At 44.2% G+C, this 72,089-nt stretch overlaps 1 protein-coding gene across 1 annotated transcript; it reads right to left on the bottom strand.

Moving 5' to 3' along the window:
- Positions 1-12,263: 12,263 nt before the first annotated feature.
- On the bottom strand, positions 12,264-61,156 carry LOC115204712 (V-set and immunoglobulin domain-containing protein 10-like 2). The gene is made up of 10 exons (XM_029770440.1): positions 61,072-61,156; positions 60,811-60,990; positions 57,483-57,625; positions 47,697-47,868; positions 47,197-47,429; positions 40,498-40,672; positions 31,507-31,629; positions 14,250-14,274; positions 13,346-13,452; positions 12,264-12,857 (listed from the first exon to the last, which is right to left on the bottom strand). The coding sequence occupies exons 5-10, from the start codon at positions 47,419-47,421 to the stop codon at positions 12,835-12,837; spliced, it is 678 nt and encodes a 225-aa protein (XP_029626300.1). The 5' UTR covers positions 47,422-47,429; positions 47,697-47,868; positions 57,483-57,625; positions 60,811-60,990; positions 61,072-61,156; the 3' UTR covers positions 12,264-12,834.
- Between the last annotated feature and the right edge of the window lie 10,933 nt (positions 61,157-72,089).

Below are 72,089 nucleotides of genomic sequence, written 5' to 3'. Positions count from 1 at the left end.
GTTTTAAATACTTTTAAAGGCCATCACCACCCCCAGGACCCCTGTTTCAGCACCCCACTGCTGTCCCATGTCAGTGGGATAAAGAATGAGTGTTTTATGGATGTTTGAAGGTTTGGTGGGGACGTGTCCGTAGCATATATGCACCTGGTTTTATTTTGGGTTACCAGGGGTGAAATTTTAAAACGGTTTTAAATACATATAGCGTGTAATACAATGTCCACGCCCGTTATTTGATAGCAAAAGTACATTTAAAAAGTCACTTGAGGGCGCCATAGGACAATTTATGGAGCTTTCAAAATCGACTCAGAGACAGGACTCTGGTCACAATATTGGCTATGTTTTTCTTCTCACAAAATCGGCTATGTTTTATTTTTGGGTTACCAGGACCATTTTTTTATTACGGTTTTAAATACTTTTAAAGGACATAACCACCTCCTTCACCACTTTGGGTGCACCCCACGTTGATCCCAAGTCAGTGGGATGAAGACTGAGTGTTTTATGGATGTTTTAAGGTACGGTGGGGACGTGTCCGTAGGATGTGCACCTGGTTTTATTTTAGGTTACCAGGTCTAAATTTTTAAAAAGGTTTTAAATACTTATAAAGGGTATAGGGACCTTCATACCCACCCTTAGAGCACCATCCTGCGGCCTCAACTCAATGAGGTACAGCAAGAGGGAATTATATAGCTTTTTAAAAAAGTCTCAGAAAAATGACTAAGTCCAAACTGGTCAGAAATTTGGCTATGTTTCACTTCTCAGAAATTGCACTATGTTTTATTTTAGGGTTACCAGGACCATTTTTTTAAAAAACGGTTTTAAATACTTTTAAAGGGTATACACATATCTCTTCCTACTATGTCATCAACATACTGAAGCCCCATGTCACTGGGATAAAGCATTAGTGATTTATAGGTGTTTTTATGTGCTTTTGGGTTACCAGGCCAAATCATGTGCTGGTATTATTTTGAGGTCAAAAGTCTTCAGAATTGTTTTAAACACTTTTAAATGGTCCACACATAACCTTTCTATCTATGTGAGATACATTCTGGAGCCCCATGTCACTGGGATAGATCATTTCTCATTTATGACTGTTTTCATGTGTTTGTGGGTTACCAGGCCAAATCATGTGCTGGTATTATTTTGAGTTCAAAAGTCTTCAGAATGGTTTTAAATACTTTTAAATGGTACACACATAACCTTTCTATCTATGTGAGATACATACTGGAGCCCCATGTCACTGGGATAAAGCATTAGTGATTTATAGGTGTTTTTATGTGTTTTTGGGTAACCAGGCCAAATCATGTGTTGGTATTATTTTGAGTTCAAAAGTCTTCAGAATGGTTTTAAATACTTTTAAATGGTACACACATAACCTTTCTATCTATGTGAGATACATACTGGAGCCCCATGTCACTGGGATAGATCATTTCTCATTTATGACTGTTTTCATGTGTTTTTGGGTTACCAGGCCAAATCATGTGCTGGTATTATTTTGAGTTCAAAAGTCTTCAGAATGGTTTTAAATACTTTTAAATGGTACACACATAACCTTTCTATCTATGTGAGATACATACTGGAGCCCCATGTCACTGGGATAGATCATTTCTCATTTATGAGTGTTTTCATGTGTGTATGGGCATTGGCCACACATCTTGTGGGCCTGGTATTATTTTGGGTTACCAGGCCAAAAAAAAGGGGGACAGAGCAGCCAACCTCCACAGAGGCTGACTGCTCTGCCCCCCTTAAGGACAGTGGAACTACGGACCTCCAGGCCTCTAGGCCTTCACTCACTCTCCGGGGAACACCCATCTCTCCGGGGAACACCCATCTCTCCGGGGAACACCCATCTCTCCGGGGAACACCCATCTCTCCGGGCATGAGAATAGAGCTTACTCCCTCGAACTACTATGCCCGGATAGGGAGCACCCTATAGGCGGCCCCATACCCCCCTCTCACACACCCCCCACCCGGGATGTTCCACAAGAGGGCGCAACTGGACATTTTAAACAGCAATGTAAGTTAGTGACAGAGCTTTCTTGAAAAATGACTAAGTCCAAAAATTCTCAGAAATTGCACTATGTCCAACTGTGGGCCTGGTATTATTTTGGGTTACCAGGTAGTGATGGCCTTCACCCACTCTCCGGGGAACACCCATCTCTCCGGGCATGAGAGTAGAGCTTACTCCCTGGAGCCTTGGACCTCCAGGCACATTAGCCTTCACTCACTGACCGGGTCAACACCCCTCTCTCTGGGCATGACCTCCAGCCGGGGATACCCGCCACAACCTCGCACACCATGCGAACCAGGGCACCCACACTTAAGCACCCTTCCTCGGACACTAAAGCATATAGCCCCGCTGTTACGAACCGCGTGCACCTGGTGACCCAAAACGGCCTTCGTGCACCTGGTGATCCAAAACGGCCTTCGTGCACCTGGTCACCCTGCAGCTTACCACTCAGAGACTAAGTCCACACCAGGATTACCAGGTGCTGGTGGTACTTTGCACCCGGGTACCCACCTTTTTTAGTCTGCTTGCCCACTCTCTCTCTGGGCCTCTGGACTCTGCCTCCTGGCCCTTCTCTGTGCGCCTGGTAACCAGTTAGAAATAAGGGGGGGGGTGGAGGAAGACGCCTTCCGTCCCAAAAAAGATTGGTTAGAAGGCTACATACGAAAGTCACCTGCTAGGCTCCGGTTATGGCAACCCGCCGGAGATCCCTTACCCTTGTTACTGGGTCCGACGAGCACCTTTCTGGGGAGATCAGCATGAATCGAGCCCAGCTTCATTTCACACCCTTGCTCGACCTACCCAGCCCTGCCATGCCCTTAGAACCAATCTTTACCCTGAAGTTACGGATCTGACTGATCAACTTTCCTTAACATGCATTGTTCTAACATGCCAGAGGATGTTGCCCTTGGAGACCTGCTGCGGATATGGGTACGGCCCGACGTGAGATTTACACCCTCTCTTACGGATTTTCAAGGGCCAGCAAGAGCTCACCGGACGCCGCCGGAACTGCGACTCTTTCCAGGGCTTGGGTCCCTCTCTCGGGTTTCCCGCCCAGCTTCCATGCTCACCGTGGTGATCTGACAACCGATTTGCACGTCAGGACCGCCCAGGCATAGTTCATCATCTTTCGGGTCCTATCGCACGCGCTCACGCTCCACCTCCCCGACAGAGCGGGCGAGACGGGCCGGTGGTGCGCCCGACCCCATAGGGCCGGGATCCCACCTCAGCCGGCGCGCGCCGGCCCTCACTTTCATTGCGCCACGGGGTGTGTTCGGAGAAAACCCTCTGACTTGCGCGTGCGTTAGTCTCATCGGTCCGTGTTTCAATACGGGTCGGGAGTTGGGAGGTTTCCCTCCTTTCCTCCGCCCGCCCTTCGCCAGAGCGAGAGGTCATAGTTCAAAGACAGGTTGGTTTAACTTTATGGGGGCCTCCGGGTGCTCCTCTGCCGCCGTCGCCGAAGCGCCGGTGGGGCCGGGGAGACATTAAACCCCCGCCTGCGCCGGGGCGCAGAGCGGTTGACTGGGTTCCCAGTGCCGCGCGAGGATACTGGGTGATACTCAAGCCGCTTAAAAATGTGAGACCATTTCGGGAAGTCCCGGTTCACTGGACACCCCCAGTCCCCCTCGGTAGCGGCCTACACACCCACCCATCGGTGCGTCATCTAGCCGTGCCTAACGGGGAAAGGGGATGGAGCCAGTCGGGCGCATCCCAGGCAAAAAGGAACTGCGGGAAACCGGGCTAGGACCAGTTCACCCGCTCCAAGGGAAGGGAGAGGCGGGAGGCGTGAGCCCCCTACCCTACCCGACCCACAGCAGAGTTTGGTTTGTGTCGGTACGGGGTAATTTGCACCCCTAATGCCTTCCTTGGATGTGGTAGCTATTTTTCTCAGGATCCCTCTCCGGAATCGAACCATAACTGATTTAATGAGCCATTCGCAGTTTCACTTTACCGGCCGTGTGTACTTCGACTTGCATGGCTTAATCTTTGAGACAAGCATATGCTACTGGCAGGATCAACCAGGTAGCCACTCACAACATAGAGGTTGTACCCGGGCACACTAAGCAGAGAACAGCCAGGGAACACTCCTATCCCGTGACGGGAGGAGGCCCTAGGTCAATCCACCGTGCGCCCAGCGGGAGGCCCTGAACTGCCCATGGCCGGAGCCACAGGTGCCGGGGCACCGCTTAATCAGGTATCTTGTCTTAGCTGGAGGGTTTATTCGGAACGCCATCAACGGGGATAAAAGACAGGGTTTGAGAAATACATGTGTTTCTGGCGCCGGTACGGCATGGGTGAACGTCATCCGCAGGCATCGCTACCTGGGTACTCCACTCCCCGAACCGGAACACCAGTGTAGAACCACTGAGACAGACGGGTCGGCTAGATCTCGCACGAACGGAGCGCGGCTGAAGCTTGTCATCAAGGCGGGGATAACCGTCTCCGACAGGGGCTCCCCCGATAGAGGCAATTCCACATGGGGCGGGAGGAACCGTCCGTCTGAACACCGACCAATGGCCGGCCGACAGGGGCCCTCCCAGGTGGAAATAGATTGCAAATCGGTCAGAAGATGTAAAACAGGCTCGACAACAGAGGACAACCATGGATACGCAACGTGTGGCAAGCTGGGACAAGAACCTATGGTCATGGAGGACCCAAACCCACAAGGTGATAGCTGGGATAGAGCACCTGCCCAGGACAGAGCTCAATATCCTCCCACCACCAAGCTGGGAAAATTGGATCAATACTTAGGACCAATCGGGCGCCGGAGGGATAAGGTCCAAAGTACCCACGGTTCTGAGGGGCAAGCAACCCTCAAAAGAGTCCATAAAGCTCTCCCTATTCGGCCTGAGTAGTAACTCACAATCGGTCGCCGAAGGGATATGGACCAAAGGAACCATGGTTCTGAGGGGCAAGCAACCCTCAAAAGTGTCCGTAAAGCTCTACCTATTCGGCCTGAGTAGTAGCCATCAATCGGTCGCCGAAGGTATATGGACCAAACTACCATGGTTCCGAGGGACAAGCAACCCTCAGAAGTGTCCGTTTCGCATTTATTATATCGGACTAGTAGTTTGCCACTATCCCTGAGCTTCTAGGCCATGGAAGTCATGTTGTCAAAAACCAGGTTTCTGATTTCGCGCCGGTACCTGTCTGCCCCACCCGGGCATGACTGTGTAATGACTGTACTACGGGATTTACCGATCTTCACTGTGTTACTCACACTGTATATTTTTTCTCCTGTACTCCCGTATGAAAATCCGGACTACAAAAAAAACTTTAAACTTGAATAAATCGATAAGTACAACTCCAATCCGGATGGGGTTTTTTGGGCACGAAAGGACAAATATAAACGACCATTTTCATATAAATTAAACCGTTTTTCTATTATAATTTATAATAGAAAATCGAGTTTTAAGTTTACGAAAAAAAGTTCCCGGAACCGAATTTTTTTAGAAACTAGGGCTAATTGTTACCCATCACGAGAGAGGGTGTGAGCCAAATTTGGGAACTCTAGCCCCTCAGGAAGTATTTTTAATCATTATTTGAAAATGTCCGATTTTGGTCAAAAAAGTGACAGAGTGCCCACTTTTCATTTCGCTCAGGAGACTAAGTCCAAACGTGCACCTGGTTTTATTTTGGGTTACCAGGACCATTTTTTAAAAACGGTTTTAAATACTTATCGAGGGTATAGGGACCTACATACCCACCCTTAGAGCACCATCCTAAGGGCCCAACTCAATGAGATACAGCAAGAGGGAATTATATAGCTTTTAAAAAAAGTCTCAGAAAACGACTATGTTTTTCTTCTCAGGAAATCGGCTATGTTTTTCTTCTCAGAAATTGCACTATGTTTTTGGGTTACCAGGACCATTTTTTAAAAACGGTTTTAAATACTTATAGAGGGTATAGGGACCTCCATACCCACCCTGAGAGCACCCTACTACGGGCCCAAGTCAATGGGGGCCGGCATGGCTGATTTATGGAAGTTTTAAAAAAGTCTCAGAAAAATGACTATGTTCAAACTGCTCAGGAAATCGGCTATGTTTTTCTTCTCAGAAATTGCACTATGTTTTATTTTTGGGTTACCAGGACCATTTTTTTATAACGGTTTTAAATACTTTTAAAGGGTATAGGGACCTCCATACCCACCCTGAGAGCACCCTACTACGGGCCCAAGTCAATGTGGGCCGGCATGGCTGATTTATGGAAGTTATAAGATTCGGTGGGGACGTGTCCGTAGCATATGTGCACCTGGTTTTATTTTGGGTTACCAGGGGTGAAATTTTATAACGGTTTTAATTTCTTTTAAAGGGTATAGGGACCTCCATACCCACCCTGAGAGCACCCTACTACGGGCCCAAGTCAATGGGGGCCGGCATGGCTGATTTATGGAAGTTATAAATCGTTTAAGCCAAGTGTATTCCTGCTCAGATAGAACAACTCTGCACTCACCGAAGCTATAGTTCGTTTTGTGGCTTGAAATGCACATCTGATAACCCCCACTTTCCGGGGTTACTTCATTAAATTCCCTCTCACTGAAGATGGTGACTGGGGATCGTCGAGTGCCATTAAAGATGGCCAACCGGCTGGACATGAGAGCCGCAAACCTACGTCTGTCAGCGCAGGTGGCTCGGTCCTCCAGCCTACTGAGAACCGAAGGAATAGCTTGATTACTTAGCTCAACAAACCGGCTTAACTCTGCAGCGCTGAGCACCTCGTCCCTGCAGCGTTTGCGGAATTTTGCCCTGTGTGTTGCCTGGCTCTGCCGCGAATCCCTGTCCATCTTTGCCAAGCAGAGTAACACCTTTCGAATTCCACTGGCTTTAGCCTGCAGACCTTTTGGCCGGAACTGAATAAGATAATTCAGGAAACTTCGAACATCGGCTCGATACATTTTTAACATGGATGGTGCCAAACAACGGTCTTCACATTGACCATACCACTCAGACACACGTCTGTAGTTATCCAGAGAACACAGTCCTTCATCGGCCTTGCCCTCTGACATATAGCGGAGGAATTGTCGTACTCGGGCTAGACTGGTGCGACTATTGTCAATCCGTTTAACTGAAGGGTTTTTACCCATAGCAAAGTGTTCATATTCAGTCAAAATTACATTCCTCCAACCTTCAATTCTGGACGACACACCGCCGCCTTCATCACTCTCGCTCTCCGTGGAAGTCACCATGACGCAGCCTTGCTCCCTCGGTTCCGAGCATGGTTCACCACCGATCTGACTGGTTGACTGCACCGGCGCAGTCGCCGCCGCCTGCTCACTCTCGTCCCGCAGCTGCTGATCCACCACCGCGGACTGCTCACCCTCGTCTACCAGCTGCAGCTCCACGGACAACTCACTTTCAACACACTGCAAATATCCAGGGTTCTCCCAGGGCTCCAGCCGCGGTGCAACACCGTTGTTAGGCTGCCATGATTCGGGCTGCTGTCTCTCAGTTGAACGCCGGCTAGATTGCATAGCACGCTTCCATTCTATAGTAGCAGGCTTAAGTGCATGGACAGACTTGAAATGTCGGTCTATCCGCACGATATTCCGCTTGGAACAAAGCCCACAATCACGGCATAGTCTGCCGTTCATAGCTTCTCTCTCCTGCCTTCCTGCGTGCGTGTATGTCTCTTTGTTTGCTCCGCCAAACAACAACCTAACCCTAACCCTAACCCTAACCCCTAACCCTAACCCTAACCCCTAACCCTAACCCTAACCCTAACCCTAACCCAAAACCCTAACCCTAACCCTAACCCTAACCCAAAACCCTAACCCTAACCCTAACCCTAACCCAAAACCCTAACCCTAACCCTAACCCTAACCCTAACCCTAACCCCTAACCCCTAACCCTAACCCCTAACCTAACCCTAACCCTAACCCTCTAACCCTCTAACCCTAACCCTAACCCTAACCCTTACCCTAACCCTAACCCTTCACATCTTCTATTCTAAATATAGTATTACCCTGCTTTTTTGATTTACACTGTCCGGTTCTCCTCGACTGAGAACACCCTGGTTTTATTGTATTAACTAAGAAGCGTAGTATTTAGTTAGTTTAGCCTCATGGTGCAGTAACAATGCAGTCACTAATGAATTTGACGACCAAGCCACATTATAGGATACCATCACAACCCCAAACTCAACCCCACGCATACAGACAGCCTGGCCCATACGAACCCCCAGATGAGGGGACAGGGCAGACTGCCAAACTATATTTTAAATTAATACAGGCAACCCACCACATGGAGGTGGTGGAGAAGGCACTTAAAAATCATGCATTCCCTACTGGTATGATGAGACAGGTGCATCGTGTCACCAACTTTATTAAACCATCTTCACCCACAGACTCCACCACAATAAAATGATCACAGAACACACACCAGTGGATGCAAAACAACATGTACATACTACAGACACATTACCAGTCAGTCACCCACACCATTAAACAACAAATAAATACACCCAACACTTTGGCACTGACAATCGCAATAGGCTGGGCACATAAGGGGTACAAACATAAACTGACACCCACCACCATCACTAGAGTGGAAACCATCTTGGAACTCCCTCAGGCCTCTTCCTCTCCCCAACTAACAACTATACGGACAAACACAACACGAGACCAACCACATACACTTCCAGCAATAGAACACACCCCACTACAAATTTCCCCACCAACGATACCAATTCCAACCTCAGTGCCCCCTCTCTCCTCAACAGAGGAATGTCCACCTTTATCAAAGCCTCGCCCCCTGCCAAAAAGACAACCATCATACCTACGGACACTATCACTGGGAAAACAACTGACCCTGAGTGAAACCTATAACCTTCGCATACAGACTCTTTCAAAAACACATCTCCACTCCCTACCCTCAACATCCACTTTCACTGATTCTTCCCTTTCCAATCAAAAAGGAGAGGTAAAAATAGCAACCCCTACAACTGAAGAGGAGAAATGGAAAAGTCCAGTGGGTCCCCCTACTCCCAAAGCAGCCACTCCTATCATAGCCCAGGTTCACCACACAGTCAACAGTCAAACAGAAACCAGTACACCTACAGTCACACCCACTAAACAAAACACAAACTCCAAAAGAGTACAGGGTAATGTATCAATACTATTAAGAGACATAATTACATCTGCTCCTCTTTCACCCATAGGAGGCGCCAGGCAAGGGGTACAGACAAGGAAAGGGCAATTCAAGGGGAGTATGATGATGATCAAAGGGCAAGACAATGGGCAACACCCCAAAGCTCCCAAATCCGAACCCCCACAAACAACTAATATCGTTGTGCCTCTGCCTGTCCAGGACCCCTGTACGACTGGCGCCTCAAAATACCCACCATCATCCCCACCACAACCCCATCTTCAACCCCAACCACAGCCCAAACCCACACACCCTCCCCAAAAACCCTTCTATCACAAAGCTAGGCCAAATTATAAGGTGACAGATTGGAACATTGAAGGACACACACCAACACTCATCATAGGAGACTCAAACCTCAACCGGATCCCACCATTCAATAACCCCAACATCCAAGTAGACAGTTATCCAGGGGCAACATTCTATCATTTCACAAAGGTAGTGGAGAAAACCCCCATACATACAGACACGGCGACTGTTGTTATCTCGGTGGGTTTGAACAACAAGGATCACGACCCATTCCAAACATCATTAAAACAGTTGTCAGGTATGCACAAGGAGGCAAAGAAAACATTTCCAAACGCAACAATATACATTCCTGTCATCAGCCATTCACCTCTTCTTACTTCACAGCAGAAGAGAAACCTTAAGCTCATCAATGCCTACATTACCACTAACTTCCCAACCCTATTAGAGATTCCACAAGATACATTTCACACAACAACAGATCTCATACACTGGACATCCACCACAGCAGACCTCATCTTTCAACACTGGTGCAGACAGTTAAATTTACAGTTAAATTTACATTAACCACAAGCCACAGTCTGGATAGAAATAATCTTTCTTTCAATCTCTCTCCTTCCCTAATAACCGGTGCAGATCCTCCACCAAGGGGAGCAGCGGACCAGTCAACATCTAATATTATGAATCTTTCCAAATCCTTCATACCCACAGCAGCACAGGTAAAGCTCCTGGAGAGAGGGCTGACATTCATCCCTCGCCCAAACAAATTTGATTGGGAGGAACTTCAAAGGGACACTCACAAATATCATAGAAGACTTAAACTGTTGGACTACTTTGACTATAACACAGACGACAACCACCAACCATTTACCTTACCATCTACCTGGGAACCTAAAACTTCCCAGATAGATGGTAGAATCAGGAGACTAATCAGAATAGACAAGAACACACTTCACAACCACCAGATTCACACGGATAGGGAGGATAACCTCACACACGTAGAAAGACAGGCAATACAACAACTTAAAAATAACTCACACATAATCATCAAACCAGCAGATAAAGGTTCAAAAATAGTAATATTGGATAAACATCAATACATGTATGAAGCCAACAGACAGCTATCAAACACCAAACATTATAAACCAATAGAAAATAGTATACAACCACAGACACAGACACAGTTAAGGACAATAATAAAAAGACTCTACGACCAACACTACATCACAGCAAAACAACGGGACTTTCTCTACGGCACAGATACTCCACGACCTAGACTATTCTACTTACTGTTAAAAGTACACAAGGAACCAGGGACATGGACAATTCCCTTTGAAGTTCCTCCTGGCAGACCGATTGTGTCAGACTGCAATAGTGATGTGATTATCACTTCATGGAGAGGATTGGACCCATAGTTGTTCCCTCCAACACACACATATTCACCATAGATATTGATAGCCTGTATACTAATATAAATACAGCAACAGGAATACAAGCAATTAGAAATATCTTTAAGAGAGACCCAGACAACACTAGACCGGACAAAGAAATATTACAACTATTAGAAATCAGCCTGACTAGCAATGACTTTTTATTCAACGATCACTATTACCTGCAGGTGGAGGGAACAGCTATGGTAAAAAATTCTCACCTGCTTACGCCAACATATACATGGCTGAATGGGAGAGAGAGGCACTGGCCAAGTGTCCATATCAACCCACTTTTTATTACCGGTTTTTAGACGACATAATAGGAGCCTGGCCCCACGACATCCAATTATTCACAGACTTTATAAACATTCTCAACAGCCATCATTCATCAATTAAGGTTAAATACACAATTCATCCGCAAGAAGTCAACTTCTTAGACACAACAGTGTTTTTCAGTAATAACAATCAATCACAGAAAACACTACACACTAGAGTCTACTTCAAACCAACAGACACACATGCTTTACTCCATAAACACAGTTACCATCCTAAACATACATTTAAGGGAATAATAAAATCACAAATCATACGGTTCTACAGGATATCATCTTGCAAGCAAGACCTGGAATATGCAATAAATACACTATTCAATGCACTCAGAAGAAGAGGATATTCAAAACGATTTTTAAGAACCATTAAAAACAACACATTGGCAGCCCTCCATCCCATTCATCCAATACTCACAGACCACATCAAACCATCCACCTCTTTTAATCTCAACCTCAATCCTACTCCTAACCTTAACCTCTCCCCAAACCCCACTCCTAACCTTAACCTTTACCATTACCCTAACCAGGGTTCTAATCCTACCCCTAACCTCACCCCAAACCTTAACCTCTCTCCAAACCCCACTCATAACCTTAACCGTTACCATTACCCTAACCAGGGTTTTAATCCTACCCCTAACCCAAACCCTAACCTTAACCTCTCCCCAAACCCCACTCCTAACCTTAACCATCACCATTACCCTAACTAGGGTCCCCATCCTAACCTAACCCCTATCACCCTCCCTCACCCTAATCCTGACTCCCCTCCGGGGAGTGATCTGCACCAACCACTAAATCGCAACACTTCCTCTGTCTCTTCTCCTTTGTCATCAATATTCAATCAGCAGACAATTATCATCCCCCTAGTAACTACATTTTCACATAGAATCAGACCCCTACATCAATCAATCAAACACAACTTCTCTACAGCTCAGCACACTTACATAGCTCTCGGTAAAGACCTCTGTCTGTCTGTCTGTCTGTCTGTCTGTCTGTCTGTCTGTCTGTCTGTCTGTCTGTCTGTCTGTCTGTCTGTCTGTCTGTCTGACTCTGTCTGACTCTGTCTGACTCTGTCTGACTCTGTCTGACTCTGTCTGACTCTGTCTGACTCTCTCGTGTTGGTGTGTGTTGGTGTGTAACCCTTATTGTGTATCAAATAAAATAAGTTGTGATAAGAACTGTACTTTATTTCAACCTGGAAGGCAGAACAAACAGAAGGTGCTTAGGCTGCATTCACATCATCTCCTGTATTCATAAATACCAGCATATGACTTGGAAAAATCCACTTGCACGCCCTTCCAACTGGTAATTACTAGTGGGAAACTCGTCTATCATCTCTGAGCTTCGACTTCTCCCACATGCTGAACTCTGACATCACATACTAAGGAAATTACCTTGATAACAGCATTTTTGGAAGTTAAATGCAACAGCAAAACATTATTTATGAAAAACAATCTATTAGTATGGTATTTGAACACTAATGTTTTTGAGCATGATAGCTGTACTTTTAATACAAATTGTATTTGCCGAGTTTCCCACTTGTTATGAACGCAGCATTATCCAGTATGTATGGATGTGTGTGTGATCTTCAGCCCGTTGCCATGACGGTGATGGTGACGTTGACAGGTTCGTTGTCCTCAGCGGGTAGAGGAGGGGAGACGGGGGAGGCAGAGAGGGGGGAGCCAGCCCTAGGAGAGGACATGGACGTGACCTAGAGAAGAGAAGATTAATTTATCATCATAGAACTGATTGGATTTATTAACATGTTAAAGATCCAGTATATAACTTTTTGGGTGACGTGACCAAAATTCACATAGAAATGTGAGTTATAGATCTGACATTCTCATTGTAAGCAAGTCTAAGAAGAGGTAGATCTGTTATACGTGCTCTATATGCTTCCTTTTCTTAAATTTGTTTTTGTCTTAGTTTGTGTTTGATACACCAGCTTAAAAAATTATTTTAGGTTATTGAAAATATATTTCACAGTTTGGGTATACAATGATATGCTCTGGATTAGAGCATCTGCTAAATGACTACAATGTAAATATTCTACACTTGTTTTGTTTTGTCTCAAACTGAAATTAGACAAACATAGAATTGTGGCAACCAATCACGGAGCGATTGCTACATATTACTACTTTAATGACATGGGCCTGGGGGGAGATTACGTCTCATTATGTTAATGAGATATTAGGGTACCTGGGCTAGGGGAGGGGCAATGTTCTGTAACTCCTCCCTCTCCGTCAACTCCTCCCATCACCTCATCATCAGGCAGGTTGATGTTCTCCCTGGACCGGCTGTGCTGCCTACACACGCACACATCATACACACATTATATATATATATATATATATACACACACATGATACCCACATTATATACATGTATATATATATATATATATATATATATATATATATACATACAAACACACATACACTTATTGTATACACATTATATATATATATATATATATATATATATATATATATATATATATATATATATATACACACACATACTATATACACATGCTACCCACATTATATATATATATATATACCCCTCATTAAAATGCAAATAATCTTATAACATTTTGACATGCGTTTTTCTGGATTTTTTTATTGTTATTCTGTCTCTCACTGTTCAAATAAATCTACCATTAAAATTATAGACTGATCATTTCTTTGTCAGTGGGCAAACGTACAAAATCAGCAGGGGATCAAATACTTTTTTCCCTCACTTTTTTCCCTCACCCACATTATATATATATATAATGTGGGTATCGTGTATATAGTATGTGTGTGTATATATATGTATATATATACACATTATACACACATTTTATATATATATATATACACAAACAAATAATATATATACTATATACACATGATACCCACATTATATATATATATATATATATATATAAATATACAAAAACACACATACACATGTAATATACACATTTTATATATATACACACACACATATTATAGACACATTATACACACATTATATTTATATACACACACACAAGTGTTTTATACACACATTCTACATACGTATATTTTACACATGGCCTGTATGACTCCATACTCACATTCCAAACAGCACGTCATGGAGTCCTGTTTAGAGACAGGAGAGTTAAGGTCACATTAAACTGTTGTTGTTTCCTGATAACTCCTGGTCAGATATTAAACTGTTGTTGTTTCCTGATAACTCCTGGTCACATTAAACTGTTGTTGTTTCCTGATAACTCCTTGTCACATTAAACTGTTGTTGTTTCCTGATAACTCCTGGTCAGGGTCACATTAAACTGTTGTTGTTTCCAGATAACTCCTGGTCACATTAAACTGTTGTTGTATCCTGATAACTCCTGGTCACATTAAACTGTTGTTGTTTCCTGATAACTCCTTGTCACATTAAACTGTTGTTGTTTCCTGATAACTCCTGGTCAGATATTAAACTGTTGTTGTTTCCTGATAACTCCTGGTCACATTAAACTGTTGTAGTTTCCTGATAACTCCTGGTCAGATATTAAACTGTTGTTGTATCCTGATAACTCCTGGTCACATTAAACTGTTGTTGTTTCCTGATAACTCCTGGTCAGATATGAAACTGTTGTTGTTTCCTGATAACTCCTGGTCAGATATTAAACTGTTGTTGTTTCCTGATAACTCCTGGTCACATTAAACTGTTGTTGTATCCTGATAACTCCTGGTCAGGGTCACATTAAACTGTTGTTGTTTCCTGATAACTCCTGGTCACATTAAACTGTTGTTGTTTCCTGATAACTCCTGGTCAGACATTAAACTGTTGTTGTTTCCTGATAACTCCTGGTCAGGGTCACATTAAACTGTTGTTGTTTCCTGATAACTCCTGGTCAGGGTCACATTAAACTGTTGTTGTTTCCTGATAACTCCTGGTCAGATATTAAACTGTTTTTGTTTCCTGATAACTCCTGGTCAGGGTCACATTAAACTGTTGTTGTTTCCTGATAACTCCTGGTCAGATATTAAACTGTTTTTGTTTCCTGATAACTCCTGGTCAGGGTCACATTAAACTGTTGTTGTTTCCTGATAACTCATGGTCAGGGTCACATTAAACTGTTGTTGTTTCCTGATAACTCCTGGTCAGGGTCACATTAAACTGTTGTTGTTTCCTGATAACTCCTGGTCAGACATTAAACTGTTGTTGTTTCCTGATAACTCCTGGTCAGATATTAAACTGTTGTTGTTTCCTGATAACTCCTGGTCAGATATTAAACTGTTGTTGTTTCCTGATAACTCCTGGTCAGATATTAAACTGTTGTTGTTTCCTGATAACTCCTGGTCAGGGTCACATTAAACTGTTGTTGTTTCCTGATAACTCCTGGTCAGACATTAAACTGTTGTTGTTTCCTGATAACTCCTGGTCAGATATTAAACTGTTGTTGTTTCCTGATAACTCCTGGTCAGATATTAAACTGTTGTTGTTTCCTGATAACTCCTGGTCAGGTATTAAACTGTTGTTGTTTCCTGATAACTCCTGGTCAGATATTAAACTGTTGTTGTTTCCTGATAACTCCTGGTCAGGTATTAAACTGTTGTTGTTTCCTGATAACTCCTGGTCAGACATTAAACTGTTGTTGTTTCCTGATAACTCCTGGTCAGGTATTAAACTGTTGTTGTTTCCTGATAACTCCTGGTCAGGTATTAAACTGTTGTTGTTTCCTGATAACTCCTGGTCAGATATTAAACTGTTGTTGTTTCCTGACAACTCCTGGTCAGGGTCACATTAAACTGTTGTTGTTTCCTGATAACTCCTGGTCAGACATTAAACTGTTGTTGTTTCCTGATAACTCCTGGTCACATTAAACTGTTGTTGTTTCCTGATAACTCCTGGTCAGACATTAAACTGTTGTTGTTTCCTGATAACTCCTGGTCAGACATTAAACTGTTGTTGTTTCCTGATAACTCCTGGTCAGATATTAAACTGTTGTTGTATCCTGATAACTCCTGGTCAGATATTAAACTGTTGTTGTTTCCTGATAACTCCTGGTCACATTAAACTGTTGTTGTATCCTGATAACTCCTGGTCACATTAAACTGTTGTTGTTTCCTGATAACTCCTGGTCAGGGTCGCATTAAACTGTTGTTGTTTCCTGATAACTCCTGGTCAGACATTAAACTGTTGTTGTTTCCTGATAACTCCTGGTCAGATATTAAACTGTTGTTGTATCCTGATAACTCTTGGTCAGATATTAAACTGTTCTTGTTTCCTGATAACTCCTGGTCAGATATTAAACTGTTGTTGTTTCCTGATAACTCCTGGTCACATTAAACTGTTGTTGTTTCCTGATAACTCCTGGTTAGGGTCAGACATTAAACTGTTGTTTTTTCCTTATAACTCCTGGTCAGATATTAAACTGTTGTTGTATCCTGATAACTCCTGGTCACATTAAACTGTTGTTGTTTCCTGATAACTCCTGGTCAAGGGTCACATTAAACTGTTGTTGTTTTCTGATAACTCCTGGTCACATTAAACTGTTGTTGTTTCCAGATTTTCCTGGTCACATTAAACTGTTGTTGTTTCCTGATAACTCCTGGTCAGATATTAAACTGTTGTTGTTTCCTAATAACTCCTGGTCAGACATTAAACTGTTGTTGTTTCCTGATAACTCCTGGTCAGGGTCACATTAAACTGTTGTTGTTTCCTGATAACTCCTGGTCAGACATTAAACTGTTGTTGTTTCCTGATAACTCCTGGTCAGATATTAAACTGTTGTTGTTTCCTGATAACTCCTGGTCAGATATTAAACTATTGTTGTTTACTGATAACTCCTGGTCAGTGTCACATTAAACTGTTGTTGTTTCCTGATAACTCCTGGTCAGACATTAAACTGTTGTTGTTTCCTGATAACTCCTGGTCAGATATTAAACTGTTGTTGTTTCCTGATAACTCCTGGTCAGATATTAAACTGTTGTTGTTTCCTGATAACTCCTGGTCAGGTATTAAACTGTTGTTGTTTCCTGATAACTCCTGGTCAGACATTAAACTGTTGTTGTTTCCTGATAACTCCTGGTCAGGTATTAAACTGTTGTTGTTTCCTGATAACTCCTGGTCAGATATTAAACTGTTGTTGTTTCCTGATAACTCCTGGTCAGATATTAAACTGTTGTTGTTTCCTGATAACTCCTGGTCAGATATTAAACTGTTGTTGTTTCCTGATAACTCCTGGTCAGGGTCACATTAAACTGTTGTTGTTTCCTGATAACTCCTGGTCAGATATTAAACTGTTGTTGTTTCCTGATAACTCCTGGTCAGATATTCAATTGTTGTTGTTTCCTGATAACTCCTGGTCAGGGTCACATTAAACTGTTGTTGTTTCCTGATAACTCCTGGTCAGACATTAAACTGTTGTTGTTTCCTGATAACTCCTGGTCACATTAAACTGTTGTTGTTTCCTGATAACTCCTGGTCACATTAAACTGTTGTTGTTTCCTGATAACTCCTGGTCAGATATTAAACTGTTGTTGTTTCCTGATAACTCCTGGTCAGATATTAAACTGTTGTTGTTTCCTGATAACTCCTGGTCAGACATTAAACTGTTGTTGTTTCCTGATAACTCCTGGTCAGGGTCACATTAAACTGTTGTTGTTTCCTGATAACTCCTGGTCAGACATTAAACTGTTGTTGTTTCCTGATAACTCCTGGTCAGATATTAAACTGTTGTTGTTTCCTGATAACTCCTGGTCAGATATTAAACTGTTGTTGTTTACTGATAACTCCTGGTCAGGGTCACATTAAACTGTTGTTGTTTCCTGATAACTCCTGGTCAGGGTCACATTAAACTGTTGTTGTTTCCTGATAACTCCTGGTCAGATATTAAACTGTTGTTGTTTCCTGATAACTCCTGGTCAGACATTAAACTGTTGTTGTTTCCTGATAACTCCTGGTCAGATATTAAACTGTTGTTGTTTCCTGATAACTCCTGGTCAGACATTAAACTGTTGTTGTTTCCTGATAACTCCTGGTCAGGTATTAAACTGTTGTTGTTTCCTGATAACTCCTGGTCAGATATTAAACTGTTGTTGTTTCCTGATAACTCCTGGTCAGATATTAAACTGTTGTTGTTTCCTGATAACTCCTGGTCAGATTTTAAACTGTTGTTATTTCCTGATAACTCCTGGTCAGGGTCACATTAAACTGTTGTTGTTTCCTGATAACTCCTGGTCAGATATTAAACTGTTGTTGTTTCCTGATAACTCCTGGTCAGATATTAAACTGTTGTTGTTTCCTGATAACTCCTGGTCAGATATTAAACTGTTGTTATTTCCTGATAACTCCTGGTCAGGGTCACATTAAACTGTTGTTGTTTCCTGATAACTCCTGGTCAGATATTAAACTGTTGTTGTTTCCTGATAACTCCTGGTCAGATATTAAACTGTTGTTGTTTCCTGATAACTCCTGGTCAGATATTAAACTGTTGTTGTTTCCTGATAACTCCTGGTCCGGGTCAGGTATTAAACTGTTCTTGTAGGCCGTCATTATAAATAATAATTTGTTCTTAACTGACTTGCAGGAGCTGCAAAATCTGAATCCCTACAAATCAGCTGGGCTAGACAATCTGGACCTTCTCTTTCTAAAATGATCCGCCAAAATTGTTGCAACCCCTATTACTAGCCTATTTAACCTCTCTTTCGTATCGTCGTAGATCCCCAAAGATTAGAAAACTTCCGCGGTCATCCCCCTCTTCAAAGGGGGAGACACTCTAGATCCAAACTGTTATAGACCTATATCAATCCTGCCCTGTCTTTCTAAAATCTTTGAAAGCTAAGTTAACAAACAGATGACCGACCATTTCGAATCCCACCGTACCTTCTCCACTATGCAATCTGGTTTCCAAGCTGGTTGTGGTTGCACCTCAGCCACGCTCAAGGTCCTAAACGCTATCATAACCGCCATCGATAAAATATGGTACTGTGCAGCCTCCTTCATCGACCTGGCCAAGGCTTTCGACTCTGTCAATCATCACATTCTTATCGGCAGACTCAATAGCCTTGGCTTCTCAAATGACTGCCTCGCCTGGTTCACCAACTACTTTTCATATAGAGTTCGGTGTGTCAAATCGGAGGGCCTGTTGTCCGGACCTCTGGCAGTCTCTATGGGGGTGCCACAGGGTTCAATTCTCAGGCTGAGTCTTTTCTCTGTATATATCAATGATGTCGCTCTTGCTGCTGGTGATTCTCTGATCCACCTCTACGCAGACACCACCATTCTGTATACATCTGGCCCTTCTTTGGACACTGTGTAAACAAACCTCCAAACGAGCTTCAATGCCATACAACACTCCTTCCGTGGCCTCAAACTGCTTTTAAATGCTAGTAAAACTAAGTGCATGCTGTTCAACCGATTGGTGCCCGCACCCTCCCGCCCGACTAGCATCACTACTCTGGACGGTTCTGACTTAGAATATGTGGACAACTACAAATACCTAGGTGTCTGGTTAGACTGTAAACTCTCTTTCCAGGCTCACATGAAGCATCTCCAATCCAAAATTAAATCTAGAATCGGCTTCCTATTTCGCAACAAAGCCTCCTTCACTCATGCTGCCAAATATTCCCTCGTAAAACTGACCATCCTACCGATCTGTGACTTCGGCGATGTCATTTACAAAATGGCCTCCAACACTCTACTCAGCAAACTGGATGTAGTCTTTCACAGTGCCATCCGATTTGTCACCAAAGCCCCCTATACTACCCACCTGTCACGTCCTGATCAGTAGAGGGAATATTTGTATTGTAGTTTGGTCATGACGTGGCAGAAGGGTATTTGTTTCATATGGTTCGGGTTGTGTGTGTAATATTAAAGGGGTGTTTGGTTTATGTATTCCGGGGTTTTAGTGTATGTTCTGGTTTTGGTTTTCTATGGTTTTTGGGTTTGTCTATTTCTTTGTTGTCTGTGTGGCTCCCGATCAGGAACAGCTGTACGTCGTTGTTCCTGATTGGGAGTCATATATTAGGAGCTTGTTTTCACCTGGGGTTTTTGTGGGTAGTTGTATTTTGCACTGCTACATATAGCCTGTAAAACTGTCGTCTGCCGTTCTTTGTTTTGTTGTTTTTTCGTGTTCTCTTCATTTAATAAATATAAAGATGAGCATCCACATTCACTCTGCGTTTTGGTCATCTCTACACAACGACGGCCGTGACAGAACTACCCACCAGAAAAAGACCAAGCAGCGGAGTAAGGAGCAAAGGGAATTTGATATGGACTGGCGGGAGAAATGGACATGGGAGGAAATTCTGGATGGGGCTGGACCTTGGCACCAGGCTGGGGAATACCGTCGCCCACGGGAAGAAATCGAGGCAGCCAAGGCGGAGAGGCGTAGGTACGAGGCCTTGTACGCGAGGAGGGAGAAGCACGAGAGGTACCCCCAATAATTTGGGTTAGGGTTTTGGGGGGGGCACACGGGTAGTTTGGCTGGGCAAAGGATGAGCCATAAGCCAGCTACCCGTGTTTATATGGAGGACCGTATGGAGTGGAGGGCGCCGAGTTTTGAAGAAGTGCGCAAGATCTCACCCATATGCACGCACAGTCCAGTGCGAGTTATTCCAGCCCCTCGCAGATGTCGTGCTAGAGTGGGCATCCAGCCTGGTAGGTGGATGCCTGTGCAGCGCGTCTGGTCACCGGTGCGCCTCCTAGGACCAGGCTACCCTACACCCGCTCTACGCACGGCAACCATCAGGCCCCTGCACAGCCCAGTTCGCCCTGTACCAGCACCCCGCTCGTACAGGGCTACTAGTTCCATCCAGCCAGGACGGGTTGTGCAGGAGGTGCGATCAAGACCGCCTGTGCGCCTCCATGGCCCAGTATTTCCAGTTCCTGCCTCTTGTGCTGACCCAGAAGTGCGAACCCCTAGTCTGGCACGTCCAGTATCAGAACCACGCATCAAGCTTCCAGAGAGTCAGCCTAGTCCTACTCAGTCTGTTCCCGCTCCTCGCACTAGCCATGAGGTGCGTGTTCCCAAACTGGCACTTCCAGCACCACGCATCAGGCTTCCAGTGCGTAATACCAGTTCCACTCGGCCGGTTCCTGCTTCCCGCACTAGCCCTGAGGTGCGTGTCCCCAGGCTGGTACCTCCACTACCAGTCCCACGCATCAGGCTTCCAGTGCGTCAGCCCAGCCTCGAGTGTCCGGAAACAGTGCCCCGTCCAGAGTGTCTGGAAACAGTGCCCCATCCAGAGTGTCCGGAAACAGTGCCCCGTCCAGAGTATTCGGAAACAGTTCCCCGTCCAGAGTATTCGGAAACAGTGCCCCGTCCAGAGTATCCGACGACAGTGCCCCGTCCAGAGTATTCGGCAACAGTGCCCCGTCCAGAGTATTCGGCAACAGTGCCCCGTCCAGAGTATCCGACGACCATGCCCCGTCCAGAGTATTCAGCAACAGTGCCCCGTCCAGAGTATTCGGCAACAGTGCCCCGTCCAGAGTATTCGGCAACAGTGCCCCGTCCAGAGTATCCGACAACAGTACTCCGTCATGAGTATCCGGTAAGAGTGTTAAGCCCGGAACCGAGTGAGACGGCCTACAGTTTGGAACCAAGGGAGACGGCCCACTGTGCAGAACCGAGTAAGACGGCCTACAGTTCGGAACCAAGGGAGATGGCCCACTGTGCAGAACCGAGTAAGACGGCCTACAGTTCGGAACCAAGGGAGATGGCCCAATGTGCAGAACCGAGTGAGACGGCCCATAGTTCGGAGAGGGGTGAATGGGTCTACAGTCCGGAACCGAGTGAGTCTGCCTGCGGTCCAGAACCGAGTGAGTCTGCATGCAGTCCGGAACCGAGTGAGTCTGCCTGCGGTCCGGAACCGAGTGAGTCTGCCTGCGGTCCGGAACCGAGTGAGTCTGCCTGCAGTCCGGAACCGAGTGAGTCTGCATGCGATCCGGAACCGAGTGAGACTGCCTGCGATCCGGAACCGAGTGAGTCTGCCTGCGGTCCGGAACCGAGTGAGTCTACCTATAACTCCGAACTGTGTGAGTCTGACTATAACTCCGAACTGTGTGAGTCTGCCTACAGCTCGGAACCGAATGAGTCTGCCTACGGCCCGGAACCGAGTGAGTCTGCCTACAGTCCGGAACCAAGCGAGTATGCCTACAGTCTGGGTGGGTGTAGATCAGAACCTATACCCCCCAACCCAGTATAGGTGGGTTGGGGGGGGTGTTGCACAGGTGCCGTCGTTGACGGCAGCCACCCTTCCTTCCCTCCCTTTAGTTTAGGGGATTTATGTTTGTTTTGGGGTATTTTTTTGTGTGAGGTGCATCCGGGGTCTGCATCTTTGGGGGGGGGGGGGGGGGGGTACTGTCACATCCTGACCAGTAGAGGGAGTATTTGTTTTGTAGTTTGGTCATGACGTGGCAGAAGGGTATTTGTTTCATATGGTTCGGGTTGTGTGTGTAATATTAAAGGGGTGTTTGGTTTATGTATTCTGGGGTTTTAGTGTATGTTCTGGTTTTGGTTTTCTATGGTTTTCGGGTTTGTCTATTTCTTTGTTGTCTGTGTGGCTCCCGATCAGGAACAGCTGTACGTCGTTGTTCCTGATTGGGAGTCATATATCACAACTTGCAGACTTGCAGACTTGCAGACTTGCAGACTTGTTTACGCTGCTGTGCGTTTTTGTTGCCGATCTTACTTTGCTACCTAACGGTTTTTACTTTTTCATTACCGTATATTTTTACTTTTTACCCTCACTGTGTGGCTCCCGATCAGGAACAGCTGTACGTCGTTGTTCCTGATTGGGAGTCATATATCACAACTTGCAGACTTGCAGACTTGCAGACTTGCAGACTTGTTTACGCTGCTGTGCGTTTTTGTTGCCGATCTTACTTTGCTACCTAACGGTTTTTACTTTTTCATTACCGTATATTTTTACTTTTTACCCTCACTCAACTTTTTTCATTCAACTTTCTTACCCCGGAGGTTTTATCTGGACATGGTTCGTCAGGACTTCAAACAGCCGAAGCTAAGTAACATTAACATGATGCCTTCCAATTGCAGTCGTTGTACTTATAATATACAGGAGAACGATCACCTTACGGCAAGGATAGCTGTGCTGCAAGCCCAGCTTCAGACGCAATCGCTAGGCAAGGGTAATTTCAGTGTAGGAAAGGATGAAACAGCGTCTGTGCCACCAGTAAGTACAGATAGTAACGTTAGTATAAACCCCCTCGCACGGTCCCCGCAGCCGGACAACTTTCTCATGGCTTCTGGAGGGAAACGCTGTAGGAATGCTCAACCGGTGTCGCTTATTCAGCCGACAGAAACTTTCAACCGGTTCTCCCCATTAAGTGAGTCGGAGTCGGAGGCCGAGACTTCTCTGGTCTCTACTCCTCCCGCTGTGGGGTCTGAGACGCCGACGGCTCCCACCATTAGCTCTGACAAATTGAAAACCCTAGTCATTGGCGACTCCATTACCCGCAGTATTAGACTTAAAACGAATCATCCAGCGATCATACACTGTTTACCAGGGGGCAGGGCTACCGACGTTAAGGCTAATCTAAAGACGGTGCTGGCTAAAGCTAAAACTGGCGAGTGTAGAGAGTATAGAGATATTGTTATCCACGTCGGCACCAACGATGTTAGGATGAAACAGTCAGAGGTCACCAAGCGCAACATAGCTTCAGCGTGTAAATCAGCTAGAAAGATGTGTCGGTATCGATTAATTGTCTCTGGCCCCCTCCCAGTTAGGGGGAGTGATGAGCTCTACAGCAGAGTCTCACAACTCAATCGCTGGATGAAAACTGTGTTCTGCCCCTCCCAAAAGATAGAATTTGTAGATAATTGGCCCTCTTTTTGGGACTCACCCACAAACAGGACCAAGCCTGGCCTGTTGAGGAGTGACGGACTCCATCCTAGCTGGAGGGGTGCTCTCATCTTATCTACGAACATAGACAGGGCTCTAACTCCTCTAGCTCCAGAATGAAATAGGGTGCAGGCCAGGCAGCAGGCTGTTAGCCAGCCTGCCAGCTTAGTGGAGTCTGCCATTAGCACAGTCAGCGTAGTCAGCTCAGCTTTCCCCATTGAGACCGTGTCTGTGCCTCGATCTAGGTTGGGCAAAATTAAAAATGGCGGTGTTCGCTTTAGTAATCTCACTAGCATAAAGACCTCCTCCATTCCTGCCATTATTGAAAGAGATTGTGATACTTCACATCTCAAAATTGGGTTACTTAATGTTAGATCCCTCACTTCCAAGGCAGTTATAGTCAATGAACTAATCACTGATCATAATCTTGATGTGATTGGCCTGACTGAAACATGGCTTAAGCCTGATGAATTTACTGTGTTAAATGAGGCCTCACCCCCTGGTTACACTAGTGACCATACCCCCCGTGCATCCGGCAAAGGCGGAGGTGTTGCTAACATCTACGATAGCAAATTTCAATTTACAAAAAAAAAACAATGACGTTTTCGTCTTTTGAGCTTCTAGTCATGAAATGGGCCATATGCAGTGTTCCTCACTGAGTTCCCTGAATTCCTATCGGATCTTGTAGTCATAGCAGATAATATTCAAATTTTTGGTGACTTTAACATTCACATGGAAAAGTCCACAGACCCACTCCAAAAGGCTTTCGGAGCCATCATCGACTCAGTGGGTTTTGTCCAACATGTCTCTGGACCTACTCACCTACTCACTGCCACAGTCATACTCTGGACCTAGTTTTGTCCCATGGAATAAATGTTGTGGATCTTAATGTTTTTCCTCATAATCCTGGATTATCGGACCACCATTTTATTGCGTTTACAATTGCAACAAATAATCTGCTCAGACCCCAACCAAGGAGCATTAAAAGTCGTGCTATAAATTCTCAGACAACCCAAAGATTCCTTGATGCCCTTCCAGACTCCCTCTGCCTACCCAAGGACGTCAGAGGACAAAAATTAGTTAACCACCTAACCGAGGAACTCAATTTAACCTTGCGCAATACCCTAGATGCAGTTGCACCCCTAAAAATTAAAAACATCTGTCATAAGAAACTAGCTCCCTGGTATACAGAAAATACACGAGCTCTGAAGCAAGCTTCCAGAAAATTGGAACGGAAATGGCGTCACACCAAACTGGAAGTCTTCCGACTAGCTTGGAAAGACAGTACCGTGCAGTATCGAAGAGCCCTCACTGCTGCTCGATCATCCTATTTTTTCAAACTTAATTGAGGAAAATAAGAACAATCCGAAATTTCTTTTTGATACTGTCGTAAAGCTAACTAAAAAGCAGCATTCGCAAACGGAGGATGGCTTTCACTTCAGCAGTAATACATTTATGAACTTCTTTGAGGAAAAGATCATGATCATTTGAAAGCAAATTACGGACTCCTCTTTAAATCTGGGTATTCCTCCAAAGCTCCATTGTCCTGAGTCTGCACAACTCTGCCAGGACCTTGGCTCAAGGGAGATACTAAAGTGTTTTAGTACTATATCTCTTGACACAATGATGAAAATAATCATGGCCTCCAAACCCTCAAGCTGCATACTGGACCCTATTCCAACTAAACTACTGAAAGAGCTGCTTCCTGTGCTTGGCCCTCCTATGTTGAACATAATAAATGGTTCTCTATCCACCGGATGTGTACCAAGCTCACTAAAAGTGGCAGTAATAAAGCCTCTCTTGAAAAAGCCGAATCTTGACCCAGAAATTATAAAAAACTATCGGCCTATATCGAATCTTCCATTCCTCTCAAAAATTTTAGAAAAAGCTGTTGCACAGCAACTCACTGCCTTCCTGAAGACAAATAATGTATACGAAACGCTTCAGTCTGGTTTTAGACCCCATCATAGCACTGAGACTGCACTTGTGAAGGTGGTAAATGACCTTTTAATGACGTCAGACCGAGGCTCTGCATCTGTCCTCGTGCTCCTAGATCTTAGTGCCGCTTTTGATACCATCGATCACCACATTCTTTTGGAGAGATTGGAAACCCAAATTGGTCTACATGGACAAGTTCTGGCCTGGTTTAGATCTTATCTGTCGGAAAGATATCAGTTTGTCTCTGTGAATGGTTTGTCCTCTGACAAATCAATTGTAAATTTCGGTGTTCCTCAAGGTTCCGTTTTAGGACCACTATTGTTTTCACTATATATTTTACCTCTTGGGGATGTCATTCAAAAACATAATGTTAAATTTCACTGCTATGTGGACGACACACAGCTGTACATTTCAATGAAACATGGTGAAGCTCCAAAATTGCCCTCGCTAGAAGCCTGTGTTTCAGACATAAGGAAGTGGATGGCTGCAAACTTTCTACTTTTAAACTCGGACAAAAAAGAGATGCTTGTTCTAGGTCCCAAGAAACAAAGAGATCTTCTGTTCAATCTGACAATTAATCTGGATGGTTGTACAGTCGTCTCAAATAAAACTGTGAAGGACCTCGGTGTTACTCTGGACCCTGATCTCTCTTTTGAAGAACATATCAAGACTGTTTCAAGGACAGCTTTTTTCCATCTACGTAACATTGCAAAAATCAGAAACTTTCTGTCCAAAAATGACGCAGAAAAATTAATCCATGCTTTTGTTACTTCTAGGCTGGACTACTGCAATGCTCTACTTTCCGGCTACCCGGATAAAGCACTAAACAAACTTCAGTTAGTGCTAAATACGGCTGCTAGAATCCTGACTAGAACCAAAAAATTTGATCATATTACTCCAGTGCTAGCCTCCCTACACTGGCTTCCTGTTAAGGCAAGGGCTGATTTCAAGGTTTTACTGCTAACCTACAAAGCATTACATGGGCTTGCTCCTACCTATCTTTCCGATTTGGTCCTGCCGTACATACCTACACGTACGCTACGGTCACAAGACGCAGGCCTCCTAATTGTCCCTAGAATTTCTAAGCAAACGGCTGGAGGTAGGGCTTTCTCCTATAGAGCTCCATTTTTATGGAATAGTCTGCCTACCCATGTGAGAGACGCAGACTCAGTCTCAACCTTTAAGTCTTTACTGAAGACTTATCTCTTCAGTAGGTCCTATGATTAAGTGTAGTCTGGCCCAGGAGTGTGAAGGTGAACGGAAAGGCTGGAGCAACGAACCGCCCTTGCTGTCTCTGCCTTGCCGGTTCCCCTCTTTCCACTGGGATTTTCTGCCTCTAACCCTATTACAGGGGCTGAGTCACTGACTTACTGGTGTTCTTCCATGCCGTCCATGGGAGGGGTGCGTCACTTGAGTGGGTTGAGTCACTGACGTGGTCTTCCTGTCTGGGTTGGCGCCCCCCCCTTGGGTTGTGCCATGGCAGAGATTTTTGTGGGCTATACTCGGCCTTGTCTTCGGACGGTAAGTTGGTGGTTGTAGACATCCCTCTAGTGGTGTGGGGGCTGTGCTTTGGCAAAGTGGGTGGGGTTATATCCTGCCTGTTTGGCCCTGTCCGGGGGTATCATCGGATGGGGCCACAGTGTCTTCTGATCCCTCCTGTCTCAGCCTCCAGTATTTATGCTGCAGTAGTTTATGTGCCGGGGGGCTAGGGTCAGTCTGTTTCATCTGGAGTATTCTCTTGTCTTATCCGGTGTCCTGTGTGAATTTAAATTTACTCTCTCTAATTCTCTCTTTCTTTCTTTCTCTCGGAGGACCTGAGCCCTAGGACCATGCCTCGGGACTACCTGGCATGATGACTCCTTGCTGTCCCCAGTCCACCTGGCCATGCTGCTGCTCCAGTTTCAACTGTTCTGCCTGCGGCTACGGAACCCTGACCTGTTCACCGGACGTGCTTGTTGCACCCTCGACAACTACAATGATTATTATTATTTGACCATGCTGGTCATTTATGAACATTTTAACATCTTGACCATGTTCTGTTATAATATCCACCCGGCACAGCCAGAAGAGGACTGGCCACCCCTCATAGCCTGGTTCCTCTCTAGGTTTCTTCCTAGGTTTTTGGCCTTTCTAGGGAGTTTTTCCTAGGGAGTTTTTCCTAGCCACCGTGCCTCTTTCACATGCATTGCTTGCTGTTTGGGGTTTTAGGCTGGGTTTCTGTACAGCACTTTGAGATTTCAGCTGATATACGAAGGGCTATATAAATAAATTTGATTTGATTTGATTTGATTTGATATATTAGGAGCTTGTTTTCACCTGGGGTTTTTGTGGATAGTTGTATTTTGCACTGCTACGTATAGCCTGTAAAACTGTCGTCTGCCGTTCTTTGTTTTGTTGTTTTTTCGTGTTCTCTTTATTTAATAAATATAAAGATGAGCATCCACATTCCCGCTGCGTTTTGGTCATCTCTACACAACGACACCCGTGACACCACCACTGCAAACTGTATGTTCTCGTTGGCTGGCCCTCACTACATATTCGTCGCCAAACCCACTGGCTCCAGGTCATCTATAAGTCTTTGCTAGGGTAAGGCCCCACCTTATCTCAGCTCACTGGTCACCATAGCAACACCCACCCGTAGCACGTGCTCCAGCAGTTATATTTCACTGGTCGTCCCCAAAGCCAACACTCCCTTTGGCCGCCTTTCCTTCCAGGTCTCTGCTGCTAATGACTGGAACGAGTTGCAAAAATCACTGAATGACTGAAGCTTATATCTCCCTCTCTAACCTTAAGCATCAGCTGTCAGAGCAGCTTACCGATCACTGTACCTGTACACAGCCAATCTGTAAATAGCACACCCAACTACCTCATCCCCATATTGTTGTTTATCTTTTTGCTCTTTTGCTCCCCAGTATCTCTACTTGCACATCATCATCTGCACCTCTATCACTCCAGTGTTAATGCTAAATTGTAATTATTTCGTCTATTTATTGCCTTGCCTCCCTAATCTTCTACATTTGCACACACTGTACATAGATTTTTCTATTGTTTTATTGACTGTACGTTTGTTTATCCCATGTGTAACTCTGTGTTGTTGTTTTTGTCGCACTGGTTTGCTTTATCTTTGCTAGGTCGCAGTTGTAAATGAGAACTTGTTCTCAAATGGCCTACCTGGTTAAATCAAGGTGAAATACATACATACACACTATATATACATACCTACCTGGTTAAATTAATTAAAATTAAAAATAAATTAAAAAAACTTGCCAAGTTAAAAAAAGGTTAAATATTTCTGTTTTTAAATAAAAATAAATCAAACTGTAGTTGTATCCTGATAACTCCTGGTGTCACATCCTGACCATAGAGCGCTCTTATTTTCTATGGTAGAATAGGTCAGGGCGTGACTGGGGGGTTGATCTAGTTTATTTATTTCTATGTGGGGTTCTAGGTTTGATTTTCTATGTTGGTGATTTGTATGATTCCCAATTAGAGGCAGCTGGTAATCGTTGTCTCTAATTGGGGATCACATTTAAGTAGCTGTTTTTCCCACCAGTGTTTATGGGATATTGTGTTTTGAGTTAGTGCACATAGCATTCTCTGTTAGTCACGGTTCATTGTTAGTTTATTGTTTATTTGTTTTTGTGTTTGCTTAGTTTCACTTTCTAATAAATCATGTGGAACTCAACATTCGCTGCGCCTTGGTCCGTTTCTACAAACGAACGTGACACCCAGTGAGGGTCAGCATGCCAGTTAGGATCAGGGTCAGGGTCAGAATGTTAGTCAGGGTCAGCATCAGGATACTAGTTAGGGTCAGGGTCATCATGCTAGTCAGGGTCAGGGTCAACATGCTAGTTAGGGTCAGGGTCAGCATGCTAGTCAGGGTCTGGGTCAACATGCTAGTTAGGGTCAGGGTCAGCATGCTAGTCAGGGTCTGGGTCAGCATGCTAGTTAGGGTCAGGGTCATCATGCTAGTTAGGGTCAGGGTCATCATGCTAGTTAGGGTCAGGGTCAACATGCTAGTTAGGGTCAGGGTCAGCATGCTAGTCAGGGTCAGGGTAATAATGCTAGTTAGGGTCAGGGTCGTCATGCTAGTTAGGGTCAGGATCAGCATGCTAGTTAGGGTCAGGGTCAGGGACATCATTCTAGTTTGGGTCAGGGTCAGCATGTTAGTTAAGGTCAGGGTCATCATGGTAGGTATGGTCAGGGTCACCGTGCTAGTTAGGGTCAGGGTCAGCATGCTAGTTGGGTCTACACCAGAGGTTAGTTAATTCCACCCCTGATTAGAGTTAGAGTTTACATTAACTGGATGATTAGATTTTACATTAACTGGATGGTCAGGGTTAGAGTTTACATTAACTGGATGGTTTAGGGTTAGAGTTTACATTAACTGGATGGTTAGGGTTAGAGTTGCCATTAACTGGATGGTTAGAGTTAGAGTTTACATTAACTGGATGGTTAGAGTTTACATTAACTGGATGGTTACAGTTAGAGTTTACATTAACTGGATGGTTAGGGTTAGAGTTTACATTAACTGGATGGTTAGAGTTAGAGTTTACATTAACTGGATGGTTAGGGTTAGAGTTTCCATTAACTGTATGGTTAGGGTTAGAGTTTACATTAACTGGATGGTTAGAGTTAGAGTTTACATTAACTGGATGGTTAGAGTTAGAGTTTACATTAACTGGATGGTTAGAGTTTACATTAACTGGATGGTTAGAGTTTACATTAACTGGATGGTTAGGGTTAGAGTTTACATTAACTGGATGGTTAGGGTTAGAGTTTACATTAAATGTATGTTTAGGGTTAGAGTTTACATTAACTGGATGGTTAGCGTTAGAGTTTACATTAACTGGATGGTTAGGGTTAGAGTTTACATTAACTGGATGGTTAGGGTTAGAGTTTACATTAACTGGATGGTTAGGGTTAGAGTTTACATTAACTGGATGGTTAGAGTTAGAGTTGACATTAACTGGATGGTTAGAGTTAGAGTTTACATTAACTGGATGGTTAGAGTTTACATTAACTGCATGGTTAGAGTTAGAGTTTCCATTAACTGGATGGTTAGAGTTAGAGTTTACATTAACTGGATGGTTATGGTTAGAGCTTACATTAACTGGATGGTTAGAGTTTATATTAACTCGATGGTTAGAGTTAGAGTTTACATTAACTGGATGGTTATGGTTAGAGTTTCCATTAACTGGATGGTTAGAGTTAGAGTTTACATTTACTGGAATGTTAGTTTCCATTAACTGGATGGTTAGAGTTTACATTAACTGGATGTTTAAGGTTAGAGTTTACATTATAATTGAACTGTGTATAGTGTTTTTGTGTGTAGTGCGTGAGTATGTAATGTGTGTGTGTGTGTAGGTGTGTAGTGCGTGAGTATGTAATGTGTGTGTGTAGGTGTGTAGTGCATGAGTATGTAATGTGTGTGTGTGTAGGTGTGTAGTGTGTGTAGTGTTTGAGTATTTAGTGTGTGTGTAGGTGTGTGTGTGTGTAGTGTGTGAGTATGTAATGTGTGTGTGTAGGTGTGTAGTGCGTGAGTATGTAATGTATGTGTGTGTAGGTGTGTGTACGTACGGGGGTTGTTGTTGCGGTTGCGGATTATGTACATGAAAAGCAGAATGGTTGCTATGGTAGTGATGAGCATCCCTCCAATGGCAGCTCCAATCACAGCAGGGTACGCACTGAAGGGAGGGTTCTCTGCAAAATACACACACACACACACACACACACACACACACACACACACACACACACACACACACACACACAGTCAGAAATGTATACCCTCTACCATTTACAGCGAGCCTGACATTTACAGGTAATTTCCGTTTGAGCCGACATCTGCAGCTTTTACGTTAATGTGATCTTTGCAAAATGCCCTTAAAATCTGCATTGTCAGCTATATAGTGACTTGCACAATAGCACAGCTAGGATGGATTATTTTGGGCACCTGAGTGGTGCAGCGGTGTAAGGCACTGCATCTCAGTGCAAGAGTGGTCACCGCAGTCACTGGTTTGAATCCAGGCTGCATCACATCTGGTCGTGAATGGAGTCTCTTAGGGTAGCGCACAATTGGTCCGGGGTAGGCTGTCGTTGTAAGTAAGAATTAGTTCTTAACTGACTTGCCTAGTTAAATATAGGTTTAAATAAAACAAGCTATGTTTTGTTGCAAAATGTGTAATACATCGTCAACATTGGGTTGTGGTGCACCATGTCCGTACAGTACATACAAATTAACTGGCTAATGTCGGCTAGGATGTTAGTGAATCAGTGATGCTTTGAGAACATTCAGAACTAATCTCTAACAGAATAGGCCGAGCTAACAGGTTCAGAACTAATCTCTAGCAGAATAGACAGAGCTAACAGGCTCAGAACTAATTTCTAACAGAATAGACAAAGCTAACGGGTTCAGAACTAATCTCTAGCAGAATAGACAAAGCTACAACTCTTATAATTTAGTGTACCCTACGCACACAACCCATGTGGAATTCCTGGTCTCTGGAAGCGTTTGGAACTGGCGATCTGTGGTCAAGAACACATAGTTTATCTCAGCCTATGCTGCTCTTCAGTCACTTTACTTTTTGGCCCTGACAGAGACACATGGATCACCCCAGAGAACACTGCTACTTCAACTGCTCTTCCTTCATCTGACTACCATTTCTCATAATCCGAGAGCATCTGGTCGTCGCATGCTGGCACAGAGCTACTAATTTCTCTTTAGTGGAGATTTTCTCTTTTCTCCCAATCTCACCTGTCCATCTCCTCGTTTGAATACTAATATGTCACTGTCACTTGTCCACTCAAACTTAACATTATTGTCATCTATCGCCCACCAGGTGCCCTTGGAGAGTTCATCAATGAATTTGACACCTTGATAAGCTAATTTCCTGAAGATGGCTCACCACTCTTCATACTTGGTAACTTCAACCTTCCGACATCTGCTTTCGATTAATTTCTTTCCAACTCTCTCTTTCCCCTTCTTGCCGCTTTTGACTTCACCCTTTCCCCTCCCACTCACAAGGCAGGCAATACACTTGACCTCAACTTTACTAGAGGCTGTTCTCCTACTAATCTCACAGCAACCCCCCTCCAGGTCTCTGTTCTCCTACTAATCTCACTGTAACCCCCCTCCAGGTCTCTGTTCTCCTACTAATCTCACTGTAACCCCCCTCCAGGTCTCTGTTCTCCTACTAATCTCACTGTAACCCCCCTCCAGGTCTCTGTTCTCCTACTAATCTCACAGCAACCCCCCTCCAGGTCTCTGTTCTCCTACTAATCTCACTGTAACCCCCCTCCAGGTCTCTGTTCTCCTACTAATCTCACTGCACCCCCCCTCCAGGTCTCTGTTCTCCTACTAATCTCACTGTAACCCCCCTCCAGGTCTCTGTTCTCCTACTAATCTCACTGTAACCCCCCTCCAGGTCTCTGTTCTCCTACTAATCTCACTGTAACCACCCTCCAGGTCTCTGTTCTCCTACTAATCTCACTGCAAACCCCTCCAGGTCTCTGTTCTCCTACTAATCTCACTGTAACCACCCTCCAGGTCTCTGTTCTCCTACTAATCTCACTGCAAACCCCTCCAGGTCTCAGTTCTCTTACTAATATCACTGTAACCCCCCTCCAGGTCTCTGTTCTCCTACTAATCTCGCTGTAACCCCCTCCAGGTCTCTGTTCTCCTACTAATCTCACTGCAACCCCCCTCCAGGTCTCTGTTCTCCTACTAATCTCACTGTAACCCCCCTCCAGGTCTCTGTTCTCCTACTAATCTCACTGTAACCCCCCTCCAGGTCTCTGTTCTCCTACTAAACTCACTGTAACCCCCCTCCAGGTCTCTGTTCTCCTACTAATCTCACTGCAACCCCCCTCCAGGACTCTGTTCTCCTACTAATCTCACTGTAACCCCCCTCCAGGTCTCTGTTCTCCTACTAATCTCACTGTAACCCCCCTCCAGGTTTCTATTCTCCTACTAACCCCCCCCCCCCTCCAGGTCTCTGATCAATACTTTGTTTCCTTTTCTATTTCCATTTCCTCCCACCCTAACCACTTAGCCCCTACCCAGATGGTCATGTGACTCGCACTGTCCCCTTTCCTCTCAGCCCTCCCCTCCTGCTCCGTGGCTGAGTGACTATTTGTGATCTTACAGAACAAAAATAGAGGAAAAATAAACTTCAGGAGGACCTATCATCCTTCTACTCCCTCCTCTCTAAATTCTCTTCCTCTGTATCCACTGCTAAAGCCACTTTCTATCACCCTGCATGTCAACCTTCTTCCTCTAACCCTGGGAAAATATTTTCCACCTTCTCCTCCCTTCTTAATCCTCCACCCACTCCCTCCTCCCACTCTGCGGATCACTTTGTCAACCACTTTGAAAAGAAAGTTGACGACATCTGCTCCTCCTTCATTCAGCCTACTGAATCAATTGGTCCCACTACTACCCTATGCCTTAAAATCCTGTGACTAGTGAGGTCCAGCTGCCCAACAAACTGCCCTCTTGAAACCATCCCCTCCTCCCTTCAGACCATCTCTGGAGACCTTCTCCCATTTCTCACTTCCCTCATTAATTAATCCCTGACCACTGGCTGCATCCCCTCTGACTTCCACATGGCCTGAGTCACTCCCCTCCTCAAGAAACCAACACTCGACTCCTCTGATGTCAAAAACTACAGACTACATCCCTTCTTTCTTTTCTTTCCAAAACACTTGAGTGCACTGTCCGATCAGAATGGGGATGGCTGCCATTTTATGGGCTCCTAACCAACTGAGCTATTTTGTTTGGAACTTATTTTGTACATAACATTGCTGCTTCCATCGCTTATGACCGAAAATAGCTTCTGGACATCAGAACAGCGATTACTCACCTCAAATTGAAAAAATCTTTTTTCTTTAATGAATCTGAAGTGAAGGATATACTGCTTTCTTGAGACCAGGCCCAAATCCCTGTCATTCGCGTGAAGAAAAGACAGAGAAAACGGGGGCGGAGGTTGCAGAGCCTGGTGAGAATTCGGAGGATAGTGTGTAAACCACCACTACCATCCGTACTATTGGCCAATGTGCAATCATTTGAAAATAAACTAGATGATCTACGATTAAGACTATCCTACTTTCTTATGTTTCACCGAGTCATGGCTGAACAACGACACGGATAATATAGAGCTGGCTGGGTTTTTCGTGAATCAACAGGGCAGAGCAGCTATGTCTGGTAAGACGAGGGGCAGGGGTATGTGTCTATTTGTCAATAACAGCTGGTGCACGATGTCTAATATTAAAGAAATCTCAAGGTATTTCTCGTCTGAGGAAAAGTACCTCATGACAATCAGCTTTGAAATCAGCAATATTTTGTGTTATGATACACACGGTATCACAAACAAGGTACTAGGGTATGTGAATTGATATTAGCTCCAGCTGTATACTAGCAAGGTAAGTTAGCCTACAAAGCTGGAAGCTACAGATATCTTCTTGCATTGTAAAGTGTTGTAGCACTAATGTAGCAGTGACAGTAATGAACAGTTTAACATTTTCTACGTGCATTATTCAAATGTGTGCAGCGTGGAGATGAAGCCCAGACTCCCAGTGAGTTCAGTGGTTCCTCAGGACAGACTAGAGCCAGAATGAGAGGGGAGTTAACATGATACAGTCCAGACTCCCAGTGATTCCTCAGGACAGACTAGAGTCAGTATGAGAGGGGAGTTTAACATGATACAGTCCAGACTCCCAGTGGTTCCTCAGTCCAGACTCCCAGTGAGTTCAGTGGTTCCTCAGGACAGACTAGAGCCAGAATGAGAGAGGAGTTAACATGATACAGTCCAGACTCCCAGTGGTTCCTCAGGACAGACTAGAGTCAGTATGAGAGAGGAGATAACATGATACAGTCCAGACTCCCAGTGAGGTCAGTGGTTCCTCAGGACAGACTAGAGCTAGCAATGAGTAAGTGGAGCAGGCACGGCGCTCTGGCGCGGCGCTCTGGCGCTTTAAGGAGACATGGGCTGTGTTGAAAGACAGACTTTATCCTCAATCAGGGGTGATGTGAAGCACATTTTGACAGAGGTACCGAAAGTAACACGGCGCTCCTAGTGGCCGGGGACTTTAATGCAGGCAAACTTAAATCTGTTTTAATTTCTACCAGCATATCACATGTGTAACCAGAGGGAAAAAAACTAGACCACTTTTACTCCAAACACAGAGACGCATACAAAACTCCCTCACCCTCCATTTGGCAAATCTGACCGCAATTCTATCCTCTGGTTTCCTGCTTGTGAGCAAAAACGAAAGCAGGAAGTACCAGGGACTCGCTCAATACGGAAGTGGTCAGATGACACGGATTCAACGCTATAGGACTGTTTTGCTGCACAGACTGGAATATGTTCTCGGATTCATTCAATGGCTTTGAGGAGTATACCACCTCAGTCACCAGTTTCATCAATAAGTGCATCGACGACGTCGTCCCCAAAGTGACCGGGTACGTACATATCCCAACCAGAAGCCATGGATTACAAGCAACATCCGCACGGAGCTAGAGCTGCCGCTTTCAAGGAGCGGGACAATAATCCAGAAGCTTATAAGAAATCCCACCATGCCCTAAGATGAACAATCAAACAGGCAAAGCGTCAATCGCCCTGTAGCACTCACTTTTGTCATCATGAAGTGCTTTGAGAGACTAGTCAAGGATCATGTCATCTTTATCTTACCTGACACCCTAGACCCACTTCAATTTGCTTACCGCCCCAATAGATCCACAGACGATGCAATGGCCATCGCACTGCACACTGCCCTGTCCCATCTGGACAAGAGAAAAACCTATGTAAGAATGCTGTTCATTGACTTTAACTCACCATTCAACACCATAGTACCCTCCAAGCTCATCATTAACTTCTCTAGGACAGGGGGCAGTATTTTGACGTCCGGATGAAAGGCGTGCCCAAATTAAACTGCCTGCTACTCAGACTCAGAAGGTAGGATATGCATATTCTATTAGTCTATTAGTATCTATTAGTAGATTTGGATAGAAAACACTCTGAACTTTCTAAAACTGTTTGAATGATGTCTGTGAGTATAACAGAACTCATATGGCAGGCAAAACCCTGATAAATACAACCAGGAAGTGTGAAATCTGAGGTTGTAGTTTTTTCAAGTGATTGCCTTTACAGTATACACTTTAGTCATTTAGCAGACGCTCTTACCCAGAGCGACTTACAGTAGTAAATGCATACATTTCATTTAAAAAAAAACCCTGTACTGGTCCCCCATGGGAATCGAACCCACAACCCTGGCGTTGCAAACACCATGCACTACCAACTGAGCCACACGGGACTATAGAGTGTATACAGTGACTTAGGGTTAATTTTGCGCTTCCTAAGGCTTCCACTAGATGTCAACAGTCTTTAGAAAGTTGTTTGAGGCTTCTATGGTGAACAGAGAGCGAACAAAGGAAGTTGGAAGTTGTTGACTCAGGAAAGGACATGACTTCATTGGCTCGCGTTCACATGAGAGGGAGCTGTGTTCTATTACATTTTTCAAGACATTGGAATCGTCCGGTTGGAATATTATTGAAGATTTATGTTAAAAAGGCCCTAAAGAGTGATGCTATACATCGTTTGACATGTTTCTACGAACGTAAATATAACTTTTTTAGACTTTTCGTCGTGAAATGTTCGACGCGCTTCCTACATTTGGAGTAGCTTACAGAACGTGCAAACAACAAGGAGGTATTTGGACATAAATTATGGACTTTATCGAACAAAACAACATTTATTGTGGACCTAGGATTCCTGGGAGTGCATTCTGATGAAGATCATCAAAGGTAAGTGAATATTTACAATGCTATTTATGATTTTAGATGACTCCAAAATGGCGGGTATCTGTATTGCCTGCTGTTGTTTTCTGAGCACTGTACTCAGATTATTGCAAAGTGTGCTTTCCCCGTGAAGCTTTTTTGAAATCTGTCACAGCGGTTGCATTAATAACCTGTAAGGGAATACCCCCCTGATTTGGACAAAATATGTTAGGGCTAGGGGGCAGTATTTACACGGCCGGATAAAAAACGTACCCGATTTAATCTGGTTACTACTCCTACCCAGTAACTAGAATATGCATATAATTATTGGCTTTGGATAGAAAACACCCAAAAGTTTCTAAAACTGTTTGAATGGTGTCTGTGAGTATAACAGAACTCATATGGCAGGCAAAAACCTGAGAAGATTCTGAACAGGAAGTGGCCTGTCTGACAAGATCTTGTTCTTCTTGTCTCTGTTTATTGAAGACTGAGGATCTTTGCTGTAACGTGACACTTCCTACGGCTCCCATAGGCTCTCAGAGCCCGGGAAAAAGCTGAATGATGTCATTCCAGCCCCAGGCTGAAACACATTTGCGCTTTTGGCAAGTGGCCGATAAGAGGATAATGGGCTTAGGCGCGTGCACGAGTCGATCCCGTGCTTTATTTTCTGTCGTCTATTTACCTAAACGCAGATTCCCGGTCGGAATATTATCGCTTTTTTACGAGAAAAATGGCATAAAAATTGATTTTAAACACGTTCAGAACTAGCATACCCCCCGCAAACTTCCGGCGAATTTACTAACAATTTACTAAATTACTCACGATAAACGTTCACAAAAGCATAACAATTATTTAAGGAGATGTTTATCTATAATTATTTGAATAAGAGTTTAATATTTTATTAACGTTTATGATGAGTATTTCTATAAATTGATGTGCTCATTCACCGGAGGTTTTTGAAGGAATAACATTTCTGAACAATACGGGCCAATGCTAAATGGGGTTTTTGGATATAAATATGAACTTTATCGAGCAAAACATACATGTATTGTGTAACATTAAGTCCTATGAGTGCCATCTGATGAAGATCATCAAAGGTTAGTGCTTAATTTTAGCTGTATTTCTGGTTTTTGTGATGCCTCTCCTTGCTAGGAAAATGGCTGTGTGGTTTTTCTTGTTTAGGTGGTGTCCTAACATAATCTAATGTTTTGCTTTCACCGTAAAGCCTTTTTGAAATCGGACAATGTGGTTTGATTAAAGAGAGTCTTATCCATCGAATGGTGTTTAACACTTGTATGTGTGAGAAATTTGAATTATGAGATTTTGGTGGTTTTGAATTTGCCACACTACTATTTCACTGGCTGTTGAATAGTGTGTCCCGCAGGTGGGACGGTCACGTCCCACATACCCAAGAGAGTTTAAGCTTGAGGCCTTAGGTCTCAACCCCGCCCTGTGCAATTGGGTGATGGACTTTCTGACGGGCAGACCCCAGGTTGTGAAGGCAGGAAACAAAATCTTCACTTTGCTGATCCTCAACACTGGGGCCCCACAAGGGTGCGTGCTCAGCCCCCTCCTGTACTCTCTGTTCACCAATAACTGTGTGGCCATGTACGCCTCCAACTCAATCATCAAGTTTGCAGACGACACAACAGTAGTGGGCTTGATTACCAACGACGACGAGACAGACTACAGGGAGGAGATGAGGGCCCTCGGAGTGTGGTGTAAAGAAAACAACGTCTCACTCAACATCAACAAAACAAAGGAGATGATCGTGGACTTCAGGAAACAGCAGAGGGAGCACCCCATATCCACATCGACGGGACAGCAGTGGAGAAGGTGGAACATTTTCATTAAGTTCCTTGGCGTACACATCACGGACAAGCTGAAATGGTCCACCCACACAGTGTGGTGAAGAAGGCGCAACAGCACCTCTTCAACCTCAGGAGGCTTGTCACCTAAAACCCTCACAACCTTTTACAGATGCACAATTGAGAGCATCCTGTCAGGCTGTATCATCGTATGGTACGGCAACAGCACCGCCCTCAACCGCAGGGTTCTCCAGATGGTGGTGCAGTCTGCCCAACGCATTACTGGGGGTAAACTACCTGCCCTCCAGGGCACCTACAGTACCCGATGTCACAGGAAGGCCAAAAAAGATGATCAAGGACAACAACCATTACATAGACCTGGAATCACAGGCCACTTTAATAATGGAACACTAGCCACTTTAATAATATTTACATATTTTGCATTACTCATCTCATTTGTATATACTGTATTCTATTCTACTGTATCTTGTCTATGCCACTCTGACATTGTTCGGCCAAATATTTATATATTCTTAATTCCATTTCTATACTTTAGATTTGTGTGTATTGTTGTGAATTTTTTTGATATAACTGTTAGATATTACTGCACTGTTAGAGCTAAAAACACAAGCATTTCACTACACCAGCAATAACACCTGCTAAACACGTGTATGTGACAAATAACATTTGATTTGATTTGAGTGTTTATTGTGTTGTGGGTTCCCAGACCCAATAAAGTTTTTTTTAACTCAAATTCTCTCTCTCTCTCACTGGCTCTATCCCCTCTCTCCCTCTCCCTCTCTCTCTCTCGCTGTCTCCTTCTCTCTTGCTGTCTCTATCCCCCTCTCTCTCTGCCTCCCTCTCTTTCTGTCTCACACTCTCGTTGTCTCCCTCCCCCTCTGTATCCTTTCCCCCCTCTTTAATATAATAGTATATAATAATATGATAGTAGTAACAATAATGGTAGTAATAATATATCTCACTCACCTGGTGACTCTGGGGGGGAGGGGTGTCCGAGGGTTCTGTGATTGACAGCTGTGATGCGTATCTGGTAGGTATCTGTTGGGGTCATGTTGCCCAGCGTGTGGACCCTCTCCCTGGCTTCCAATACCGCCACCTGCTTCCATGGAGAGAAACTACTCCTTTTTTCCTGTCGCTGCTCCTACAACAACAAAACTATATTAATATCTGCAATGACCAAAAAAATGTCAACTTTATTTTTTTTACAATTTCTAAGATTTTACAGAGTTACAGTTCATATAAGGACATCAATCAATTGAAATCAATTCATTATGCCCTAATCTGTGGATTTCAAATGACTGGGAACACAGATATGCATCTGTTGGTCACAGATACACTACACGACCAGAAGTATGTGGACTGCTTGTCAAACATCTCATTCCAAAATCATTGGCATTAATATGGAGTTGGTCCCCCCTTTGCTGCTATAACAGCATCCACTCTTCTGGGAAGACTTTCTACTAGATGTTGGAACATTGCTGAGGAGACTTGCTTCCATTCAGCCACAAGAGCATTAGTGAGTTTGGGCACTGATGTTGGGCGATTAGGCCTGGCTCACAGTCGGCGTCCCAATTCATCCCAAAGGTGTTCAATGGGATTGAGGTCAGGGCTCTGTGCAGGTCAGTCAAGTTCTTCCACACTGTTCTCAACAAACAATTTCTCTGTGGACCTCGCTTTGTGCACGGGGCCATTGTCATGCTGAAACAGGAAAGGGCCTTCTCCAAACTGTTGCCACAAGTTGGAAGCACAGAATCGTCTACAATGTCATTGTATGCTGTAGCATTAAGATTTCCTTCATTGGAACTAAGGGGCCGAGCCTGAACCATGAAAAACATCCCCAGACCATTATTCCTCCTCCACCAAACTTTACAGTTGGCACTACGCATTTGGGCAGGTAGTGTTCTCTTGGCATCCACCAAATCCAGATTTGTCTGTCGGACTGCCAGATGGTGAAGCGTGATTCATCACCACAGAGAACACGTTTCCATTTTATACACCTTTCAGCAATGGGTGTGGCTGACATATATATATGTATATATAGTGTACCGTAAAAAAAAGGTAGGGTCGTGGATCAGAAAACCAGTCAGTATCTGGTGTGACCACCATTTGCCTTATGAAGTGCGACACATCTGTTGATTGTGGCCTGTGGAATGTTGTCCCACTCCTCTTCAATGGCTGTGCGATGTTGGTGGATATTGGTGGGACTTTCCACCATCTCCACTGCTGTCCCATCGATGTGAATAGGGGGGTGCTCCCTCTGCTGTTTCCTGAAGTCCACGATCTTCTCCTTTGTTTTGTTGATGTTGAGTGAGAGGTTGTTTTTATGACACTGCACTCCGAGTGCCCTCACATCCTCCCTGTAGTCTGTCTCGTCATCGTTGGTAATCAAGTCCACTACTGTTGTGTCGTCTGCAAACTTGATGATTGAGTTGGAGGCGTGCATGGCCACGCAGTCATGGGTGAACAGGGAGTACAGGAGGGGGCTGAGCACGCACCCTTGTGGGGCCCCAGTGTTGAGGATCAGCGAAGTGGAGATTTTGTTTCCTACCTTCACCACCTGGGGGCGGCCCGTCAGAAAGTCCAGGACCCAATTGCACAGGGCGGGGTTGAGACCCAGGGCATCAAGCTTAATGATGAGCTTGGAGGGTACTATGGTGTTGAATGCTGAGCTGTAGTCAATGAACAACGTTCTTACATAGGTATTCTTCTTGTCAATGTGGAATAGAGCAGTGTGCTATGTGGTGGCAATTGTATCGTCTGTGGATCTGTTGGAGCGTTATGCCAACTGAAGTGGATCTAGGGTGGCAGGTAAGGTGGAGGTGACAAGATCCTTGACTAGTCTCTCAAAGCACTTAATGATAAGAAAAGTGAGTGCTATGGGCGATAGTCATTTAGTTCAGTTATCTTTGCCTTCATGGGTACAGGAACAATGGAGGCCATCTTGAAGTATGTGGGGACAGAAGACTGGTATAGGGAGTGATTGAACATGTCCATAAACACACCAGCCAGCTGGCTGCACATATTTTGAGGACGCGGCTAGGGATGCCGTCTGGGCCAGCCGCCTTGCGAGGGTTAACAAGTTTAAATGTCTTACTCACGTCAGCCACGGAGAAGGAGAGAAGAGCCCGCAGTCCTTGGTAGCGGGCCGCGTCAGTGGCACTGTATTATCCTCAAAGCAGGCAAAGAAGATGTTTAGTTTGTCTGGAAGCAAGACGTTGGTGTCCGTGGCGTGGCTGGTTTTCTTTTTGCAGACCGTAATTGTCTGTAGACCCTGCCACATACCTCTTGTGTCTGAGCTGTTGAATTGCGACTCCACTTTGTCCCTATACCGACATTTTGCTTGTTTGATTGCCTTGTGGAGGGAATAACTACACTGTTTATATTCAGCCATATTCCCAGACCTCTTTCCATGGTTAAATGCGGTGGTTCACGCTTTCAGTTTTGCGCGAATGCCGCCATCTATCCACGGTTTCTGGTTAGGGTAGGTTTTAATAGTCAGTGGGTACAACATCTCCAATGCACTTCCTTTTAAACTCACTCAGCGAATCAGCGTATAAATAGGTGTTATTTTCTGAGGCTGCCCGGAACATTTCCCACTCCACGTGATCAAAACAATCTTGAAGCGTGGTCAGACCAGCGTTGAATGGTTCTTGTCACAGGTACATCCTGTTGGAGTTTCTGCCTATAGGACGGTAGGAGCAAAATGGAGTCGTGGTCGGATTTGCCGAAGGGAGAGCGGGGGAGGGCCTTGTATGCATCGTGGAAGTTAGAGTAGCAGTGATCCAGTGTTTTCCCAGCACGAGTGCTACAATCAATATGCTGATAGAATTTAGGTATCCTTGTTGTCAAATTTGCTTTGTTAAAATCCCCAGCTATGTCACGGTTGTTGTTGGTGAATGAGGACCAAAATGCAGCAGGTACGTGTATGCTCATTTTGACTTTTATTTAACTATCCAAAAGAGCACTCCAAAACAACAGAAAACGAACGAACAACAACAAAACAGTCTGGCAAAGCCTAGGGCTGAACACAGAACAATCACCCAAAAAACACAAACACAAACACACCCTCATTTATGAGACTCTCAATCAAAGGCAGATAGAAAACACCTGCCTTCAACTGAGAGTCCCAACACCAATTCACCAGACATAGAAACAGACATACTAGACTCCACATAGAAATACCTAAACAAACCAACACCCGGAATTACTAAAACAAACACCCTTAAACCAAACACACCACCCTGAACCACATAAAACAAATACCCTCTGTCACGCCCTGACCAAACTACAAACAATTAACCTTATATACTGGCCAGGACGTGACAGTACCCCCCCTTAAAGGTGCTACCCCAGAAGCACCTTAAAAACACAAACAAAACAAAAAATACCCCCAAACAATACCTAAAAGAAAAATTCCCCCTTTCTAAAGGGAGGGAAGGGAGGGTGGCTGCCGTCAACGACGGCACTGTGCTACACCCCCCCCCTCCCCAACCCACCTATATTGGAGGCGGCTCAGGTTCTGGCCGTTCCAGGCAGTCTGGGCAGTCTGGCAGTTCGGGACAGTTTGGGCAGTCTGGCAGCTCGGGGCAGTCTGGGCAGTCTGGCAATTCGGGACGTTCAGGGCAGTCTGGCCACTCGGGACAGTCTGGCCAGTCTGGCCACTCGGGACAGTCTGGCCAGTCTGGCCACTCGGGACAGTCAGGGCAGTCTGGCCACTCGGGACAGTCAGGGCAGTCTGGCCACTCGGGACAGTCAGGGCAGTCTGGCCACTCGGGACAGTCAGGGCAGTCTGGCCACTCGGGACAGTCAGGGCAGTCTGGCCACTCGGGACAGTCAGGGCAGTCTGGCCACTCGGGACAGTCAGGGCAGTCTGGCCACTCCGGCAGTTCAGGGCAGTCTGGCCACTCCGGCAGTTCAGGGCAGTCTGGCCACTCCGGCAGTTCAGGGCAGTCTGGCCACTCCGGCAGTTCAGCGCAGTCTGGCCACTCCGGCAGTTCAGCGCAGTCTGGCCACTCCGGCAGTTCAGCGCAGTCTGGCCACTCCGGCAGTTCAGCGCAGTCTGGCCACTCCGGCAGTTCAGCGCAGTCTGGCCACTCCGGCAGTTCAGCGCAGTCTGGCCACTCCGGCAGTTCAGCGCAGTCTGGCCACTCCGGCAGTTCAGCGCAGTCTGACCACTCCGGCAGTTCAGCGCAGTCTGACCACTCCGGCGACTGTTGACTGACGGGCAGCTCCGACGACTGTTGACTGACGGCAGCTCCGACGACTGTTGACTGACGGGCAGCTCCGACGACTGTTGACTGGCGGGCAGCTCCGACGACTGTTGACTGGCGGGCAGCTCCGACGACTGTTGACTGGCGGGCAGCTCCGACGACTGTTGACTGGCGGGCAGCTCCGACGACTGTTGACTGGCGGGCAGCTCCGACGACTGTTGACTGGCGGGCAGCTCCGACGACTGTTTACTGGCGGGCAGCTCCGACGACTGTTGACTGGCGAGGCTGGGTTTACGCACTTGCCGTTTAGTGCGGGGAGCGGGAACAGGACGAGTCGGACTGGGTGGACGCACTTCCGGGTCCGCACGAGAGACAGGAGCTGGAAACCCAGGGCTATGGAGGCGCACAGCCGGTCTAGATCTTACCTCCTGCACAACCCGCCTTGGCTCGATGGAACTAGTAGCCCTGCACGAGCGGAGTGCTCGTACAGGGCAGACTGGGCTGTGCAGGGGCTTGATGGTAGCCGTGCTTAGAGCGGGAGTTGGGTAGCCTGGTCCTCGGAGGCGTACCGGCGACCAGATGCGCTGCGCAGGCATCCTCCTACCAGGCTGGATGCCCGCTCTAGCACGGCACCTGCGAGGGGCTGGAATAACTCGCACCGGACTGTGCGTGCGTATGGGTGAGATATTGCGCTTCTCAGCGAAACATGGCGCTCCCCACCTCATACGCTCCTCCATATAACCACGGGTAGCTGGCTTCCGGCTCTTCCCTCGCCTAGCCAAACTACCCGTGTGCCCCCCCCAAAAAATTTCTTGGGGGTGCCTCTCGTGCTTCTCCCTCAGCGCGTCTCTGGCCTCGTACCACCGCCTCTCTGCCTTGGCTGCTTCTATTTCCCACTGCGGGCGGCGATACTCCCCAGCCTGATGCCAAGGTCCGACCCCGTCCAGAACTTCCTCCCAAGTCCACTTCTCCCGCCAGTCCAACTCGAACTCCGTCTGCTCCTTCCTCTGCTGCTTGGTCCTTTGGTGGTGGGTGATTCTGTCACGGTTGTTGTTGGTGAATGAGGACCAAAATGCAGCAGGTACGTGTATGCTCATTTTGACTTTTATTTAACTATCCAAAAGAGCACTCCAAAACAACAGAAAACGAACGAACAACAACAAAACAGTCTGGCAAAGCCTAGGGCTGAACACAGAACAATCACCCAAAAAACACAAACACAAACACACCCTCATTTATGAGACTCTCAATCAAAGGCAGATAGAAAACACCTGCCTTCAACTGAGAGTCCCAACACCAATTCACCAGACATAGAAACAGACATACTAGACTCCACATAGAAATACCTAAACAAACCAACACCCGGAATTACTAAAACAAACACCCTTAAACCAAACACACCACCCTGAACCACATAAAACAAATACCCTCTGTCACGCCCTGACCAAACTACAAACAATTAACCTTATATACTGGCCAGGACGTGACAAGCTACTATAAATGCAGCCTCTGGATATATGGTTTCCAGTTTACATAGAGTCCAGTGAAGTTCCTTGAGGGCCGTTGTGGTATCTGCTTGAGGAGGGATATACACGGCTGTGACAATAACCAACGAGAATTCTCTTGGACAAGATGCACCTGTGTAATGATCATGCTGTTTAACCAGCTTCTTGATACACCCCACCTGTCAGGTGGATGGATTATCTTGGCAAATGAGAAATTCTCACAAAAAGGGATGTAAACACGTTTGTGCACAGAATTTGAGAGAAATAAGCTTTTTGTGCAGAGATAGAACACAACTATCATGGTATCTACTAGATAGAACACAACTATCAGGGTATCTACTAGATAGAACACAACTATCATGGTATCTACTAGATAGAACACAACTATCAGGGTATCTACTAGATAGAACACAACTATCATGGTATCTACTAGATAGAACACAAATATCAGGGTATCTACTAGATAGAACACAACTATCAGATAATCTACTAGATAGAACACAACTATCATGGTATCTACTAGATAGAACACAACTATCAGGGTATCTACTAGATAGATCACAACTATCATGGTATCTACTAGATAGAACACAACTATCATGGTATCTACTAGATAGAACACAACTATCATGGTATCTACTAGATAGAACACAAATATCAGGGTATCTACTAGATATAACACATTAATCAGGGTATCTACTAGATAGAACACAACTATCAGGGTATCTACTAGATAGAACACAACTATCATGGTATCTACTAGATAGAACACAACTATCATGGTATCTACTAGATAGAACACAACTATCATGGTATCTGCTGGAACAACAAACTTAATTATTCCATGCAGAATAACAGAATTGTATTATTCTGTGTGTTCTCTGCCCCCCCCCACAACTCTGTTCTCTGCCTCCTCCCCCCCCCCCCCCCCAACTCTCTTTCTGGCTCACCTCTTGGTCAGAAGGATATGCACCAGCCTCCTCTCTCTCCTTCTCTTTTTCCTCCTCTCCTCTCCTCCTCCCTGGTGCCTCCTCTAGTCTGCGCTCAAGTATGAACCCAGTCAGCCCTCCTCCCTCTCCTCCTTCTCCCTCTCCCTCCATCTGCCACTCCAGCTCCACCTCTCTGCGCTGCCGACTGCTGTAAACCAGCCTTACCAGGGTCACATTGGGAGGCATGGGGTATCCTGAGAGGGGGAGAGGGCAGGGAGACAGAGAGGATGGGGGAGGGGGGTGGGTCAGAGAGAGAGAAGGGGATGAGAGGAGGAGGTACAGTAGAACAGAAATGAAATAGCCATTCAGTTCATCAGAAAACCATTCAGTTTTGTTTTGTAGGTGTACAGACTAAAGCTTTATTGATCTTATCTTGACTAATAGCGTAACAGGCATATTACTCTTGACCAATAGTGTAACAGGGATCTTACTCTTGACCAGTAGCGTAACAGGGATCTTACTCTTGACCAGTAGCGTAACAGGGATCTCAGTCCCTCCCACGGCGTTGCTAGCGGAGCACCAGTATTGGCCGTTGTCTGTTGTTCCATCCGTCTCTAGGACCGTCAAGTTGGTCCATGCAGCTGCGCGACGCAGCACATACTTCCTGGTTGTGGCCAGGGCTTCCTGGACTTCCTGTCAAACAACCAATCACCTTTTAACTCTACACGTTACTTCCTGTGAATCAACCAATCACATTTTAACTCTACTTGTCACAGGTAGTTCTGCAGTTAATTAAACAAAGTATACAGCAGATATCTATGTTTCTTCACATTCTTCACATTTTCATAACCTTTTTTTTGTATTTTGTATTTATTATGTATCGCCATTAGCTGCTGCCAAAGCAGCAGCTACTCTTCTTGGGGTCCAGAAAAAATAAGGCTTAAATTAAAGATGTGGCAAATAGGAGTGGCAATATCGTCTGCTATTATCCTCAGTAATTTTCCATCCAGATTGTCAGACACCGGTGGCTTGTCATTGTTGATAGATAACAATATTTTTCCACCTCTTCCTCACTGACTTTATGGAATTCAAAAGTACAATTCTTGTCTTTTATAATTTGGTCAGATATACTTGGATGTGTAGTGTCAGCGTTTGTTGCTGGCATGTCATTCCTAAGTTTATCAAGCATTTCACACATATTATCCAGATACTGACTGTTAGCACTTGGTGGTCTATAGCAGCTTCCCACCAAAATGGGCTTTAGGTGAGGCAGATGAACCTGTAGCCATATTACTTCAACAATATTTAACATTAGATCGTCTCTAAGCTTGACAGGAATGTGGTTCTGAATATAGACTGCAACACCGCCTCCGTTGGCATTTCTGTCTTTTCTATAGATGTTATAACCATGTATTGCTACCACTGTATCATCAAATGTATTATCTAAGTGAGATTCAGAGATAGTCAGAATATGAATGTAATCTGTTATACGAAAGTTATTGACTTCATGGACCTTTTTTCTTAGGCTACAAATGTTAATCTGGGCTATTTGTAGCACTTTTCTGGGTTGCTTGATTGTTTTTAATGCTTTACTGGGAAGCTGATCAGAGGCAGACTTACTCATGTTATTTACATTGGAGATGATAGTGCAGGGTGAGCTGCATAAAGTGGTCTTCTTACTATTGCACACAGTGTAAATCTGGTTTATAGGCTCATGATTACTGATTACCCTCATGATTACCCGAAACAGTTACAAGCAATACAAAAATAAAAATCCTCCAATGAATATTTCAAATGGGCAAGGGGAACAAGAGTCTCAAGTTTAAGTTTAGTCTGCAGGCTATTTCATAAGCAAGGAGCATATCAGGAAAATGCAGCCATACCCAACTCTGTGGAAATCGCATGGGCCTCAAGTGTAATCCATGTTTGAGACCTGGTTTTAGGGATTATAATTGTAATATTGATGAGTGATGATAAATAAGAAGGTAGTTTATTCAGAAGTGATTTATAGACAAACATGAGAGCATGTTGTTCTCGTCTCACGGACAGCGAAGTCCAACCCACATTTTGATATAAAACACAGTGGTGAGTTCTGTAGCTAGCACCCGTAATAAACCTAAGTGCGCAATGATAAGTAGCATCCAGCGATTTAAGTGTTGATGCCGTAGCATGCATGTAAATAATATCCCCATAATCTATAACAGACATAAAAGTAGCTTGCACAATTTGTCTTCTATTTGTAGAGGACAAACATGTACTGTTTCTGTAGAGGAAGCCTAGCTTGATTTTTAGCCATTTACAAAGTTTGTCAATATGCATTTTAAAAGACAGTTTATCATCCAACTATATCCCTAAGTATTTATATGCAGAGACCTGATTAATTCCAGAACCATCTAAGCTCGTAAGTGCAAGTGTATTTTCAACCAACTTTTTTAACCTATTAAAAATCAGAAAATGTGTTTTCTTTGCATTTAAAACAAGTTTCAGCTGTATAAAAGACTCTTGTAATATCTTAAAATCTGTCTCCAATAGTGATAATGCTTGGTCAGCCGTTGAAGCGATAGAGTACATGACAGTGTCATCAGCATATAAATTAATTTGACACTTTCCTATCTCATCACCGATATTGTTTATGTAGAGAGTGAACAGTAATGGACCAAGTATAGAACCTTGTGGGACCCCTTTAACCAACTCCAATGGCTTCGGCAGGGAAGTCAAGGAGTTTCCTCGTTCAAGTGAGTTAACAGTTTTCCAGAATTTAGCGGGATCACCAGCAGACTATGTCATAGCATCAAGAAAATACCTGGATTTTGCCTTTTTTATTCCTCCGGTCCATTTATTTCTCAATTGCCTAAAAAGCAGCCTATCAGCTGTTTCACCAGTTTTCCTCGCCAAGACCCATGCTTGATTCTTTTGCAGAAAAATTATTTTCAAATAACAGGAGAACCAAGGATTAGTTCGATTTCTTACCCTAAGTCGCTTTAACGGGGCATGTTTATCAGCCATAAAGGTAAAAAATGATGAAAAGAAAGAGAACATTAAAACTGGGTCCATTATGCAGTTTATGGATAAAAGCTCTGAATAATAAAGGTCATGGATAAAGGCTTGCTCTGAGAAGTGTTTATAGTTTCTCTTTAGAATTATAGGGGGTTCAGTGTTTTTAGCCTAGTTTCTCTGATTCATGCAATAGGGCAGTGGTTACTGATGTCATTAGCAAATAACCCATTAGTTATATGTTATTATATAACGTCTATTAATGTAGATTTTTGGGGGTCTTTTGGATTAGGGTTAGGGTTGTCACAATGGTAGGGATTAACTGAGCTGGCCTTGGATCATTTGCCTGTCATTGTTTCAACGCAGCCTTGAAATGCGTGGACAGAGTCCAGGAGTCAAGATGACTAACCTAGTGCCTCAAAGTACTTTACAGTAACCTAGACCCCAAAGTACTTTACAGTAGCCCTCCTAGATGCCCAAAGTATTTTCCAGTAACTTGGACCACCAAAGAACTTTACAGTAGCCCAGCCTAGACCCTAAAAGTTCTTAAAGGTAACTCAGAACCAAAAGTATGGCAGGTAGCCTAGTGGTTAGAGCTTTGGGCTAGTAACCGAAAGGTTGCTGGATTGAATCCTGAGCTGACAAGGTAAAAATCTATTGTTCTGCCCCTGAGCAAGGCAGCTAACCCACTGGTTGCTGAAGACGTGGATGTTGATTATGGCAGCCCAACACACCTCTCTGATTCAGAGGGGTTGGGTTAACTTTTTAAGGTATAGGGGGCAGTATTTTCCTTTTCGGATGAAAAGCATGCCCAGAGTAAACTGCCTAATACTCGGGCCCAGAGTCAAAAATGTGCATATTATTAGTAGATTTGGATAGAAAACACTCTGAAGTTTCTAAAACTGTTTGAATGATGTCTGTGAGTATAACAGAACTCATAGGGCAGGCAAAAACCTGAGAAAAATCCAACCAGGAAGTGGGAAATCTGATGCTTGTAGTCTTTTCAAGTCATTGCCGATCTAACACACAGTGACTTCGGGTTCATTTTGCACTTCCTAAGGTTTCCACTAGATGTCAACAGTCTTTAGAACCTTGTTTCAGGCTTTTGCAGTGAACAGAGAGCGAACAAGAAGGCCGGAAATTTGGTGACTCAGAAAATGACATGAGTTTAGTGGCGCGCATTCACGTGATGAGGTAACTGTGTTCCATACCATTTTTCAAGACATTGGAATCGTCCGGTTGGAATATTATTGAAGTTTTATCTTAAAAAGGCCCTAAAGATTAATGCTATACATCGTTTGACATGTTTCTACAAAGGTAAATATAACTTTTTTTTACTTTTCGTCGTGAAATTTTCGGCGTGCTTCCTACATTTGGAGTAGCTTACTGAACATGCAAACAACAAGGAGGTATTTGGACATGAATTATGCACTTTATCGAACAAAACAACATTTATTGTGGACCTGGGAATCCTGAGAGTGCATTCTGATGAAGATCATCAAAAGTACGTGAATATTTATAATGCTATTTATGATTTTAGATGACTCCAAAATGGCGGGTATCTGTATTGCTGGTTTGGTTTTCTGAGCGCTGTAGTCAGATTATTGCAAAGTGTGCTTTCCCCGTGAAGCTTTTTTGAAATCTGTCACAGCGGTTGCATTAAGGAGATGCTTATCTATAATTCTTTGAATAACAGTTTAATATTTTATCAACGTTTATGATGAGTATTTTTGTAAATTGTTGTGCTCATTCACCGGAGGTTTGGAGGCAAAATATTTTCTGAATATCATGCGCCAATGTAAAATGGTGTTTTTGGATATAAATATGAACTTTATCGAACAAAACATACATGTATTGTGTAACATTGAGTCCTAGGAGTGTCATCTGATGAAGATCGTCAAATGTTAGGGCTTAATTTTAGCTGTATTTCTGGTTTTTGTGACTCCTGTCCTGCTTGGAAAATGGCTGTGTGGTTTTTCTTGTTGACCCTCTGTCCTAACATAATCTAACTTCTTGCTTTCACCGTAAAACCTTTTTGAAATCGGACAATGTGGTGGATTAAGGAGAAGTGTATCTTTAAAATTGTGTAAAATAGTTGCGTAAAATACACGCTAGCGTCCCACGTAGCCCATAGAAGTTAAATGCGAGCACATGGAGGGCTGTGCGGCCCCCCAAAGAAATGCCACCCCACACCATGACTGACCCACCGCCAAACCGGTCATGCTGGAGGAGGTTGCAGGCAGCAGAATGTTCTCCACGGCGTCTCCAGACTGTCACGTCTGTCACGTGCTCAGTGTGAACCTGCTTTCATCTGTGAAGAGCACAGGGCGCCAGTGGCGAATTTGCCAATCTTGGTGTTCTCTGGCAAATGCCAAACGTCCTGCATGGTGTTGGGCTGTAAGCACAACCCCCACCTGTGGACGTCGGGCCCTCATACCACCCTCATGGAGTCTGTTTCTGACCGTTTGAGCAGACACATGCACATTTGTGACCTGCTGGAGGTCATTTTGCAGGGCTCTGGCAGTGCTCCTCCTGCTCCTCCTTGCACAAAGGCGGAGGTAGCGGTCCTGCTGCTGGGTTGTTGCCCTCCTACGGCCTCCTCCACATCTCCTGATGTACTGGCCTGTCTCCTGGTAGTGCCTCCATGTTCTGGACACTACGCTGACAGACACAGCAAACCTTCTTGCCACAGCTCACATTGATGTGCCATCCTGGATGAGCTGCACTACCTGAGCCACTTGTGTGGGTTGTAGACTCCGTCTCATGCTACCACTAGAGTGAAAGCACCGCCAGCATTCAAAAGTGACCAAAACATCAGCCAGGAAGCATAGGAACTGAGAAGTGGTCTGTGGTTACCACCTGCAGAACCACTCCTTTATTGGGGGTGTCTTGCTAATTGCCTATAATTTCCACCTGTTGTCTTCTATTCCATTTGCACAACAGCATGTGAAATTTATTGTCAATCAGTGTTGCTTCCTAAGTGGACAGTTTGATTTCACAGAAGTGTGATTGACTTGGAGTTACATTGTGTTATTTAAGTGTTCCCTTTATTTTTTTGAGCAGTATACACACAAAGGTATGTGGACATCCCTTCAAATGAGTGGAATCGACAATTTCAGCCACACCTGTTGCTGACAGGTGTATAAAATCGAGCACACAGCCATGCATTCTCCATAGATGAACATTGGCAGGTGTCACGTCCTGACCCTTGTAAGATGTCATTTTCTATAGTAGAGTAGATCAGGGCGTGACAGGAGGTGTTTTTGGGTGGTTTTCTTGTTATCTGTTTCTATGTTGTTTTTCTAGATTTCTATTTCTATGTTGGGGTTGTTGGGATGATCTCCAATTAGAGGCAGCCGGTTCTCGTTGTCTCTAATTGGAGATCATATTTATGTAGAGGGTTTTTCCATTTGTGGTTGTGGGTTGTTAAATTTTGAGTAGTGTTATTTTCTCTGCGTCACGGTTTGTTGTTTTGTTGACGGACAAATCTGGTTTTGTGGATGCCAGAAGAACACTACCTGCCCCAATGCATAGTGCCAACTGTAAAGTTTGGTGTAGGAGAAATAATTGTCTGGGGGTGTTATTCATGGTTCTGGCTAGGCCCCTTATTTCCTTTCTCCTATAGAGCTCAATTTGTATGGAATGGTCTGCCTATCCATGTGAGAGATGCAGACTCGGTCTCGGTCTCGACCTTTAAGTCTTTATTTAAGATTCATCTCTTCAGTAGGTCCTATGATTGAGTGTAGTCTGGTCCAGGAGTGTGAAGGTGAACGGAAAGGCACTGGATCAACGAACCGCCCTTGCTGTCTCTGCCTGGCCGGTTTTCTCTCTCCGCTGGGATACTCTGCCTCAAACCCTATTACAGGGGCTGAGTCACTGGCTTACTGGTGCTCTTCCATGCCGTCCTTAGGTGGGGTGTATCACTTGAGTGGGTTGAGTCATTTACGTGATCTTCCTGTCCGGGTTGGCGCCCCCCTTGGGTTGTGCCGTGGGGGAGATTTTCATGTGCTATACTCGGCCTTGTCTCAGGATGGTAAGTTGGTGTTTGAAGATATCCCTCTAGTGGTGTGGGGGCTGTGCTTTGGCAAAGTGGGTGGGGTTATATCCTGCCTGTTTGGCCCTGTCCGGGGGTATTGTCGGATGGGGCCACAGTGTCTCCCAACCCCTCCTGTCTCAACCTCCAGTATTTATGCTGCAGTAGTTTGTGTCAGGGGGCTAGGGTCAGTCTGTTACATCTGGAGTATTTCTCCTGTCTTATCCGGTGTCTTGTGTGATTCTAAGTATGCTCTCTAATTCTCTCTCTAATTCTCTCTCTCTTTCTCTCTTTTTCTCTCTTTCTTTCTCTCTCTCTCTCTCTCTCTCTCTAAAAGGACCTGAGCCCTAGGACCATGCCTCAGGACTACCTGGCTTGATGACTCCTTGCTGTCCCCAGTCCACCTGGTCGTGCTGCTGCTCCAGTTTCAACTGTTCTGCCTGCGGCTATGGAACCCTGACCTGTTCACCGGACGTGCTACCTGTCCCAGACCTGCTGTTTTCAACTCTTTAGAGACAGCAGGAGCAGTAGAGATACTCTGAATAATCAGCTATGAAAAGCCAACTGACATTTACTCCTGAGGTGCTGACTTGTTGCACCCTCGACAACTACTGTGATTATTATTATTTGACCCTGCTGGTCATCTATGAACATTTGAACATCTTGGCCATGTTCTGTTATAATCGTTAACTGGCACAGCCAGAAGAGGACTGGCCACCCCTCATAGCCTGGTTCCTCTCTAGGTTTCTTCCTAGGTTTTGGCCTTTCTAGGGAGTTTTTCCTAGCCACCGTGCTTCTACACCTGCATTGCTTGCTGTTTGGGGTTTAAGGCTGGGTATCTGTACAGCATTTTGTGACATCAGCTGACGTAAGAAGGGCTTTGTGGTATCCCAGGAGGTCTACCCAGGGGGATGGTAATAGAGGGGAGGTACGTGAGGCGACGTTGGCTCCCTCTGCTGGGAATACGGGAGCTGGGCACCCCGACACGGACAGCTAAGTGGAGGTAATTAGAGGAAAGTGCCAACCAGCCGTGGAGGCTAAATAAAAGGAGCATGATGGCACACCGCGGGAGAGAAGGGAGAGAGACGGACACCAGTTAAGAGAGAGAAGGAAGACCGACGGACACCAGTTAAGAGAGAGAAGGAAGACCGAGCAAAACCTAAGTTATTTCTTTGATATATTTATTTTCTGTCTTAGTAAAGTGTTTTTTGCAGACTGAAACCTCCCTGTCTCTGTGTCAATCTCTGCACGCTCAACCCAACACCCCACGGTTTACCACAGCTGTATAAATAAATTAGATTTATTTCCAGTGGGGTGAAATCTCAACACCACAGCATACAATTAATTACATTCTAGATGATTATGTGCTTCCAACTTTGTGGAAACAGTTTGGGGAGGCTGTTATAGCAGCAAAGGGGCGACCAAGTCCATATTAATGCCCATTATTATTAAATGAGATGTTTGACAAGTAGGTGTCCACATACCTTTGGTCATGTAGTGCACTTTACAGTAGCCTGGACCCTCAAAGTACTTTACAGTAATCTAGACCCTCAAAGTACTTTACAGTAATCTAGACTCCTGAAGTAATTTACAACAGCCTGGCCCCTCAAAGTACTTACATTTACATTTTAGTCATTTAGCAGACACTCTTATCCAGAGCGACTTAATTCTTGCTTCTGCCTGGATTATCTTTGTGAGTGCATACATTTCATATATATTTTCTGTACTGGTCCCTCGTGGGAATCGAACTCACAACCCTGGCGTTGCAAACACCATGCTCTACCAACTGAGCCACACGGGACCGCGTGGCTCTGCTACTTTACATTAACCTAGACCGGCAACATTCTTTACAGTATTTTTGTATTGTATTTATTATGGATCCCCATTAGCCAAGGCAGCAGCTACTTTTCCTGGGGTCCGGCAAAATTTAGGCAGTTATACAATTTTAAAAACATTGCAATACATTCATTACAGAATTCACAACACACTAAGTGTGTGCCGTCAGGCCCATAATCCACTACAACATATCTACAATGTAAAATCCATGTGTATGTGTGTGCATAGTGCATATATTATCATGTGTGTATCCATGTGTCTTTGCCTATGTTTGTGTTAATTCACAGTCCCCGTGGTTCCATAAGATGTATTTTTACCTGCTTTTTAAAATCTGATTCTACTGCTTGCATCAGTTACCTGATGTGGAATAGAGTTCCATGTAGTCATGGCTCTATGTAGTACTGTGCGCCTCCTATAGTCTGTTCTGGACTTGGGGACTGTGAAGAGACCTCTGGTGGCATGTCTTGTGGGGTATGTATGGGTGTCTGAGCTGTGTGCTAGTATTTTAAACAGACAGCTCGGTACCTTCATCTTGTCAACACCTCTTACAAAAACAAATAATGAGAAAGTCAATCTCTCTTCCACTTTGAGCCATGAGAGATTGACATGCATGCCATTAATATTAGCTCTATGTGCACTTTTAAGGGCCAGCCGTGCTGCCCTGTTCTGAGCCAAATTCATTTTCCCAAGTCCCTCTTTGTGGCACATGACCCCATGACTAACAGTAGTCCAGGTGGGACAAAACCAGGGCCTGTAGGACCTGTCTTGTTGATAGTGTTGTTAAGAAGGCAGAGCTGCACTTTATTAAGGACAGACTTCTCCCCATCTTAGCTACTGTTATTTATTTCGAGATGTAGTTGAGGTTCAGGGTTTAGTGAATGATTTTTCCCAAATACAATGCTTTTAGTTTTGGAAATATTTAGTACGAACTAATTCCTTGCTACCCATTCCGAAACAAACTGCAGCTCTTTGTTAAGTGTTGCAGTCATTTCAGTCGCTGTAGTAGCTGACGTGTACAGTGTTGAGTCATTCGCTTTGTAGACACACTGGATTTACTCAAAGCCAGTGGCATGTCATTAGTAAAGATTGAAATAAGCAAGGGGCCTAGACAGCTGTCCTGGGGAATTCCTGCTTCTGCCTGGATTATCTTTGAGAGGCTTCCATTAAAGAACACCCTCTGTGTTCTGTTAGGCAAGTAACTCTTTATCCTCAATATAGCAGGGGGTGTAAAGCCATAACGCTTGTTAACCAGTTAACCAACAGTACCCTTGCCTAGACCCTCAAAATACTTTACAGTAACTTAGACCTCAAAGTACTTCACAGCAGCCTGGCCAAACCCTCAAAGTAACTTACCTGGCCTAGACCTTCACAGTACTGTACAGTAACCTGGCCTAGATTAGCAGCAGGTCATTGGCACCAGATTCAGAGGGGGCAGGGCATGTACCTGTATGACTTCCTGTCTGCGGTTGTTGAACCAGATGATCTGATTGACCGGGGGATAGTTAGCTTGCAGGATACAGGTGAGCTGGACATCACTGCCCTCAAACACAGACACCACACTACGCTGGGTCAACAAGACTGGAGCCTCTACACACACACACACACACACACACACACACACACACACACACACACACACACACACACACACACACACACACACGGAGAGAGAGAGAGAGAGAGAGTCAATCACTGTTTTTTAATATACAGACACCATGTAAACCCGGCACATGTCTATCCAACTGTTAGTTAAACCCAGTACATGTCTATTAGCCTGTTAGTTAAACCCAGTACATGTCTATTAGCCTGTTAGTTAAACCCAGTACATGTCTATTAGCCTGTTAGTTAAACCCAGTACATGTCTATTAGACTGTTAGTTAAACCCAGTACATGTCTATCCAACTGTTAGTTAAACCCAGTACATGTCTATTAGCCTGTTAGTTAAACCCAGTACATGTCTATTATACTGTTAGTTAAACCCAGTACATGTCTATTAGACTGTTAGTTAAACCCAGTACATGTCTATTAGACTGTTAGTTAAACCCAGTACATGTCTATTATACTGTTAGTTAAACCCAGTACATGTCTATTATACTGTTAGTTAAACCCAGTACATGTCTATTAGACTGTTAGTTAAACCCAGTACATGTCTATTAGACTGTTAGTTAAACCCAGTACATGTCTATTATACTGTTAGTTAAACCCAGTACATGTCTATTATACTGTTAGTTAAACCCAGTACATGTCTATTAGACTGTTAGTTAAACCCAGTACATGTCTATTAGACTGTTAGTTAAACCCAGTACATGTCTATTAGACTGTTAGTTAAACCCAGTACATGTCTATTAGCCTGTTAGTTAAACCCAGTACATGTCTATTAGACTGTTAGTTAAACCCAGTACATGTATATTAGACTGTTAGTTAAACCCAGTACATGTCTATTAGCCTGTTAGTTAAACCCAGTACATGTCTATTAGCCTGTTAGTTAAACCCAGTACAAGTCTATTATACTGTTAGTTAAACCCAGTACATGACTATTAGCCTGTTAGTTAAACCCAGTACATGACTATTAGCCTGTTAGTTAAACCCAGTACATGTCTATTAGACTGTTAGTTAAACCCAGTACATGTCTATTACTGTTAGTTAAACCCAGTACATGTCTATTGGCCTGTTAGTTAAACCCAGTAGATTTTGATTTATTTTACTAGACAAGTCAGTTAAGAACAAATTCTTATTTTCAATGGCGGCCTAGGAACAGTGAGTTAACTGCCTTGTTCAGGGGCAGAACGACAGAGGTCAGGCGATATGGCTGCATATAAACAGTGTAGTTATTCCCTCCGCAAGGCAATCAAACAGAGAAAATGTCGGTACAGGGAAAAGGTGGAGTTGCAGTTTAACGGCTCAGACACGAGACATATGTGGCAGGGTTTACAGGAAGTCACGGACTACAAAAATAAAACCAGCCACGGATACCGACGTCAAGCTTCCAGACAAACTAAGCATCTTCTTTGCCCACTTTGAGGATAATACAGTGCCACCGTCGCGACTCGCTAACAAAGTCTGCGCCCCCCCCCCTTCTCCGTGGCTGAAACATTTAAACATGTTAACCCTCGCAGGGCTGCTGGCGCAGACGGCATCCCTAGCAGTGTCCTCAGAGCATGCACAGACCACCTGGCTGGTGTGTTTACAGACATATTTAATCGCTCCCTATCCTAGTCTGTTGTCCCCAGATGCTTCAAGATGGCTACCATTCTTCCTGCACCCAAGAAGGCAAAGATAACTGAACTAAATGACTACCGCCCCATAGCACTCACTTCTGTCATCATGAAGTGCTTTGAGAGACTAGTCAAGGATCATATCACCTCCATCTTACCTGACACTCTAGACCCACTTCAGTTTGCATACCGCCCCAATAGGTCCACAGATGACGCAATCACCATCACACTGCACACTGCCCTATCCCATCTGGACAAAAATAATACCTATGTAAGAATGCTGTTCATTGACTACAGCTCAGCATTCAACACCATAGTGCCCTCCAAGCTCATCATCAAGCTGCAGGCCCTGGGTCTCAAACCCCTCCCTGTGCAACTGGGTCCTGGACTTTCTGACGGGCCGCCCCCAGGTGGTGAAGGTAGGAAACAACATCTCCACTTCGCTGACCCTCAACACTGGGGCCCCACAAGGGTGTGTGCTAAGCCCTCTCCTGCACTCCCTGTTCACCCACAACTGCTTGGCCATACACGCCTCCAACTCAATCATCAAGTTTGCAGATGACACAACAGTAGTGGGCTTGATCACCAACAGACAGCCTACAGGGAGGAGGTGAGGGCACTTGGAGTGTGGTGTCAGGAAAACAACCTCTCACTCAACATCAACAAAACATAGGAGATGATCGTGGACTTCAGGAAACAGCAGAGGGAGCACCCCCCTATCCACATCGAAGGGTCAGCAGTGGAGAGGACTGAGAGACTGAAAAACAGCTTCTATCTCAAGGCCATCAGACTCTTAAACAGCTATCACTAACTCAGAGAGGCTGCTGCCCAATATTGAGACCCGATCACTGGACACTTTAATACATGGATCACTAGTCACTTTAAACAATTCCACTCTAAATAATGCCACTTCAATAATGTTTACAAATCTTATATAACTCATATCACATGCATATACTGTATTGAGACCCAATCACTGGACACTTTAATACATGGATCACTAGTCACTTTAAACAATGCCACTTTAAATAATACCACTTTAACAATGTTTAGATATCTTACATTACTCATATAAAATATATTGTATTTTATACTATCTACTGCACCTTGCCTATGCCTCTCAGTCATCGCTCATCCATATATTCATATGTACATATTCTTTTTCACCCCTTTAGATGTGTGTGTATTAGGTAGTTGTTGAGAATTGTTAGATTAGTTGTTAGATATTACTGCACTGTCGGAACTAGAAGCACAAGAATTTCTCTACACTTGCATTAACACCTGCTAACCATGTGTATGTGACCAATACAATTTGATTTGATTTGATTTTGAAACAGGGTATTTTTATATTTTTTTTACTATCCCAAATGCTAGCCCCAAGCTTAACGAGTTGGAATTAATTTCTTAACTGTTGATTCTGTTTTAACCCTATTGCAAACCTGTAACCATGTGGAAAGAATACAGTCCAAAATAGGTTGAAAATAGATGTTTGTCCATGATTCGTCAAAAATTGACCTGAAACCGTAAGACCTTGTTGGTTTGTGTGTATGTGCTTACCCAGTCTAAGGCTGCAGGTCCTGGTGTGTGTGTCCAGGGGGTGTTTGGCGTAGCAGGTGTAGGCCTGTCCATTCTGGGTGGAGTTAGAACGAAGTACCAGGATGTTGGAGGTCTCCACTCCTTGGCCCCTGCCCTCTCCTTTAGGCCCCTCCCACCACACTATGGACCTGGGAGACCCACCTACAAGAACAGTATTATTATAATTATATGTATTGTTGTTGTGGTGGTGGTTGTTGTGGCTGTTACTGTTGTTGTGGTTACCTTCCCAGGAGCAGGACAGCAGCAGGTATTGGTTCTTACCGGTGGCATAAGCAGAACACACTGGCTCACCATAAGGAGACCCTGAGAGAGAGAGAGAGAGAGAGAGAGAGAGAGAGAGAGAGAGAGAGAGGGGCAAGTTAGGGGCAGCGTTGTGTTTGTGTGATGTACATGCCTGTGCCATATTAATGTGTATGTCTGTGTGTGTGTGTGTGTGTGTGTGTGTGTGTGTGTGTGTGTGTGTGTGTGTGTGTGTGTGTGTGTATGTGTGTATGTGTGTGTGCTTCCGCAACACTGGTGTTTTGTGCGTGTATGTGGCATATAGGACCATGCTGTGTGTGAGACTCACATGCCCGTGCAGTGCATTGTGTGGAGGTGTTGAGAGCAGGGTGCATCCCCAGGCAGGTGAACAGAGAGTTGTTAGAGGTCTGGGATCCAGACTGCAGTACGGAGACATTGTTGGCTGGCCACACCCCTTCACCCCCAAGCCACGCCCCTCCCTGGTGCAATAACAACCGGAAAAACAAGAATTGTATTTGTTAGGAGTCTTTTTGCGTGTGTTTGTGCGTGTGTATACGTGTGTGCATGTGCGTGTGTGTGCATGTGTGTGTGTGTGCGTGTGTATACGTGTGTGTGTGTGTGTGTGTGTGTGTGTGTGTGTGTGTGTGTGTGTGTGTGTGTGTGTGTGTGTGTGTGTGTACCTGTGCCAGAAGGTTTGTGGTCCAGCGTAATGAAGGGGGGGGCAGGCCCCCTGGCCATGAACAGGTCAGGTTGAGGGAGGAGTAGTTCATTGCTGGCAGAACAGAGCAGGAGGGGGAACCATCTGGAGGGTCTGGGGGACAGGGGGACAATATACATCGCAACACTGTGTTGACTGTGTTGTTATTGACTATGTGTTTGTGTGTGAGTTTGTGTGTGTGAGGCGAGGCCATATGGAGAGGAGAGAGAGAAGCAGCAGAAAGTATCACTAAAATGTTTTCAGAAAACTTCCTTTTGCTAAACAAAGACAAATCTATGGCCCATAGAGATAAACTGTTTCTCTGGCACTATTGCACAATAGCCTGGCCTAGACAGTCAGTCAAAATCTCTGGCACTATTGCAACCCAGCAGGCTAAAAACCTTGGTGTGATTTTAGACTCACACATCTCTAATGTGACAAAATCAGCTTTTTACCATTTAAGAACTGGATTGAAACTAAAGTAAAGTTGTAGTAAAGTTGTGGGGCTTGCTAAAGCTCTTTAAATGTATTTTTGTAGTAGGGAAAGAAGTTTAAAAAGTTGTACTTTAATTATATTATTTGAATAGTATAATAATGTATAATTCCCATCTATATTCAATAGTGGTCAGTAGTTGTGTGGTTGTGGTCAGTAGTAAGATGTGTGGTCAGACCTTGTGTGGTTGTGGTCAGTAGTTGTGGTCAGTAGTTGTGGTCAGTAGTTGTGGTCAGTAGTTGTGTGGTTCAGTAGTTGTGTGGTTCAGTAGTTGTGGTCAGTAGTTGTGTGGTTCAGTAGTTGCGGTCAGTAGTTGTGTGGTTTAGTAGTTGTGGTCAGTAGTTGTGTGGTTGTGGTCAGTAGTAAGATGTGTGGTCAGACCTTGTGTGGTTGTGGTCAGTAGTTATGGTCACAAGATGTGGTCACATCAACCACCTTTGCTGTCAGATGTTTCTCTGTGGTTGTGGTCAGTAGTTGTGTGGTTGTGGTCAGAAGTTGTGTGGTTGTGGTCAGAAGTTGTGTGGTTGTGGTCAGTAGTTGTGTGGTTGTGGTCAGTAGTTGTGTGGTTGTTGTCAGTAGTTGTGTGGTTGTGGTCAGTAGTTGTGTGGTTGTGGTCAGTAGTTGTGTGGTTGTGGTCAATAGATATGGTCAGCAGTTCTGTGGTCGTGGTCAGCAGAATTTGTGTGGTATTGGTCAGTAGTTGTGGTCAGTAGATGAGTGCTCAGTAGTTATGTTGTCAGAGGTTGTGTGGCTGTGGTCAGTAGTTGTGTGGATGTGGTCACTAGCTGTTATAAGCAGTTGTGTGGTTGTGGTCAGTTGTTGTGTGGCTGTGGTCAGTAGTTGTGTGGTTTTGGTCACTAGTTGTGTGGTTGTGGTCAGTTGTTGTGTGGCTGTGGTCAGTAGTTGTGTTATTGTGGTCAGAAGTTGTGTGGTTGTGGTCAGTTGTTGTGTGGTTAGAAGGTGTTTGGTTGTGGTCAGAAGTTACTTGGTTGTGGTCAGAAGTTGTGGTCAGCAGTTGAGTGGTTTTGGTCAGTTGTTGTGTTGTTGTGGTCAGTTGCTGTGTGGTTGTGGTCAGTAGTTGTGGTCAGGAGTTGAGTACTCTGTAGTTCTCTGGTCAGAAGTTGTGTGGTTGTGGTCAGTAGTTGTGGTCAGGAGTTGAGTACTCTGTAGTTCTCCGGTTAGAAATTGTGTGGTTGTGGTGAGTATTTATTTGGTTGTTGTCAGAAGTTGTGGTCAGCAGTTGAGTGGTTTTGGTCACTAGATGTGGGAAGCAGTTATGTGGTTGTGGTCAGAAGTTATGTGGTTGTTATCAGTAGTAGTGTGGTAGTGGTCACTAGATGTGGTAGTGGTCACTAGATGTGGTAGTGGTCACTAGATGGGGGAAGCAGTTATGTGGTTGTGGTCAGAAGTTATGTGGTTGTTATCAGTCGTAGTGTGGTAGTGGTCACTAGATGTGGTCAGATGTTGTGTGGTTGTGGTCAGTAGTTGTGTGGTTTTGGTCACTAGATGTGGTCAGATGTTGTGTGGTTGTGGTCAGTAGTTGTGTAGTTTTGGTCACTAGATGTGGTCAGAAGTTGTCTGGTTGTGGTCAGTAGTTGTGTGGTTCTGGTCAGTAGTTGTGTGGTTCTGGTCAGTTGTGGTGTGGTTGTGGTCAGTAGTAGAGTGGTATTGGTCATTACATGTGGTCAGAGGTTGTGTGGTTCTGGTCAGTTGTTGTATGGTTGTGGTCAGAAGTTGTGTGCTTTAGGTCAGAAGTTGTGTGGTTTAGGTCAGTAGTTGTGTGGTTCTGGTCAGTTGTTGTGTGGTTGTGGTCAGTAGTTGTGTCATTGTTGTCAGTAGTAGTGTGGTATTGGTCATTACATGTGGTCAGAAGTTGTGTGGTTTAGGTCAGAAGTTGTGTGGTTTAGGTCAGAAGTTGTGTGGTTGTGGTCTGTAGTTGTGTGGTTCAGTTGTTGTGTGGTCAATATTTTTGTGGTTATGATCAGTAATTGTGGTCACTCTTCATCCTCATCATATTTATTGCCCTCTATATCTTTGAGTATACATAGCAACTGTCACAGGGGGCGTCGAAGGAGGACCAAGGCGCAGCGTGTAAAGTGCTCATATTTCCTTAATTTATGATGACACTTAAACAAAATAACAAAAACGACAGCCAACAGTTCCGTCAGGTACATCAACAAAACGGAAAACAACTACCCAAAAAAGCCAAAGGAAAAACAGGCTGCCTAAGTATGGCTTCCAAACAGAGACAACGAAAGACACCTGCCTCTGATTGGAAACCATACTCGGCCAAAACATAGAAAACAAAACATAGAAATAGAAATCTAGAAAAACCCATATAGAAACAGAAAACCCAAAATACATACAAAACAAACCACCTGTCACGCCCTGACCACTCTACTATGGCAAATGACCTCTTCCAAGGGTCAGGATGTGACAGCAACGACTCCATTTGGACTGCTCAATGATGACACAGAGAGCGGTTAGTAGACATCACCATACCACTTGTTGTCACTCTAAGCTCCAAGAAACAGCTGCAACGTTTTATTTGTAGAAGGTATTCCTAATCCACTCTATCCAGTCAGAGGGATACAGCCCACCCTTCTCTATAGAAACAGGCATGTCTAGTAATGTAGTACGCATTAGAAATCTTCCCTTCATCATTCCAGGTCCTCCAGACTGGGAAAGTATTCAACATCTTAGAGCTAGCTGTTTGGTCTGAAACAGATTGACAAATCATGGGAATATGAAGAACTATTAAGACATTCATTCCCGAGTGTCAAGCGTTGCTATTCAACAGTAGCATTGGCAACACTGCTCCCTTTTGGCTAAAGCAGAAAGTTTGTTCTTTAATATTATCTACGTACTGCACTCTGACCCACAAAATGTATTTGCTAGAATCATGATAGTTATGTTGGACAAAGTAAGGAAAGTGAACTTCAAAACATGATGAGGTTTTATTGGAATTTGTGTAACAGGGTTGGTTATGTTTCCACTTGCCTCTAAAGAAATGTGTACTTAATGTTCAAGCATTCGTATTGGTTGGTTCAACTGATGACAATAAGGTGTGTTGTGATTGGCCCCGCTTGCAGATAGGGGGAGATCGCGAACGTCAGGTCTTCCCAGTATGAAAATGTGATGCAAGGGGTAGGTCACGTTCTGAATACTGTTTTATATTTTATGTTTTACAATGTGTACAAGTTTGCTGTACGTTACTGATTTATACATGTGTGGGTATATGGTACCTGCTAGGGATTGAGGGGCTTTATGGAATGTGCTTTGGCATATGATTGCTGTAGATAAGTGTTAGCTAGCACACACCGTTGTAATGGTCACATAAGCCCACTGCTAACACAGTTGTCTTCATGCTACAGCTTTTGCCATCGACAGCCATCAGTATCATTAAGCCCTGCACAACTACCGTGCTGTTTCTCATTTAACAACAGGTATTTACACATGTTATATTTTGTATTGTATTTTTGTATTTTGTGACCCCAGTATGAAAATGTGATGCAAGGGCTTTTGCCATCGACAGCCATCAGTATCATTAAACTACCGTGCTGTTTCTCATTTAACAACAGGAATAAATGATGCTCAACTGGGACCACTGGCTGATGTAATTTATTAGGAGAAAACACAACGCAAGGAGAGTACGATATACATCTGTTACATTTGCAGCTTTTGTTAGTAAATAATTAATCTGCCATCTTCTGACATAACTTACTGCAGCTAGAAAGAGATCAGTTGATGGGTTACTAAAACAGCTCTATCTACAGATTGGTAGAGGCTATTCCTAATCCGCTTTCAGATTTGACAAGCAGAGTAGGGGAGGATGTCATGCCTTCTATGTTTTTGTTTGACTTATTGGGGGAGAGGTCAAAATGGCAGTTTGCAAAAAAAGTTACAAAAAATGTTGTTGATGCGGTTACTAAAACAGCTGTAACTTTTTAGAGACCGCTCTGCACGTTGGAGTTTCTAGTTTAGAAGGTGTAGGAGGACTAGCGTGGTAAAGAATAAAACTACTACTAATAATAATAATAGGAAGAAGTATGTTGAAGATTAAAGCTTTTGCTGCGCAAGCCCCACAATAATAATAATACAGTGCATTCGGAAAGTATTCAGACCCCTTGACTTTTCCACATTTTGTTACATTACAGCCTTATTCTCAAATAGATTAAATTGTTTTCCCCCCCCCTCATAAATCTACACACAATACCCCATAATGACAAAGCAAAAACAGGTTTTTGAAAATGTATTAAAAAAAAACCTGAAATATCCCATTTACATAAGAATTCAGACCATTATGCAGTACTTTGTTGAAGCACTGTGTGGCAGCGATTACAGCCTTGAATCTTCTTGGGTATGATGCTACAAGCTTGGTACACCTGTACTTGGGGAGTTTCTCCCATTCTTCTCTGCAGATCCTCTCAAGCTCTGTCAGCTTGGATGGGGAGCGTCGCTGCACAGCTATTTTCAGGTCTCTCCGGAGATGCTCAATCGGGTTGAAGTCTGGGGTCTGGCTGGGCCATTCAGAGACTTCTGCGTTGTCTTGGCTGTGTGCTTAGGGTTGTTGTCCTGTTGGAAGTTGAACCTTCACCCCAGTCTGAAGTCTTGAGCACTCTGGAGGTTTTTATCAACGATCTCTCTGTACTTTGCTCCATTCATCTTTCCCTCGATCCTGACTAGTCCCCAGTCCCTGCCGCTGAAAAACATCCCACAGCATGATGCTGCCACCACCATGCTTCACTGTAGGGATGGTGCCAGGTTTCCTCCAGACATGACGCTTGGCATTCAGGCTAAAGAGTTCAGTCTTGGTTTCATCAGACCAGAGAATCTTTTTTCTCATGGTCTGAGTCCTTTAGGTTCCTTTTAGCAAACGCCAATCGGGCTGCCCTGTGCCTTTTACAGAGGAGTGGCTTCCATCTGGCCACTCTACCATAAAGGCCTGATTGGTGGAGTGCTGCAGAGATGGTTGTCCTTCAGGAAGGTTCTCGCATCTCCACAGAGGAACTCTGGAGCTCTGTCAGAGTGACCATCGGGTTCTTGGTCACCTCCCTGTCCAAAGCCCTTCTCCCCCGATTGCTCAGTTTGTCCGGGCGGCCAGCTCCAGGAAGTCTTCGTGGTTTCAAACTTCTCCATTTAAGAATGATGGAGGCCACTGTGTTCTTGTGGACCTTCAATGCTGCAGAAATGTTTTGGTACCCTTCCCCAGATCTGTGCCTCAACACAATCCTGTCTCGGAGCTCTGCGGACAATTCCTTCGATCCCATGGCTCAATTTTTTGCTCTGACATGCAAAGTCAACAACTTTACATAGACAGCTGTGTGCCTTTCCAAATCATGTCCCATCAACTGAATTTACCACAGGTGGACTCCAATCAAGTTGTAGAAACATCTCAAGGATGATCGATGGAAACAGAATGCAGCTGAGCTCAATTTTTAGTCTCATAGCAAAGGGTCTGAATACTTATGTAAATAAGGTATTTCTGTTTTACATTTTTTATAAATTTGCAAACATTTCTAAAAACCTCGTTTTGCTTTGTCATTATGGGGTATTGTGGATAGATTGATGAGGAATACAATTAATTTAATACATTTTAGAATAAGGTGGTAACGTAACAAAATGTGGAAAAAGTCAAGGGGTCTGAATACTTTCTGAATGCACCATAAGTATGTCTTCCCTGTCACTCAGTTGGTAGAGCATGGTGTTTGCAACGCCAGCATGGTGTGTGCAACGCCAGGGTTGTGGGTTCGATTCCCACGGGGGGCCAGTACAAAAAATAAAATGCATGGAATGTATGCACTCTGGATAAGAGCATCTGCTAAATGACTAAAATGTAAAATGAAGCTGGGGCTTTTGCTGCGCAAGCCCCACAAATATTGCAAAAGACTAATGCAGGCTTGACTACTGCAATGCTTTGTTCTCTGGTCTTCCCCAAAAAACATTAGCCAACTCCAATTAATTCAGAATACAGCAGCACGTGTGCTCGCAAAGACCAGAAGGAGACAACACACAAAAAAGTCTCTGCATTGGTTGCCTGTTAGTTTTAAAATTGATTTTGAAAGCACTACGTGGCCTTGCACCTGAATACATGCCTGACATGCTGTTAAGATATGTGCCTGGTTGGTCCCTCATATCCTCTGGCACCTGAATACATGTTTGACATGCTGTTAAGATATGTGACCCGTTTCAAGAGGCTAGGCGTATGTCGCATGTCACTACTTCACAGGAGAGGCACTTGAATGTTTAATTTTTTATTTATATCAAAATGCATTTTTTGGTCAGAAATGCCTTCTGGAACATGTTCACTTTCATGTGTCTTAATAACAGTCTTGTGTGCCATCTCTAAATATGAATACAATTGTTGAATTACGACCCTACTGTAGTTGGTTTAGCCACGAAAAATACAGGAACCTTCCCGCTAGCCATGATTGGTTGAGATAATGGATGGGCTGGACATCCTGAGAGATGAGTTCGGATTGGTCTGCCATGTAGCATGCCTCTGTCTATAACATAGACATCTCCGGATTACATCTTGAAACTAAGGGTAACCATCGCATCCGTGACAGAGAGGGAGAAGCGTTCACCCATGTATATGGGTAAAAGTCAAGATAACTACATTTTCCAATATTATACGTTACTAATTTAGTCAGAAAGTCATTTTCATTGCAAGAGTGTACTGTAAACTAGCTAGCGAAATTTGGCTTGCTGGCTCGCTAGCTAATGTTATGTGTATAATCTGTGTAGTAATATTATTTGTATCTCAAAAATCCATTTGCATTGCTAGTTATAGCATAATGTTAGCTATCTAGCTAACATTGAACCTAGTTGGTTAGCTATAGCTACCTGCAGATTCATGCATGGTGCAAGTTTAGAATGAGTAGGCATTATGGTTAATTGTTTAGCTAGATAGCTAACTATCTAAACAAAAGACTCCACTGTGCAAGTAACCATTTCCTTCTATCGTTTACACCTTCTTTATCCTCTGCATGTGACAAATAAACTTTGATTTTATTTGATATAGTGTGTGTTTACCAGAGATGGTAATGTGAAGAACAACATGACCTGCACCAAAGTCAGATTAGGATATAGGCCAAGGTTAAGTGTATTTTTACTTCTACTTTTTACTACTACTTTCATCACTTTTAGTCTTGAAATCGGATTGTTTACTACACTATCGATTTCACTTTGTTTTGCACATGGCCTCACATGTGAATCCTTAAAAAGAGGGGTGGGGCTAAGGCTTAAGAGGGTGTGAATGATGCTGAATGGGTGTAGTGTGGTGGCTAATTTCTGCATTACCAAATGAGGAGTTACAAACACACCAGTCCGAGTTAAACTACATCTTTAATACTTAACCTCTACGGGCCACGGGGGCAGTATTGAGAATTTTGAAAAAAATATGTGCCCATTTTTAACTGCCTCCTACACCAACTCAGAAGCTAGGATATGCATATTATTAACACATTCGGATAGAAAACACTCTGAATTTTCTAAAACAGTTTGAATGGTGTCTGTAAGTATAACAAAACTCATATTGCAGGCAGAAACCTGAGAAAAATAGATTAAAAAAAATGAGAATTTTGTGGCTGTACTATTTAGTGTCATTGTTTTAAAGATACCACAGTGAGAAAGGATTCAGTTCGCAACTCCTACTGCTTCCACTAGATGTCAACGATCTTTAGAAAGTTGTTTGAAGCATCTGTGATAAATACACACCGAATTAGAAAGCTTACAAGTTGACACGTCATCACTTCATTTTTTGCGCCTGCGCATGAATCTGAGAAGAGTGCCTTTGTCATTATCGTTTATTCTAGACACTTGATAGGTTGTGTGAAAATATTACTGATGTTTACTGATGTTTCACGTTAAAAATGGAACAAAAGATTAGTGCTAAACAACGTTTGACATGTTTAAACAAACGTAAATAGATTATTTACTAGGTTTTCTTTAGTTTTTCGACGTGACTTTACACTGCCCACCTCATTTTGTGGGAGCCTACTGAACGCTAACTATTTGGACATAAATTATGAACTTTGTCAAAAGAAACCACATTTGTTCTGGACCTGGGATCTCTGGCAGCGCCTTCTGATGGAGATAATCAAAGGTAAGGGGATATTTAGAATGTTATTATCGATATTAGATGATGCTAATGCTAACGGTATAGCTTAGCTTAGCTTAGCATATAGCTTATTGTTGTTAGCATAGTACCCAGTTTATACAAAATGTGATTTCCCAGTAAAGTTATTTTGAGATCTGGCCCTTCGGTAGCAATTACGAGATGATAATATATTATTCTTTGAATGACAATATTATAATTTACCAATGTTTTCGAATAGTAATTCCGTGATTTGTAATGCTGGATTCACTGGGTGCATTCGAGCCGAAAAAAATTCTGAATTTCACCGCGACTGTAAATGCTGTTTTTGGATATAAATATGAACTTGATGGAACTAAAAATGCATGTATTGTATAACATAATGTCCTATGAGTGTCATCTGATGCAGATTGTCAAAGGTAAGTGCATAATTCTAGCTAGTTTTCTGTCTGTTGATGCCCTTCTTTGAATTGGCTAAACATTACACGCAGCTATTGTCAATGTACTCTCCTCACATAACCTAACTTTATGCATTCTCCGTAATGCCTCTGAAAATCGGACAGCGTGGTTAGATTTAGGAGATATATCTTTCAAATGGAGGAAAATAGTTGATTATTTGATTTTTTGAAATGATTACTCTTGCAGTTTTGAATTCCCCGCCATGGTCACATGACAATGAATCCCAATACCGGGATAAGATCGGGATAAGATCCTCAACAGGTTTTAAGATACTTTTGCAAAAGTTCTTGACCCCCAATAATGCACTCTCTCGAATGAATCATTTAATGAGGTGATTGCAGAATGGCTACAGGGATCTTTTATAGCAACGATACAGCCCCTTCAACGTACATTGACAAACCACAGATACTTAGTAACAGTTCACAAAGGTTAAGTTTTGTATGACAGATATCAATAAAACACATCAGACAGTAACTGCTATGTCAACAGGATTAATGGTATAGCCCAGTATCTGGTCTCCTTAGAACCGTCCCTCCCTGGTACGGTATTGAACAGAACTATTTCATCCAATGGCATATATCAATTGTCAACTCTAGATACTCCCATCTCAAGCAAACCCCTTCTTGACCCCACTCCTGGACAGGCTCACTGGGGGGAGTGATCTTCTAGGCCATATATTATCACAGGATAAGTGTGAGATCTAAGAGAGACATACAAGGGTCCAGATACTGCCATTAACCTCCCCACAATAAACAAAAGGAGGGAGTGACTTGCTCACAGACATTGTGGAGACAAGTCATTGGTTCCCCATTAATCACGCCGTCCCTTCACATGGTTTAAGAAATAGGTAAAGACACATTCCCATGATGGCAAGTCTGACCTCTCCCCTCTCTGGGCCCCAAGTGTCTGAGCCCCAGCTAAGATAGACATGCAACTGAAAAGACACCAGAGTCCAATGGACACTTTCTAATGACAAGTACCTCAAATAAGCATATTATACTAACAAAACATCTTAAATTATCTATGTTACCCAACTAATTCTGATTCGTCCACGACATTAGACAAAGAAGAGCTCTGCAGTTGGTATACCAACATTTTCATGGGACATTTTCTCAAAAGCGAGGGTTACAAGTTTATCAACTTTCAAAGCAGAATTACTTTTCCATGATTACTCAACTACATGGTATAATATAACATTTTGGATCCCTGAGTCTCTACTTTTATCCAATGTAAAAAACACTATTTCAAATGTT

The sequence above is a fragment of the Salmo trutta genome, chromosome 12 (assembly GCF_901001165.1).
Source record: "Salmo trutta chromosome 12, fSalTru1.1, whole genome shotgun sequence".
NCBI lineage: Eukaryota > Metazoa > Chordata > Actinopteri > Salmoniformes > Salmonidae > Salmo > Salmo trutta.
The sequence above is the reverse complement of the archived record's forward strand: the minus strand, read 5'-3'. Positions and strand labels throughout refer to the sequence as shown.

Excerpts from the sequence above, each read along its gene's own strand:
- LOC115204712 (XM_029770440.1), bottom strand. The coding sequence starts at position 47,421 with ATGCCTCCCAATGTGACCCTGGTAAGGCTGGTTTACAGCAGTCGGCAG. Across the intron at positions 14,275-31,506 it reads CAACCGCAACAACAACCCCC|GACTCCATGACGTGCTGTTT; the intron begins GTACGTACACAC and ends GTCTCTAAACAG. Across the intron at positions 13,453-14,249 it reads CATGACGTGCTGTTTGGAAT|GCAGCACAGCCGGTCCAGGG; the intron begins GTGAGTATGGAG and ends GTGCGTGTGTAG.